Source organism: Asparagus officinalis, chromosome 1 (assembly GCF_001876935.1).
Source record: "Asparagus officinalis chromosome 1, Aspof.V1, whole genome shotgun sequence".
NCBI classification, from domain to species: domain Eukaryota; kingdom Viridiplantae; phylum Streptophyta; class Magnoliopsida; order Asparagales; family Asparagaceae; genus Asparagus; species Asparagus officinalis.
The window spans coordinates 38,249,993-38,317,668 of NC_033794.1; the positions used below are offsets into that span (position 1 = coordinate 38,249,993).

The 67,676-nt window shown below is 36.3% G+C and overlaps 1 protein-coding gene across 2 annotated transcripts; it reads left to right on the plus strand.

Moving 5' to 3' along the window:
• Positions 4,989 to 48,355, plus strand: LOC109823019 (protein arginine N-methyltransferase 7). Of its 2 annotated transcripts, none has more exons than XM_020389338.1 (14): positions 4,989 to 5,348; positions 6,771 to 6,993; positions 7,648 to 7,773; positions 10,523 to 10,687; positions 10,769 to 10,887; positions 10,962 to 11,062; positions 12,606 to 12,868; positions 13,760 to 13,999; positions 26,634 to 26,707; positions 34,756 to 34,849; positions 34,941 to 35,090; positions 35,210 to 35,284; positions 47,792 to 47,888; positions 48,021 to 48,355. In XM_020389338.1, the coding sequence occupies exons 1-14, from the start codon at positions 5,122 to 5,124 to the stop codon at positions 48,155 to 48,157; spliced, it is 2,091 nt and encodes a 696-aa protein (XP_020244927.1). In that variant the 5' UTR covers positions 4,989 to 5,121; the 3' UTR covers positions 48,158 to 48,355. The 2 variants fall into 2 exon arrangements, with proteins under 2 accessions (XP_020244927.1, XP_020244934.1); XM_020389345.1 differs by having other exon boundaries at positions 5,250 to 5,348; positions 6,776 to 6,993.

Below are 67,676 nucleotides of genomic sequence, written 5' to 3' on the forward strand. Positions count from 1 at the left end.
CCTGGACTTGAGCCCGTGCTTGCGCTGACAGTGCGCGGCGCTTGCGAATGCGCTCTTCGAGTGTCGAACGATTCCGTTTAACACGGACCCATTCGTTCGTTGGCGGTTTAGAAGAGCTGCCATTCATCAGTGGTTGAGGCTGTTTGCCTCTCCTATTCTTCAGATCCGCGTGATAGCGGACTCCGTCGGTGGACTCCATCGCCTTTGCGAGTTACCGCGCCAAACGTTGACGTCGCCTTTGGCGGGCTCTCTTCGAGAGAGTCACAACGCCCTCAACGGTGGAGGCATTGGCGAGAACAGGGTTGACCTGGTTGGAGGTCGGCGGAACTTCACCCGACGCAACTTTGGCGTCAATCGGGGTGAGATCGTCGTTGGTAGCTTCAACTTCTTCGTACCAACGTACCTTTCTCCTGGAGGAGAACTTCTTGGACTTGCGGGGGTAGGTCGATCCGGACGAGGATGACAGATACTCCTCGAACTTTTGCTGGTCGAATTCGTACTCGACCTCCTCCTCAACCGGGATCGAGATCCGCGACTGCGACGCGGCGATCTCGGCAGCGAGATCGGTGGCTCCCACTGTGGTCGCCAGATTGTTCGTGGGAAAAATTGTTTTCTTCTTTGATGATTCCATTGATTACTTTGTTAACAGTTTATCGGTTACAAAGATCCGGTCTTTTTATAAGATCCGGTTACAACAGAATCAAAAGAAAAGAAAATTACAACTTTCCTTATTTGTCGAACGAATCGCGAGATCCTGTTTTGCGGTCTCTCGCTTTTGTGGGTTCTTCGCCTACGCCGGGGTTAATCCATGGACCACCGCGCGATCTTGATCCGGTCGGATCTACACGGTATAGCGGGTGTTATCTCACGAAGGAAATAACAACCGGGGGGAATTAATTCACCAAGGAAATAATCGCCCTAGTAATCGAAATCGACCAAGCGAAATCGAGACTCTTCTCGGGATCAAAAACCAAGTTTTGATCCGGAGGATAACCGTGTAGATCTCAGATCCGATCCCTCTCGAACTCCTGCCTTATTTGACTTGGATGATCTCCGAGCACCGGATCTGATATGTCCAAGTCTTCAAAGTTCCAAAGCTTTAATCTTTTTAAGTTTTGAGATCTCAATCCGGCAGAGCTTCGCCTCCAAAAGTTCCCACCCTTGACAAATGAACCAATCTCTCCTATTTATAGGCACTCAGATCTGTGCCTTGGCATAGATCTGGGTCGGCCACAGGTGGCCGGCCACCTATGGGTGGCTCCGCCCCCCGGGCCCCCCATCGGGTTTGGCCGAGCCACCATGGGGTGGCTCGGCCATGGCCGAGTCGCCCGGGTATGGCGCCGTTGTGTCTGTTGTCCGGTTTCGCGGTTTATTGGTTTATCCGAGTTTTATTGTTGATCTGGACTCTGATTTGGTGTCCGGATCCTGATTTGGTAGTAAATCCGCCTTGGTGTTTGGGTTCGAATCCGTTCTATGGTTGAATGACTCGTTAACTCCCCGAACCGTTGGCTTGATTCCGCACGCGAATGGATGCATTCCGTTGCTTGCGTGCGATTCGTTAACCTCGTCTCCTCGTTAATCCGCTTCGTTGCGTGTCACTTGGCTTTGGTGTTGTGGACTGACGCTCGTGTTTAGATACGTCACTCGATGGTTCGTCGGTTTGTGCCGAGCTGTGCTAAGGGACCTATAAGCAGTTTTATACGCCTATAGATCCTACGAGGAAGGTGGTTGTAGGAGATAATTAAAATTGGTTCTTATGTTGTGTGTGTGACAATTAGAAGTGATGAATATGATTGTGGAGAGATAGAGAGAGTGAGAGTGATTGTATGTAAATTAAAAAAATGAGATTAAGAGTGGAGAGATAAAGAGTGGATGTGATAAAGAGCGAATATAAACAAAACTAACAAAAGGGAAGAAAGAAGGATGAAGCGAATAAAATCAAGAAACAAATGAGAGAAAAATAAAGAAAGTAAAAGATGGAGGATTTAATTAGAGATATGAGGAATCTAGAATTAAATCAATTAGCTAATTTTATGTAATTTCTAGAGTTCCCATAAGTATTAGTTCCACATCTTTAAAAAGGGCAATTCGCTAGAGGGTTCTAGCCTCAAGGCGAATCAAAGAAAGAAAAAATAGATAATAATAAAAATGAATCCCATGAGGGTTCTATCCTTAAGACGAATACTACAAGAAAATAAAATCTAGACTACAAAATAAATTGTAAGAAATAAATACAAGAATTTAAAGAAAGAAAGTAAACACATGAAAGTAAATCTACTCCACAATTATGAAAATAAATATAAGGCAAGAGGGTTCTAGCCTCTTGGCTATTTAAACAAGACAAGAAAGCAAAAAATAAATTTAATTACAAAGAGAAATTTTACATCCCAAGAGGGTTCTAGCCTCAAGGTGATAGCAAACATTCATCTTGATCTTCATCTTCATAATCACATAAAGAGAAGAAAAGGAAAATATAAAGAGGTAAAAATATTTCTTATTAATTAAAATAAAAAGTTATAATTTGGAAGGTCTTCTATATTAAGAGTAACACTCCTCTCCAAAAGGAGTTTTTACAAATAGATAATAATACGTTTAAGTCAGAAATAGATTAAACAAGTTTGCAGAATCTAGTTTCAGGATGTTATTCAATAGTTTTTGCCTACCTTAGAATAGTAGAGATTGCCCACTATCTATGGGGTTGGCAAGAGCACCTTAGTAATTTAACCAAGTGGGTGCAGTCAACTAATCAGACCACACTTTACACGTGCTGGTAGCCGGTTGAATGAGTCACGTTTGTGTTCAATGTGACAATGGTAAGATGACTGAAGTGCTAGCATGGTCCAAGTCATAACTTCGGCCTAAAGAGTCGTAAAGACTCTGAACCCAACATTAAATGTGATTGTGATTGGGTGGCGAAGTATGACTGTTGAAGTTGATAGGTCTTTTTGTCATTTGAGACACTCTTTAGCGAGGCCCATAGATGCCTTTCGTCTTGGACTTGGGCTCTCAGAGAAGTCGGTGATGTTCACACCTGAGGTGGGCTTTCGGATTTGTAGGACTCGGCTAGTTAATTACTACACATGGCCGACTCTCAAGAGTTTATTAAACTTAGTAAGTCTCAGGATACAGTAGGTGTAATTATTTTTTACTTTTTTTTTTTAATTCTACAGATTTTTCTCCACCTAATTGGCTATAGCATTTCTTGTAAGTTTTTAGTACAAAATGCAGGCACTTTACATTTCATTATTTTAAAGCTGCAAACCAAACAATGTATTTATAGAATTGGTTGCTCTATTTACTCATGCAACACCGTTTACATCCAATCAAACAACCTTTTAGTGCTTAAGTTATTATAACCATACTTCTCCTGTACAAAATAATCTATCAGAGTTTAATGAACTCCTATTCACTAAACACTCAAGAACCTTTTGGGGGTGGGGTGGGGCGGGGCGGGGCGTTGGGGTGTAAATAATTTAAAAGTAAGGAGGCAAACTGTAATTTCTTAAGGTATTAAAAACAAAGTCTTATGTAATCAGGGGTGTAATAGCACTCCCAAGTTCACAAGTACATCCGCCCCTAAATTCACATATTTGTTTCCCCGACTTGCTGCTAAACATCATTTTTTGGGTCGATCCAACCATCTTTCTTAAGTAAATCGGTCCAAGCTAAAGCTGAATAGACAAAACCAAACTAAATTTATGTTTTCTCAATTCAGTTTAGTACCACAACAAGGATGGTCCTATTCGGTTTAAGTAAAATTTGTCTCAACCGAGTATTTGCTCATCCTTGCAGCTTTTACTATATATTAAAAGAACCCTTCGTTTTGATTTGTGTGAGCCACGGATTTAGAATGTCATAAAAAATAACCAAACTTGCTCTTACAACAAACTAAAGAAAAATCCTCACACTTCAAAAAATATTCAAAAAATCTAACATATAATTCATTATTTTGACAATTCCACTACTACGTACTCTTTCACATTTTCCTTGATGATTCAACTAGAACACTTTTTCACGCAACATAACGGTGAGTACGAATAAATCCTCGTACATCCATGTCGGTTTTCTGGGTCCAACTATTCACACTCCCAAACAGTAACTTTGGGGGTGTGTGAGGACTAAATTGCCCTTCTCCCAAACCAAACCAGACCAAGTCCAAAAGGGCATTTTCGGCAATCCAACTCCAAAAGTTACTGTTTGGGAGTGGATATAGCAAACATGCGGTTTTCTTCCGTGCTTCGAGTTCCAGAGCACCGACCCGATTTGGAATCCGACCGGTATGTCCTCGGTACACGTTAGTTATCTTAGCCCACCACCACAGCACACGCCAGTACGTCCTCGGGACACGTTAGTTATCTTAGCCCACCACCGCAGCACATCGCAGCATCCCTCATGACTCACGAGTAAACCCCAGACCTAGGGGCTGTTTGGTTGTATGTTTTTACCATGTAAAATGATGGAAAATGTAAAAAAGTGGGTCCTAATGTCAGCTTTCATCACTTTACATTGTTTGTTTAATTTTTTTTTACATGAAAAGCTTATACCTTTTGATGAGGTGTCACCGAAAGCAAAATCACCAAAATTAAGGACTGTTTGGTTCAAGTTTTTTAACTTGGATCTTGGGCAGAAAGCCTGCCAAAAGTGTCCTTTTGGCATACTTTCTGCCCAAGACCCAAGAGAAAAAACTTAAACCAAACGGGCCCTTAGGAGTGATTTTGTTGGAAAGCTTACACTATGTCATAAATGTGTCCAAAAAAATAATTAAAAAGTCAAAACTTGTAGAAAGTGGTGAGGTGGATAACCAATTTCTATTTTGTGTCATAAATACTCTAGTTTATATTATACTATCCAAACAATGTAATACTATTATTTTAGGATTCACAAAGATTCCTAACCAAACAATATAAACACTCGAATAAAAACTGATGAGGTGGATAACCACTTTTTATTTTATGTCATAAATACTCTAGTTTTATAAAGCCATCCAAACAGTCCCCTAAATACCAAAGCCCTCTCCCCCCTCTTCGATGTCGACGTCCCTCCTCGGCCTAAAACCCTCGATTTCCAATTCTGCCCTCCTTCCCTAAGTCCGAGGGCGATCCCGCCATTTCCTTCGGAACCATGAACCGGGCGTTCCAGCTGCGGGTGGACCCGCTGACCGGCGACTCGGAGTGGATCGTCGTCGAAGAGGAGGGAGACGACGATCCGAAGGGGCTTCTAGAAGGTTCTAGACCTCTTCTGGCGAACACCTCGTACCTCGATATGCTGAACGATTCTTGCAGGAACCGAGCTTATCGAGCTGCCATCGAGAAGACTATTTCTCAGCCTTGCCATGTTTTAGATATTGGGTTTGTTAGTTTGTTTGAGGAATTGGCATTTTCGTCCTTTAATTTCTTTCAATTTTCATATTTGCCTTTCTTTCTCTTTGATACTTATGGTGGGTTTCCTAATTCCTATTTGGGTATTCGCACTTTGTTACCCTATAAGTTACATTTTTTAAAAAACTTTGATACCCCTCGCAAAGTTAACATTGAAAGTGTCAAAACTTAAAATTTCAGTTTGCATATTGGTATCAAAGTATCAAGAACATAACTTTGAAGTATCGAAGTTCAAAAAGGTGTAAACGTAGGGGTGTCAAAAGGTGGGAAAGAAACTTTAGGGTATCGAAGTCCAGAAAACGGTGTAAATTTTGGGGCATCAAACTGTCGGGAGTTAAAAATGGGGTAAACTTTGGTGTACCAAAGTGAAAATAACCCTATTCATTATTACAATTTGCATGTCAGTCCTTGCACTATGTTAGGGAGTTCACTAATTGAGAGGAGGGGAGGGGAAGGGAAGGGCAGCAAAAATAGGGGAAAGAAACTGAGCGGACGGAGGGAAAATATTTCTTCTCGTTTGGGAGTTCAGTAAGGAGAATGGAGGGGAATTTAGGAAAGGGAAGGGAAGGGAATTTATATCAATTTAAATATATACCTTACATGTTATTATAAGGGCGTAAGATTCTTTTATGGAGGGCAAAACTGTCCTTGTCACAAATTACATTGTTTTTTTTTTTTTTTTTTTTTTTTGGGGGGGGGGGGGGGGGGGGGGGGATATCTTAATCACATCCATCTCCCTCCCCTGCCGTTCCCTCTAAAATGAACTCCTTCATCTCCCTTCCCTTATTCAAACATTGTGTTACGCAGAAAGTATCTAGTGGTTCATGCCGATGCTACTACGGGTGAAACGAATTTGATGTGGATCAGTTATGCATTTACTATATCCTTATCCTTTTACTAATAATGGAGCCAGATACGAATATGGATGAAGTTCAGTAATAAAAACCTATATCATCTGCCAAAGTTGACTCAAATACGGATTGGATGAGTAAAGTAAATCGGAAACATGTTGAATGTAATTGATGGATTAAGTTGAAGCAGATAATTGTGGTTTCCAATAATAATTTTAGTGAAGGTAATGGGTTTTTACTTTTTACTGAATGGAGGAAAAATAATCAATTAGTTACATAGTACTTAGAAACTCAACTAGAGTTGATTTTTAAAATTTATGGGCTTAAAATGAAAAAAATAGAATAACATGTCGATATATTACTCTCGAGTGTTTGATGTAAAATGATTTCTTTTATAGAAATTGAAAGTTAAGGTTTCTATGTGTAAATTCTTTATGGTTCCATTTGTAAACAACTCTGTGTCATATGTATTGTAAAGGTGTTGACTTTGCATACAACTAGGATTGTAGTTTTCGTTATTAGTTATGAATTGTCTTTTTAGGGCAGGGACTGGACTGCTCTCAATGATGGCAGCACGGGCAATGATGGGACATGGAAGGGAAAATGAGGGAAAGGTGTCGGCATGCGAGTCATATCTTCCTATGGGAAAGTTAACACGGAGGGTTCTACGAGCGAATGGCATGGAGAGGATGGTAAAGCTCTTTCATAAGCGGTCTGATGAGCTCCATGTGGGGAAGGATCTAGACTCACGTGCAGATGTGCTGGTAGGTACTCTTTAAATTCTTTGCAAGTCTTTATTTGATTCACAACAAACAAGGCCTTTGTTGTAAGTATTCAAGGTTGATAACATATGCCAATTAAGCTTATCAATAACTATAACAAGGAGAAACTTAAGGTCAATCTGTGAAGGCGTTCTAGTACACCAAGGAAGCAGGGAATAGATTGGCCTTCTACAAGCTGTTTTCCACTAGATACTGTCCTATCACATATTTTCCTGATTCCATCATTGTACTGCTTGTTTCTTTTCTGAAGTCCAACGTATAATATCCCTAGGTACTGAATGAAAACATTGTTCTACATAAATGAACTGTATAATGACCTCTTTCTTATATGTAAGTATAATGTTTAACATTTTTTATCGTGTTCCATTGAAGAAAATTGCCATTGTGTAATATTCTAATATGCTGTAATCCAATTGTGGAATCTTTTTTCGCCATGAACTGTCTAGTATTGGTACATGGAAATATTTGCTTATTGCAGATGGTTCTTCCTCATTCTATAAAAATCAAAATCATACCTTGGACAATACATAGTTCCACTGTAATAGACAATGCAATCTTTTCTTTTGTGTATATAAATACATGTTCTTAATAGTCTACCATCTTTCTGCTGCCAAAAATTGTCTTATATTTGTGCAGGTTAGTGAGATTCTCGATTCAGAGTTGTTGGGTGAAGGATTGATACCAACTCTGCAACAAGCACATGACATGCTGCTGGTTGAAAATCCGAAAATGGTTCCATACAGAGCCATAACTTATGGTCAGGTATCTGTTTATTTTTTCGTAGGGTAGTAAGTAGGAATTGCCAATGTTTTGATTGGATGTTTACTAATGAATTTCCACGCACTTCTGTTTGCAACTAAGAAATTTCACGTTAGTTGCACAAGCTACTAACATATATTAATAATTTTTCACATCTGCTTTTTTTAGAGATTTAGCACTATTCCGATGCTTACAGTTCAAAAACTTTGTGGATATCCTGACTTGTGGGATTGTCGCCTGAAAGGAAATGTGCAAACATCAACTACTTATTACTATTTGTTCAATTTATACATTGCAAGATTGTGTAAGACAGATCTTACATGGTTGTTACTTAACAAAGGGTTTATCTTTGGTGCATTTTTGATGTAGTGGGAAATTAAATAGGGTATAGTTACATATTCATTAATCATTATAAATAAAATGTTAAGTAGTTAATTCGATATGTGATGCTCAAGATCTTTATATACAATGATGGAGCACTGGATTATCGCTTAATTAATGCCACTGAATTAGTTATGTATATTTTTTTGTAAATGTCACTTGCTCTGACTATACGTATGATTTTTTTACGTATAATCATTTGATGAATTATTCTTTTGTATGGGTTTTTTATGCATATATGCTATTTGATAAATTATTCTTTTGCTCTTTTAACCCCTTAGAAGTTCAAATTGCACGCGTACCCTATACGCATATTAAAATTGCTCGTAACCTCTTCAAGAAGTATTTAAAATTCTATGTATGCCCATGATATTAGTATCCATAAATACGTTAGTTAACTCTAGGTAAAGACTATTTTACTAGGAGCTAAATATGCTAGATATCATTTACTTATGTGAAGCAATAGAGCTTGTATTGTAGATAGTGAAAATTAAGTCATGAACTTTTATGGGGAAAAACTTTATTGTCAATAACAAAAGCCTGATATGTATAGGTTAAATATGGGTGCTTAATATTAAAGCAGATTTTCTAGATATAATAAGGGTGAGCCTGAAAGAATCATAGAGAGTACTGTGATTTGCACATCCATGATTGTAACTAAGTTCTTAAAAGATTCAGTAACAATTTGACACAGTTTATTGACAATAAACTAGAGTTAGTTGGATTTAGCTAACGAAATAGTAAATTTGTTCACAATAGGATTTTGGATACACATCTTATATTCGGTACCTTTTGAAAAGTAAATAAGAAAAACACTAACTTTCAGAGGGTATAAATGCAAATACTCTTATATGTATTATACTTTATCACAACTTGGGTAGAACTTGGCAAAGATCAATCCACATGGCTAATTATTTTAGATAATTGTTATCATGGATGGATAATTATGGTTCATATACAAGAGAGGATCTTCAGTTAGCGTATGTTGATTGCCAATGTTAGTTTGAAATCTGGCTCTTCAGTTAGCGTATGTTGATTGCCAATGTTAGTTAGAAATAGGGCACTGTTACAATAAGACAATTCACTTCTACATGGTATGCCTAAGTCTTTAGATTTATGAGTTTCCTTTAGATTTTCTTCTTGTGGTTGAGTATAGTTTATTTAGGAAGGTGAACAGCCTGGTGGTTTTATAGGTGAAATAAATGATGCTCTTCTCCACAGTATAGACACTCAAGATAGAATCCGCTGCCCTACTGTAAAAGGTGAAAACTTAATTTGAAATCTGGCTCTTCAGTTAGCGTATACAAGAGAGGATCTTCAGTTAGCGTATGTTGATTGCCAATGTTAGTTTGAAATCTGGCTCTTCATTTAGTGTAATGTTGATTGCCAATGTTAGTTAGAAATAGGGCACTGTTACAATAAGACAACTCACTTCTACATGGTATGCCTAAGTCTTTTTCCTTTGGATTTTCTTCTTGTGGTTGAGTATAGTTTATTTAGGAAGGTGAACAGCCTGGCGGTTTTATAGGTGAAATAAATGATGCTCTTCTCCACAGTATAGACACCCAAGATAGAATCCGCTGCCCTACTGTAAAAGGTGAAAACTTAATTTGAAAGGAGTTATTGATAAAAGAGACGAGGCTTGCTCAAGTGATGTTGTGAAGAGGTCATGGAGCCTAAATCGCCTCATTATGATGTTGACTATGGTTAAGCTGTGTTCATATTCGTTGAGTTATGCTTGCTAACTTCAAGTGAGCCTGTTCTTAATTCCTGGAAAGAAAAGCAGGTGCGAAGCAACTTTGCCTTTATATAGAGGTCACAAGGTGGGTGGAAATATTTTCCCTGTTTGCAAAGTAATTTAAGCTTATGCAACTAGGGAGCATTTTCTTACGTTTAAAAACAAAGTAGAAGTAGGCTATTATGATCATACATTCTGTAGAATAAGCATTTATCTTTATGGTATGTATATGCTAAGTGAAGAAATTGGAACGCATTTCCTATGCTGTTAATGTTACCGGTTAACAATTCACTAATGTATATACAGCATGTGTAATCCCAATCCCGTGGTTTTATCCTCACATACCACCAGCAGGAAATACATAATTCTGGAGGAATAGCTATTACAATCAATACTCATATTCCACTTCTTTGCTTTTTTTTTTCCAATATTGGAATATAACAATGATAATGTTCTTTGGACTATGTTTAATTATCTAGCACTCCGTTGTTATATTAAAGTAAAGCTCTCTTTTGCATTTTAATTAATTGTTTTGAAAGAGTTGAAGACCACCAACCTGGAGACATTAGCTTTTACTTTTAGGGTATTGGAAGAACTTATGCTCACATAGATTTTCTCTTTCTGATGCTCCAGTTTGTCGAAAGCACATTTCTGTGGAAGTTGCATGATTTATTTAATCAAGAAGCTGACATACCTGATGGGATTCATCTTGTACCGGCTGGTTTAGAGAGGATTATAGATGTAAAACCTAGGCAATATGCTATGCATTGCGACGCGATATCCCAAGAGATTAAATTGGTATGAGCATGAATATTTTCAAAGTTGATTAGTTCTGTAGGAAACTAACTGGAATTTACTCCTGATGTATTATTAATCCAGTTATCAGAACCATTCAAAATTTTTGACTTTGACCTTTGGAAACGACCAGACAGTTATAGAGAGGTGGAAATGCTTATAAAAACAACTGGTGATGGAAGGATCCATGCTTTAATATCATGGTACATAAATTCAAATCTAAGAAAGTATTTGGTAGATTATTTCAGAAACTGTACATTATTAGACCTTTCTGCAGGTGGGTGCTTCAACTTGACTGTGAAGGGTCAGTATTCTACTCTACAGCTCCTAGATGGATAAACTCTTGCGATGTGCAAAGTGGAGCACCACACTTATATTGTGAGTTCAAAGATTTATATCTTAATCTGATAAACAATTTCAATATGTACTGGATAGTGTTCAATGGTAACTTTTGAGTATATTGATCATTGGTTATTGGTTGGGACAAATTGGCGGCCAAGTGGGAAAACTGTTCCAATGGAACAATTTTATCCATTTGGGATATTTTGAGTGGAGCAAGTGGGAGAATGTGGGATAATGACATAATATGAGCATTTGATTTGACAATTCATGTGGGATAAATTATGATGTGACACCTTATTAAAATATAATTTTATCTATTAATTACTTCTAAATTAATCTTATCCAATTGGTTTAGTATATATATAAATATAAACATTATTTTACTTTATATTAAAATATAATATGTTGTACTATAATTACTAATTAATATTTATTATTATTATATTACATTACATTATATTATATTAGCATGCTATACTATATAATAATTAATATAATATATAGATCAATATATGTTAATATATTTTAATACTATAATATTTAATATTATAATTATTTTATTTATATCAAAATTAGTAATATGTTATATATAATCACTACAAATTAGATATTATTAATTGGTATATTATATATTAAATTGATTTGTTAAGTATTCCTACGGATTAGTATATAATAATTGAGATAATATATGACAATATATTTACTGTAATACTTTAATTAATGATATTATTTAATTTAATACATTATACACATCAGTATCATAGGAATAATTGTATATGTATAAAATATATACATATTTTACTTATATATAAATAACTATAATAAATTATTTATATAATAATTGAAGATATTATTACTTTGATACGTTATATATCAATGTCATAATATTTTATAATATATTAGCATGTATTAGTTAAGTATAGCAAAAAGGTTTGAAAATTATCCCAATTGCGTTCAAAGTGGAACAAAATTGTTCCAATATGGAGGATGGGGTAAATTTTTACTATTGGGACAACATTTTTGTATATGAGTGGGGTAATTTTATCCCAAGTGGTGAAATTGTCTCACTAGTGTTCCAAAAAACCAATAACACAGAAATGTATTATCCTTGTTCCATTGTCCCAATGAATAACACTATGGAATAGAATCCCAAAATTATCCCATTATCCCACCAAATGTCCCAATGTGTAACCCCCCTAGTGAGGTCTATGGAAGTTCGAATATCTGCAGCTTTCTCCAATTCATTGATCAATTAGTGTACTTTTTATATATCAATTGGTTTTCAATCGAGTATCGGTATTTTGTATTGCTTCACGCCATGATAGTGAAACCTATTAGTCTGTTAATTTTTTCTTAGGCAAGTATTGGCTCTTATATAGACAATTTTGTCACAACTTCTTGTGTCAAGCAGTTGCCCATAACTTAAAAGCTTTTTGTGTCAGTATCCATGTATCTCTCTAATTTTCTGCTTCTGAGTGTTGAAGTTAACTGCCATTTCCCCCTTGCTAGGAAACAAATGCTTACAAGTTTTGTGATGTAATTTTACCATTGCATGTTGTCATAATTGTTTCTTTACTAGGTGGCAGGGAGTGGTGCGATCATTGGAAAGAATGTGTTTGGTTCATTCCAGGGCCAGGAATACCTGTATACAAGGATAAATATGTTCCTGTAAAAGCTTTTCATGATGATATTAGCATCTCTTATTCTCTCCCAGATAATAGCTCAACAGACACTGGTGGCTTGAAGCCTGAGGACTGTCATCTGATACTAACACCAGAAAAAGTTGCGGTATATGGGGACAAAGCTTTTAGATCTGCAATGTCAAAGTCTGCAGAAACTGCTGTGAGAATCTATTTTACTCTCTTGAGTTAAATTGTATAGATGTAGACTTCTCCTAAATGATTTATGAAGCTTATTTATGGCACTTGTGTCAGCACTTGTGGGATAATTTTCTTTTATATACTTGGTACCAATTATTCTACAAGTTGGGAGCTCGAAAGGTACCTTGAGCAGTAGTAACCCTCTCATTATGAATCACATGAAGGCCTTCCTAAAAAAGATGATACTTGTGAAGAGACAAATTAAATAGGGTACATGCAGGCAAACTTAAATGTCATTCCGTAGATCTGAACTTAAAGACCTCTTGGAAATGTGCCCTTTGATGCTTGTTTAGTTGATTACTTTACCCATAATCTAAAAAAGTTGATGGTTCATGGCAAAGAATGTTCAAGAAGCAATCTTGAAGTGTCTTCAACTTGTTTTAATAGACTTAAATCAGTACACTTAGATGAGATGTTTGATAAATTAATAGATCGTTTTACTGTAAAAGGCCAAGCTTTGATCAGACACTATGTATCAGGCAATCAAAACAAAATTTTCCTGATTTTATGAACTTCCTGCGGAAAAGTTGGAGTGAGGGTTATTTCAAAATCAAAGAAAGAGATGAGTGAATACTAAGGTTTTCCTTTTTTTTTTTGTGAATTGACTGCTTCGTTCATACACCCTAGAGCTTTCCTCTTTCCTACCAGAACCTTGCAAAAAGCCTGATGTAGGAGTAATCAATACTTGTTTCTTTTTCTTCCTCTTAATTTTGTAAATTATAAGATCTGCTAATTTTGTATCTGTGCAAAAGTTCTAGTGTCTGTTTGGTAGTAATATACAAAAGCCTTATGCCTTTCCTTTTTGATTGTCCTCATTTCCTTTCTAGTAAAGCTTTCTTTTCATCTTGTGCAGTTGCAGCGTGCAAGATCTTGTCCATTTTGTGTTGTTGCTGATGATAGTGTATTCTTAACAGTTCTTGCTGCATCATTTTCGAAAGATTGTACTGTTATTTCGATATTCCCAGGACTGCAAGAGCAAGGTACCAAATATCTGCAAGCTGTTGCTAATGCTAATGGATTCTCTATGGATTGCATTGAAGTTGTTGGCAAAAGGGCACCATGCTTGCTTAAACAACATTCAAACAAAAGAAAGGTATCAGCTTCATGGATATTATTAGCTCTACTTCTGATATCCTCTATTTAATTAAAAAGATTTTTCAGTAACATCGGTGAATGGTGAACTTTAGCTTTACTTTTGTTGTTACCGGGTAGTGTTGTCTCCTAATATGATGACCATTATTAAAAAGCTCCTACACATGAGCACCATACATGTGTGGAATTATGGTGTTTGGGAAACATCTAATCTCCTAATGGTGTATCTCAGAAGTAACTCAGGTATCCTGGTTAACTTCCGAGTGAAAAGTTCATTAATATCACTATTGTGGCCTTTTTGTGTACTTTTTTTAGTTTTAAGTTCTTTTCTTTATTGGCTGTCCATTTTATCTACTTCATATAATGCACACAATTATGTATATCTTGCAGATGGACAATGTGATGTAGGACATCTAGAAGATCGTATTAGTTAGGATTTTTTAAGAATATGATTTGAGATATTTGTTTAGGATTGGATCTATTATTTAGTAGATTTGTTATCTTGTTGATTTTGTTATTTTGTTAGATTTGATGTTATCAATTATTTAGGATTATGATTTTATTTTATGGCTATAAAAAGGATTGTAATGTTTTATTTTGGAAAAGAAAAATTGATGAATAAAATACGAGTTCTGAGAGATGTTTTGGAGTGATTCCATAGGCGTGAAACCATATTTTTTTGATTAGGCGTTCGTGTATAAAAATGGCCTCTTCAATTGTTTTTAGAGATTAGATGCTGCGAGTGAATCCGGTTTAGTCTATTTTTCTTTTATCTTTCTTTATTTGGCCTTTTATTCACAAAAAATAAAAAAGCGAGAAAATATTGTTCACGGGTACTGTTCACCCGAGCACTATTTATCATTACTTCTGTTCCGCATCATGTGGTATCAGAGTAAGTTCTTGTGATCCACAGTTATTATGGGTAAATAGTCACTTCCTCCTTCACACCAATATGATTTCAATCCATTAAAGTTTGGTTCTTTATCTTATTTTTGTTGTTTTGATGGATATGAGGAGCCATATGATTTTGAAATTTGGATTCAAGATATGGAGGATATATTTCTTATTTATGAAATGTTTGAAATACAAAAGTATTTATATGCAAAGTGTAGTCTCAAGAAAAAAGCTCATGAATGGTGGTCTAGAAATTATTTAGGTTATCGTTCAACTATCTATTCATAGGAGCCTATGAAATTTCTTCTAGAAAGGTGACATTCTTCTCAACCAACTAGAAGATATTTTTGTTCTCTCCTCTACCCCAATTAGATTTGGCCGCACGGTCAAAGTCTGAGTTCACTACTAAGTTAGAAATAAAAATAGAAGCAAAATTGGAGATGGAGCCACAATCAAAGCCTGAACCTGCATCTGAACATGAGCTAGAAAAATATGCATATCAAAAGATTAATCTAGAATCTAACCCTGAATTAGAACAAGAAGAGAAAAATCCAAAGATAGATTTAGAGCTTGAAGTTAAGCCTTCGATAATGGACTTTGATATACCAGATACTCCTCCACCGACCTGTTATCGGGTTCTACAAATATTACTGAAGACTTGGGAGACTATTGAATCAAATTACATAAAAGCTATAGAGTTTATCATATTATCCTTATTTAAAACTCGAGGTTGAGTTTTCTCCAACAAGGGGAGAACTGAAGTAGGACACAATCACTATTCAGATTTGATCTGGATTAAAGATAAATTTGTTATGATTTTAGATTTGGTTTTGGTTTTAGATAGGTGAGAATTAGTTATTTTGTTTGGTTGTTTTGATTTGAATTGTGTTAGAATTGAGTTTGTTGGATTTAAGATTGAATTGGTTTTAGAGATAGTATAAGTTTTTGAATTTGTTTTCGATAAGAATTCCAAACTCTATAAAAGAGGGAGGAGATTTCTTTAATGTAGTGGAGAGCTTATGAAGAATTTATGAAAGTTGAGTTGAAGAAAATTTTGTGTGATTTTTCTATGGTGGAAGCCCCTGTTTCTCGGTGTGAGGCCAAAAGGGTTAAGTGTCAGCCTATGATACCCCGACACGGCAATTTTGGCGCCATACCCGTGTCGGGTACGGTTTGTATATGTTTCCACACCCAAATCGTGGGGACATGGGAGAAACTCATTTCCCACGTGTGAGAGAACTTTTGGAGCAGTTACGTTTAAGGAAAATGAGTTTAGCTGAGATATGCAAGGAAGAAGACGACACACACTCTCTCTTATTTTCGTAGTTTTAAATTTGTTAGTGGAACATGACATCACCATACACATGGGTGCTTGACTAATTGCTTGTCTTTTCTTTAAAATTAATGGCAATGCTAAGAATGAGAGATGTGTTCTCATATTTAAATAGGTATGTGTGTGTGTGTGTGATTCTGTATATATTATACTAACTCATAATTAATATATACATATTTACCTTATATTTATATATCTATATATATATATATATATATTATATATAGAATATTAGGATAATATTAAATATTTTTATATGTTCCATCATTTTTGACTGCTTATGTGGAATGTAAATGTTAAAGGTTTTCAACATGAGTTGTACTTTTATAAATCTTTAAGCGAATGATCTTACTTTATTGAGAATTGGATTAAACATAGTAAACATTGCCATAAGTTAATATAATTTGAAAACTTATTTGACTTTATATTCTACGATAAGCCATCAAAAAGAATATTATATATATATATATATATATATATATATATATATATATAATAAGTAAATATTGAGGCTATAGTATATAAGTATACTATATGGCAGCAGTTCAATCATCTCAGAAAGGAGTCATATACTCCAACTCTTCATGACGAACAATTGCTTAACAAAGAACATTCTAGTAGTCCATCATAAGTCTTTTATAAAGACATTAATAATATCATTAACAATGGCAGATTAATCCTGAACTGTTTACTTCTATAGTATGAAAAAGTAAGATGACTGAAAAAGGAATGATGACTCGATAGTTTTATACTTAGAACAAGAGGATATTCCTCTTATGAGTGATCCTGATAAGATTAGACAAAAATATTTGAATAAACTTATTACCCAACCCTAAAATCTAGGGCTTGGATGAAAACATTAATAATACAAAAGGAAATGGAAATAACCCACTTCTGGAACAGTGAAAATCACAATGTTTCATCAAGCTTCAGTAAATGTATCATTTAAAAAGTCATACAACCAAGAAATTGGGCCATAAATCCTAATCAGGAATTACCCTTAGTAAAATTCCAGAATACGAAAGAGTTATACTATTTCAACTATTGGGATTATAAGCAGGCATTTTACAATATATTTCTATATTAGAATCCTAAAAATAAACACACATGGTTAATAAAACTATGTCCTGAAACACTTTATAAAGGGCTTCCTTCTTGGTTCTTCCATTGGTGGGAATCTTATGGTGCTAAAATGACTATCTTACCAGAACCTATAATGAAGTTATACTCTTCATGGATAGAATCACATCCTCTAATATCTTAAGATGAATGAGATCCAAATTGTGGATGGTTTATGTGCCATATATTTCTTTGCAGAATCCGAGATACCATAGATATGGACATGGTCAGTAGAAACAGACTGGACAATGTCTCATATGCCAATCTTGAAAAGAAAATTCTATTGCAGATGGTGGTCTGAAATGGTGATTGAAGAAAAAATCAAACAGATTGAAGAAATTATCCAGAAGAATAATAATATTCTTGAAAATAATATGACTCGTGAAATTCAAAAAGAAAATCCAATGCTTAAAATAGCAAAGATGATCCGAAGGAAATATCCTCAAGCTTCAGTAGCTGAAATTCAACAGAAATGTTTAGCACATTTAAAAAAGCAATTTCTTGAAGCATTTGAAACAAGTGATAATAAAAGGCAATAGTTCTACTGGAGAAGATATTGATATTCAAGATGCCCAAGATCCGGATGAGGATGTTGATAATCTGTGGAATGAAGCAATGAGTGTGCTAGATAATATCAAAACACCAGATATTAAAGGAAAATGTATTGTTTAAAATTCCTATTGAGTTAGAGCCTCGGGGAGCCGCTCAAGTATCACTATCAGACTTTAATAAAGTCACTTTTAAAAAGAAGCTTTTTAAAAAAGATATTCTTTATTGTTTAAAAGCAGCTTTTCAAATGATATTTCTTACTTTTTTAAAATCAGTTTTTTCAAAAGTCACTTTATACAAAGCCGATGTCACGTTAAGATATTCTCGAGAATTCTGAAGACGTTTCTGAAGCTTATAAATAAAGAAGATGGCAGAAGGCAGAGGGCAGAGTTCGAAAGAGAGTTGTAAAAATCTTTAAGAGTTTGAAGAAAAAATTAGAGGTGTGAGTTAAGAGTGTGTAAAATTAGTGAGTACTTTGTAATATATAGTGGAGCATAATAAAGAGGAAGTTATCTTAGAAATCGGCCGTCTAAAATTGCAACTTTTTTTATTCTGTTTTGATTCCTGTTCAAAATTGGTGTCAGAGCCTGTTAGGCTCAGTTGTGTCTGGTTGATTTACTTTCTTATGGTTTATCTTTGTAAATGTTAGTTAATAAGAATGTAGATTTAATATATGTTCTTTTTTTCTATGATTAAGATCTTAGTTGGTAATTTTGTAGGACGTCACCCAAATCGCGCTGTGTAAAGCCCTGTTGTAGTCAAGATGGCAGGTTAGGGTAGTGTAAGACGTTAACAGACGTGCAATATTAACAGCTAGGTTGTTTTTTACGGAAAAGAAAGAAAAATTTTAAATCTATATCCTTATTGAGTAATATTTACTAGATAAACCAATAAGAATGTTTATGTCAGACATCATAGCAAGCTCCTCCAAAACAGCCCGTTATACGGGTAAAAAGGTAAAAATGCAAAATTAAGTGAATATAATTCAGAAATTAAAAGTCTAAATAAATGGACTATCCTAGATGTCCCTAATAGAGACATTTATAAAGTAGGATTTTTAGATTATAAATCACTAATTGCTATTAAAACTCTTGACACTACGGTCGACAGAGATGAACAAACTATCCAATTACTTGGACCAGTAGATATAAAACCATATATGGATAAGTATAAATACCTACATATAGGGTTAATACAAATAGCTTTTAAACCTTTGACATTACAAAGGTTAAATGCATCCATATTAACATGTTTAAGAGATGCAAGATGTCTTAATTGGACTCTTTTTTCTGAAGGGAATAATGGAGACCAGTTTATGTAACAGTCTAGTTTATTTTAATGTTTATCCTAATTTAAGTCTGTCTTTAACAGATCCAAATATTCTAGAAGCAATAAGCTTAAATATTAAAACACATGGATATAATTTCATATCCAGATCTGAAACTATAGCCATTATATACAGAATTCATTTTAAATTCTAACTACTCTAGCTCCAAAGGCAAAAATTCGTTCTAAACAAGGTAAAACGGTTTTGGTAGAAACTATTGTTTTGACATCAAATGTCGCAGTAAATAAACAACTTAAATGGGATGAAATAAATTTCCCAGATAGTTGGGTAATACCCAATGCAATCCAACATCAACCCGTAATTAATCAAGATATTGATCAAATTGCTCAAACGGTAAATGTTGAAGTTGAAATTACTTTTAATCCATCTAGAACTATTCGTTTATCCGATGCCACTAGTACATCTACTGCTAGAAAATCTATATCAATGTCAGGTTCTTATAGAACCACTGAAATAAAGGGAAATAATATTTCTGATAATGAAATACCACATGCAATTTATAATAAGGAAGAGAAATTCTCTCCTTCAAATTCTGAAATTAGTTTTCGAATGAAATAAATGGATTTTGAAGAAGATAGTCTCTTTCGAAAATTTCTAAATAAAGAATTTTTTGAATCTAAACATGAAGATATTAGAAAATGGTTTTTCAAAACTTTCTCTAAAAGAGAACAATTGAAATTTAAATAAAAATATTATGAAGAATTAAAATTAAAACAAAAATTAGACTTTTTTGTGCCATGGTTTTTGAAATACTATATTCAAAAACAAGAAAAATACATAAGGGTACTTGAAGAACACTATAAACAGTGAAAATCAGGTACAAGAGCAATTATTAGATCTATTTATCCACCCACAGACCCTTTAAGACTATCTAGATTAGGAATTTTAACTACTAATCTCGAAACTGCAGCTTTTATAAAGCCTAGTGATTCTTAAGAAGAAGCTCTTAAAGAGTTAAATAATTATACAAATGTACATCTTCAAGTCGTAGGACAAACAATTAATTAGAATAGAAGATGTTCTTGATAGATTAATCAAAAAATTAAATGACATTTTACCTTAAACATATTTGACAGAGGTAAAATTTCAATATCTAATTTTGAAAACCCTACTATAAAACCACCTATTGATATTTCAGGCTTTAAAAGCGGTAATGAAATAACTTCTGATTTAATAGATATTCTATCTAATAAATTAAGCAATTCAAAATTGCATACTCTATCTTCTATAGCTTCTACTTCGTCAGTTATTAGTACTGATGAAAGTTCTTATGAAAAGAAAATGACTATGCAGATAAAATAGAAGCTATTACTAGTGAAATTGAATCGGATGGAAAAATAGCTCCACAACAATTAATTACATTAGAAGATCAATTTTCTAATGTTAATAAAATTAAAAACAAGTCTAAAAGACTAGAAAGATACTATTATAAAAGGCCAACTCCGGCAGATGTATTATTTGAAGAAAATGATGCATATTTACAAGCTGATTATTACGACAAAAACATTTATGAATAGAATATTGATGGTTTATCTGATACTCAGATAAATGCTACTATACATAGAATGTTAATGTATGGTATAATATGTAAACAAAATAATAATACAGATAAAATGATCGCCTCATATATTACATGTTGCTTTACTGGCATCCTTAAAGGATGATGGGATAATTATTTATCTGTAGAACCAAAAAATGAAATATTAAATGCTACAAAAATAGAAAATGGCATCCAAATGGTAGATGTTGTATATGCTTTTATGTTAGCTATAGCTCATCACTTCACCCGGGCATATCTCGATGAAGGAGAAAAAATTTGGATCATATTACAAAATTTTAGATGTCCTTCACTTAACGCATTTCAGATGGTATAAAGATACCTATTTAAGTAGAGTAATTTCTCTTGTAGACGCTAATAGTGCGCATTGGAAAGCTAAATTTTTAGATGGCTTACCAACACTATTTGCTAAAAGGTTCGAAATAAAATTTGAAGAGAATATGGGGGACATTCCTTACGATAACCTATCATATGGGTATTTTAATTAATTTTAACTATAGAAGTAAAGGGTTCATGATTATCTTCCTTGTTAATGTTATAATTAATGTCTTTATAAAAGGCTTGTGATGGACTACTAGAATTGTTTTTTTTAGCAATTTTTCGCCATGAATTTGGAGTATAAATCTCGACCTTGCCAAATGAATAAAGAATTGCGAAAAATTGCCAAATGAAGGACATCTAAAATTGCCAAATGAATAAAGAATAGAATATTGGTGGCAGCAGTTCATCATCAGAAAGGAGTTATACTCCAAATTCATGGCGAAAAATTGCTAAAAAAAACAATTCTAGTAGTCCATCACAAGCCTTTTATAAAGACATTAATGATAACATTAACAAGGAAGATAATCATGAACCCTTTACTTCTATAGTTAAAATTAATTAAAATACCCATATGATAGGTTATCGTAAGGAATGTCCCCCATATTCTCTTCAAATTTTATTTCGAACCTTTTAGCAAATAGTGTTGGTAAGCCATCTAAAAATTTAGTTTTCCAATGCGCACTATTAGCGTCTACAAGAGAAATTACTCTACTTAAATAGGTATCTTTATACCATCTGCAATGCGTTAAGTGAAGGACATCTAAAATTTTGTAATATGATCCAAATTTTTTCTCCTTCATCGAGATATGCCCGGGTGAAGTGATGAGCTATAGCTAACATAAAAGCATATACAACATCTACCATTTGGATGCCATTTTCTATTTTTGTAGCATTTAATATTTTATTTTTTGGTTCTACAGATAAATAATTATCCCATCATCCTTTAAGGATGCCAGTAAAGCAACATGTAATATATGAGGCGATCATTTTATCTGTATTATTATTTTGTTTACATATTATACCATACATTAACATTCTATGTATAGTAGCATTTATCTGAGTATCAGATAAACCATCAATATTCTATTCATAAATGTTTTTGTCGTAATAATCAGCTTGTAAATATGCATCATTTTCTTCAAATAATACATCTGCCGGAGTTGGCCTTTTATAATAGTATCTTTCTAGTCTTTTAGACTTGTTTTTAATTTTATTAACATTAGAAAATTGATCTTCTAATGTAATTAATTGTTGTGGAGCTATTTTTCCATCCGATTCAATTTCACTAGTAATAGCTTCTATTTTATCTGCATAGTCATTTTCTTTTCATAAGAACTTTCATCAGTACTAATAACTGACGAAGTAGAAGCTATAGAAGATAGAGTATGCAATTTTGAATTGCTTAATTTATTAGATAGAATATCTATTAAATCAGAAGTTATTTCATTACCGCTTTTAAAGCCTGAAATATCAATAGGTGGTTTTATAGTAGGGTTTTCAAAATTAGATATTGAAATTTTACCTCTGTCAAATATGTTTAAGGTAAAATGTCATTTAATTTTTTGATTAATCTATCAAGAACATCTTCTATTCTAATTAATTGTTTGTCCTACGACTTGAAGATGTACATTTGTATAACTATTTTGTTTAATAATTTTATTTAACTCTTTAAGAGCTTCTTCTTAAGAATCACTAGGCTTTATAAAAGCTGCAGTTTCGAGATTAGTAGTTAAAATTCCTAATCTAGATAGTCTTAAAGGGTCTGTGGGTGGATAAATAGATCTAATAATTGCTCCTGTACCTGATTTTCACTGTTTATAGTGTTCTTCAAGTACCCTTATGTATTTTTCTTGTTTTTGAATATAGTATTTCAAAAACCATGGCACAAAAAAGTCTAATTTTTGTTTTAATTTTAATTCTTTATAATATTTTCTTTAAATTTCAATTGTTCTCATGTAGAGAAAGTTTTGAAAATCTATTTTCTAAAATCTTCATGTTTAGATTCAAAAAATTCTTTATTTAGAAATTTTCGAAAGAGACTTCCTTTTTCAAAATCCATTTATTTCATTTGAAAACTAATTTCAGAATTTGAAGGAGAGAATTTCTCTTCCTTATTATAAATTGCATGTGGTATTTCATTATCAGAAATATTAATTCCCTTTATTTCAGTGGTTCTATAAGAACTTGACCTTAATATAGATCTTCTAGTAGTAGATGTACTAGTGACATCGGATAAACGAATAGTTTTAGATGGATTAAAAGTAATTTCAACTTCACCATCTACCGTTTGAGTAATTTGATCAATATCTTGATTAATTACGGGTTGATGTTAGATTGCATTGGGTATTACCCAACTATCTGGAAAATTTATTTCATCCCATTTAATTTGTTTATTTACTATGACATTTGATGTCAAAACATTAGTTTCTATAAACCGTTTTACCTGGTTTAGAATGGATTAGTTAGAATTTTAAAATGAATTCTGTATATAATAGCTATAGTTTCAGATTTGGATATGAAATTATATCCATGTGTTTTAATATTTAAGCTTATTGCTTTTAGAATATTTGGATTTGTCAAAGTTAGACTTAAATTAAGATAAATATTAAAATAAACTGGACCGTTACATAAACTGGTCTCCATTATTCCCATCAGAGATTAGGCCCAATTAAGACATCTTGCATCTCTTAAACATGTTAATATGGATGCATTTAACCCTTGTAATGTCAAAGGTTTAAAAACTATTTGTATTAACCCTATATAGAGGTATTTATACTTATCCATATATGGTTTTATATCTACTAGTTCAATTAATTGGATAGTTTGTTCATCTCTGTCGACCGTAGTGGTTCTCGTTCAAGAGTTTTAATAGCAATTAGTGATTTATAATCTAAAAATCCTACTTTATAAATGTCTCTATTAGTGATATATATATATATATATAGAGGAATATGGGTATACTTGGGCCAAGGATCATTGGTAGTGATGTGGACACATCTTGTCCATACATCACATATAAAAGCCGTGTCCCCGTATCCTACTTTTTACAAATTTGCCGTGTCCCGTACCTGTACCCGTGCCCATACCTGTACCTGTGCCTATGCAACCTAAGTGTCAGCACATGAATCCGACTTAACTAACGGTTAGATGTTCGTGAGTAAATCCGATCTAACCTCATTTTATCTTACTTTGTTCGTCATTTATTTTATAAAAAATAAAAAAAAGAAAAGATATTGTTCACAAATATTGTTTACTGCTGTTTCAAGTGCTTCTCCGTCCCGCATCATTAATGATGTAGAACAGAAGTAATGATGAATAATGCTTGGGTGAACAAAACCCGTGAACAATAACTTCTCGTTTTTTAATTCTTTTGTTAATAAAAAGGCCAAATAAAGAAAGATAAAAGATAAATAGACTAGACCAAATTTACTCTCGACATCCAACCTCTAAAAACAATTGAAGAGGTCGGTTTCACACACGGACGCCTAATCAAAAAATATGGCTTCACGCCTATAGAATCACTCCAAAACATCTTTTAGAATAATATTTTATTCATTAATTTTTCTTTTCCAAAATGAAACATTACAATCCTTTTTATAGCCATAAAATAAAATCATAATTCTAACTAATTGACAACATTAAATCTAACAAAATAACAAAATCAATAAGATAACAAATCTAACTAAATAATAGATCCAATCCTAAACAAATATCTCAAAATCGTATTCTTAAAAAAAATCTTCACTAAATACGATCTTTTAGATGTCCTACATCAAATCTCATCCTCTTTAAATTTTGACATTCCTGTCGAAAATGCGAACTAAGATTGTAGGCTTCTGCAGTGTCATCACAAAGGCTTTTTCGCTGTAGGACATCTAGAAGATCGTATTAGTTAGGATTTTTTTAAGAATATGATTTTAAGATGTTTGTTTAGGATTGGATCTATCATTTAGTTAGATTTGTTATGTTGTTGGTTTTGTTATTTTGTTAGATTTGATGTTATCAATTAGTTAGGATTATGATTTTATTTTATGACTATAAAATGATTGTAATGTTTCATTTTGGAAAGGGGAAAATTGATGAATAAAATATGAGTTCTAAGAGATGTTTTGGAGTGATTGCATAGGTGTGAAGCCATATTTTTTGATTAGGTGTCCGTGTGTGAAACAAGCCTCTTCAATTGTTTTTAGAGGATAGATGCTGCGAGTGAATCCGGTCTAGCCTATTTATCTTTTATCTTTCTTTATTTGGCTCTTTTATTAACGAAAAAATTAAAAAGTTATTGTTCACGGGTACTGTTCACCCGAGCACTATTCATCATTACTTTTGTTCTGCATCATTTGGTATTAGAGATGAAAGATCCATCTCCATCTTCTTCTCTACAAAAAAAAGAGAAAAAAAGGGATCTACTTCATGATCTCCAGTCATCAACAAAGTCAAACCTTGAGCCTAAGCAAGATAAAAAGCCAGCGTTCGTGATGACACTGCATAAACCTACAATCTCACTTAGCATTTTCGACAAGGATGTCGAATTTAAAGAGGAGGAGATTTGATGTAGGACATCTTCTCGTATTGGTTAGGATTGTTTTTAAGAATATGATTTTGAGATATATGTTTAGATTATTTAGTTAGATTTGTTATTTTGTTGATTTTGTTATTTTGTTAGATTTGATGTTGTCAATTAGTTATGATTATGATTTTATTTTATGGCTATAAACATGATTGTAATGTTTCATCTTGGAAAGAGGAAAATTGATGAATAAAATATGAGTTCTGAGAGATGTTTTGGAGGCGTGAAGCCATATTTTTTTGATTAGGCGTCCGTGTGTCAAACCGTCCTCATCAATTGTTTTTAGAGGTTAGGTGCTATGAGTGAATCCGGTCTAGCTTCTTTATCTTTTATCTTTCTTTGTTTGGCCTTTTTATTGACAAAATAAATTAAAAAAGCGGGAAGTTATTGTTCACGGGTGCTGTTCACCCAAGTACTATTCATCATTACTTCCATTCCGGAGCACAATGTCTCTTAAACACACCTATTTCAAAGGGAAAAAGTCGAACAATATTTGTCAACTTTCTTTCTTAGGTTAAGTTCTCATTCAATTGGCAGATTTATGTATATCCACTATAACTTCATGGTCTCTCTCTCTCTCTCTCTCTCTCTCTCTCTCTCTCTCTCTCTTTTGGTGCTTCTTGAATGAGCTGCTCAGGAAACTCTTTTGTGGAATATATTGTATTGGTCCAGCCAATAGATACCTTTCAGTCTATTTTTCATGGAATTTTACTGTCTTGCATCACCTCATCTTGCTTTTATTTTGTGGAGTATGTTGTCTTGGTCCATCCAGAAATGACTGTACATGCCTGTGAATATTATTTTGACATTACACTGCATTCTTTAGCTACTTTTTACCATGAGTCTTTTGTACTCTGTACATGTAAAACGTATTGTTTCTAGTTTATTTTGGTTTCTGAATCTTTCTGGTCTTTTAGATGACTAGACATCATTATGTTTGCAGGTTGATGTTTTGATGGGAGAGCCATTCTATTATGGGAATGAAGGGATGCTTCCATGGCAAAATTTACGGTTTTGGTCTGTGAACTTTAATAAATTTATTATATTATTTTTCAACAACTATATGATGTGTTGTTTTCTAATTATATTTCTTTCTTGTATAATTTGTCTGATTGTTAACATGATTATTTGTTAAACTTCATTAGAATTTGAAGAGTTTGCATTTGAATAGTGATTTATCTGATCTGTTACATTCCACAGACTTAACTGCTGTTCTTGATTACAGTTGATATTAAATTTTGACTGTAGATATTTGAACTTGCAATGTTCCTCAAATGCACGCCTCTTTATTTTTTTATCACCCATGTTGTAGAATTTATTAAACATTGGATAGTTACAACAGGAGTTGCTGGACTGTAATGAATTAAGGGCCTCTGGGCTTGTCTATTATTGGTTATGTCATTTCTTGTGTAGTTATTCAATGTTTCATAGATTTTATGAGACCACTTATGGAAGAACTCAGACCTAGAAGTGCAGTCTCTTCATTTGTTTCTATCGCCCATGTGGTGAAGTTTATTAAAACATCACATGTCTTATAACAGGAGTATGTTGGAACTCTAATGGGTCAAAGGGCCTCTGGGCTTGTATAGTTTTTGGTTATATGTCATTTCTTGTATAAGCAAATGCAATGCTTTCATTGATCCTTGCCTACATTTTGCACTGTTCTTGGCCAAGTAGTTTACTTCCACAGATTTAATAGTATACTGTACTGGACTTCTGCTAAGGTAATCGTCGTGGTTCATAAAATTCTTCCATATATCAGGCTGTTAAAAACTGAAACAGAATCTGAGCACTTTTCTGCAGCACTTGTATTTTAGCACCTGACTGCGTCTGTATTTCCGCACCTTAATGTTCTATTACAGCAACCAATCACTGGTTACTTTGTGCTCACAGGACAGGTTAAAAGCCTAAGACCCTACGGTCCTCTGTAAATTCAGGGCATAGAAGTAATTGTATGACCAGCTTCATGAAGTGCAGAGCCCATTTGTGGCCTCAAGTGTCCATCTGTTACAGTGGACCACTATGCAATATGCTTTTGCAGCAATTGGCACCTCTTTTTTATAGAAATAGTAAGTATATAGGTTTCAAAGAGAGAGTGATTTCTCCTACAGTTCTTGCAGAGAACAATGCCTGTTCTCGATTTCAATCCAGTGACTGACCTTTTTGCTCTTTTCTGATGTGGTATACTTAATTTGTATCATTCGGCACGGGAAAATCCTGTTATAAAGTTAGCTTGGTGGACTATTCTGTTTTCAGTCCCTAGCATGAATTAATTGGAGATAATTGGGTTATCTCTAGATTCCTGTGCAACAAATGCTAGATATAATCTTGATGCGTGTTTTGTACCTGCACAAGTTATGGTCAAATCTTTTGTATAACTCGGAATATTTTTTTGTCAGAATTGGACCAAATAGAGATCAGTCTGATTCCATTAGGAAGGAGAATTTGAAATGTCATACAATTACTGATCAAAAGAGATCAAGGAATAAATGAAATATCAATTTTTCCTTGGGATATTTCCTCTCACCAAATGGATGAAGAATATATGGAGTCAACCCTGTTCTTGGTGCCTCTGTTGGATCTCCCTAAATTTCCTGGCTATTCACACATGTGCAACACGAATGATTGTCAGCTTCTAAGAGAATTTCTTGGGAATCCTAAAAGATCATTTCATTCCTTTTCTTTCCCTGTAGATTATCAGAATCTATTCTCAGTAAACCACGGTAGTATCTGGTTTTCAGATTTCTTATCCTTCCATATCTTCTTATATAATAAGCTGCAAACCTGTCAATATCCTCAGAACCTACGTTGATAAAAAAGAATTGAAACCCTAATTCATTGCTGTGATAACTTGGACTTATATAGGCCCCTACAAAACACAACTTACAAATAAGTCCATATATATTACTAATATGTCAACACTCCTCCTTAAGATGGGCGAAAGATATCCACTAAGCCCATCTTGTCACATCCTCTAATCATATCTAATGAGCTAAGTCCCTTAGTCAGACAATCTACTGCCTGGTCCTTAGTTGAAACATGACTTAGCTCCAGTAGTCTACTATCCAACTTCTTTTTGATGAAGAACCTATCGATCTCGATGTGTTTGGTTCTATCATGCTGCACTGGGTTGTTGGCGATACTGATAGCTGACTTGTTATTACACCACAATTTCATCTTAGCTCATTGATCCAGCTTTAGCTCCACCAGCATACTCTTCAACCATAGCAACTCAGCAACTCCTAAGGTCATAGCTCTATACTCTGCCTCAGTTGTCGATCTCGCCACCACTGACTGCTTCTTGCTCTTCCACGAGACTAAGTTGCCTCCTATAAAGATGCACCACCACTGACTGCTTCTTGCTCTTCCACGAGACTAAGTTGCCTCCTATAAAGATGCAGTATCCTGAGGACCTCCTGTCATCAGCATAGCTAGCCCAATCAGAGTCGCAGTAACCCTCAATACTCACATGTCCATTCTTTCTGAATATCAGCCCTTTTCCGGGGGCACTCTTCAAATATCTCAGAATCTGGTACACAGTGTCCATATGATCATTCCTCGGATCATGCATGTAGCGGCTCACCACGCTCACTGCAAAAGAGATATCGGGACGTGTGTGACTCAGATAGATCAACCTTCCCACCAGCCTTTGGTATTTGTCACGATCAATTGGTTCTCCATCTTCAGCACCCAGTTTGAACTTCTGGTCGATCGGTGTAGTTACAGGTTTACACCCTAACATCCCTGTCTCTTTGAGAAGATCCAATGCATACTTTCTCTGGGATAGGACAATCGCCTCCGCTCCTCGAGCTATCTCTATTCCAAGAAAGTATCGAAGCAAGCCAAGATCTTTCACCTCGAATTCCTTACCCAGTCTCACTTTGAGTTGGACAATCTCCTTCTCATCATCCCTTGTAATAATCTTATCATCCACATATACCGCAAGCATGGTGATGTGACCTTCATTTCGTCGAAAGAACACGGTATGATCGATGTTAATCTGCTGATACCCTATACCTAGCATAGCCCTCCTGAATCTGTCGAACCAAGCGCGGGGAGACTGTTTCAGCCTATAGAGAGACTTCTTTAATCTGCAGACCTTGCCCACTGTCTGATCCGTGTCGATTCCTGACGGAATTTTCATGTATACCTCTTCCACCAGATCTCCATGAAGAAATGCATTCTTCATATCTAATTGGTGTAGCTTCCATCCATCATTTACTGTCAGAGAAATCAAGGTCCGAACAGTGCTCATCTTCGTCACCGGTGCAAAAGTCTCATCATAATCGATGTCATATGTCTGACTATATCCTTTTACCACCAGACGAGCTTTGTAGCGCTCAACTTGTCCGTCTGGATTCTGCTTCACAGTGAAGACTCACTTGCATCCAACTGCTCTCTTCCCTTTTGGTAGTTTTACTAATTTCTAAGTGCGGTTCTTCTCAAGGGCCCCTAGCTCTTCGTGCATCGTCGTTTTCCACTTTGGGTCTTTCTTAGTAACCTGCTAATTGTTAGGTACAGTAACAGAGTCTAATGATGCAATGAATGCTCCATGTGCAGGATGAATGCTCCATGTGCAGGATGAATGTTAGAATATGATACAAAATGGGCAAGATCCCATTCATATCTATCAGGAGGATTTTCCGTATTACTACGAGTAGTCCTCCGTACTGATATTGGTGTGGGAGGAGTAGGGAGAGGAATGTTAGCACTTTGGGATGAATCTGGTGGTGGTGTTGGTGTCTCAGGAGTCGGGACAGACGTTGGCAAGAGACTTGGCAGCACTAGTAGCACTGTAGGTACTGTTCTTGTAATTTGCTTCTCCTTCCTACTATAGGTTAGTAGCTCCCCCTGAACCGTGGGCCTAACACCTCTTGTCTCATTTTTCTTTTCCTAACACCTCTTGTCTCATTTTTCTTTTCTTCTTCATTCTCCTGCTCCTCCTCAACCAATTCTCCCTCCCAAGGAATTTCTTTTCTTCTTCATTCTCCTGCTCCTCCTCAACCAATTCTCCCTCCCAAGGAATCGATACAGAAATTAATTTCTCCACATTATTCACCGATCTCTCATCATTCTCCTCCTCTCGTCTCATACTTCTAGTATTGGGCGAGTTACCAACGGATGGAGTTACCTTCCGGGTGTAATATGGCTCGAGTTCTCGAAAGTGCACATCCATGCTCACAAATAACCTTTTCTCCACCGGGCTCCAGCAAACATATCCCTTCTGAGTAGCAGAATATCCCACAAAGATGCACTTCACAGCTCTAAGGGCAAGCTTCCCGACGGATGGCCTGTTGTCCTTCACAAAGCACACACAGCCAAACACTTCAAGTGGAAGAATCCCACCATTATCTCCCTTCAACGTCTCACACGGAGACTTCCAATCCAGTACTCTCGAGGGCATTCTGTTTATCAGCGCTGCTGCGGTCAATATTGTTTGCCCCCATAATGTTTTTGGGATATTCATAGAGATCATCATGCTTCTAGCAACCTCTAAAAGATGTCTGTTCTTCCTTTCCGCTACTCCATTCTGAGCTGGTGTGTATGGACATGTTGTCTGGTGCTGTATTTTCTGAGCTGATAAATATTCTTCAAGCGTTCTGTTGGTATATTCTGTCCCATTATCCGACCTCAATACCTTCACCACTGTTCCGTATTGAGTCTGAACATTTCTATGAAAGTTTTGGAAGCAACCAAACACTTTACTCTTATTTTTCATCAGGTATAACCAAGTAACACGAGAGAAATAATCAATAAATGTAACAAAATACTTGTATCCATTCATAGAACTTGTGGAACAAGACCCTCAAACATCTGAATGTACCAAGTCAAATGTATAAGAACTTCTATGACCAGAACTAACATAAGAGCTTCTAGTAAGCTTTCCAAACTCACATGCATCACACACAAGTTTCTGTTTATTTGCTTTCTCAAATAAAGATTGATACAATCTACTTAAAACACTAAAGGATGAGTGTCCCAAACGCTGGTGATGAAGCATTAACTCACTCTCAGCACTCATTTTAGATCCTACTCCTGCTTTCTTTACGATTGACACCAACGCTGAATCCAGCGCTTCACGATCCAGATACCACAATCCACTACGCCATGTGTCAGTTCTAAGGCTTCGTCCTATCCCTTTCTCCTGGAAAATCACCTTGGGAATATCAAAAGAAACAATGCATTTTAGTTGGAGGATGATAGCACTAATGGACAAAAGATTGACTGGAAAGGAAGGAGCATGTAAAACATTGGACAAAGTTACAGAACCAGTACAATTGACTGTACCCTTACCAACCACCGACTGAAATGTACCATCAGTTGTTTGAATACTATCAGGCGATGCTAGGTGAGTATATGATGAGAACTTACTAACATTACCTGTCACATATCGAGACGCACCGGAGTCGACTATCCATTCTGATGATCTGTCGGGAGACATAGAAGTAAGAGCATGTATGTCATCAGTACCTTTGGTCGGATGAGCATAGGTAGCAGTGTTGCCTCTGGCGAAGAAAGAAGTGGATGCCTCCTCAGTCCCACTCCTCAAGTTTCCATCCCTGCTACTTTCTGCTTCCTCCTGAGTATCGCCAGGAGAGCATGATCCTCCTCAGTAAAGACCACCTCAGCTTCTTCTTCTCCTTCTGTTACCATCAGATTCGCCTGGTTGCCTGCTCCTCTTCCACCTCGTCGACCCCCACGGACCACGGTCACGACCACGACCTCCGAACTGTCCACGTCCATCTGAATCTCCTTCCTTGGGTGGCTTGGTGCAAGCATGCCTTAGATGACCCACTGCACCGCAGTTGTAGCACTGTCGAGTCTCTCCCCTGGATCCAGTGTTGCTAGAGGCTGCCAGTGCTGATTTCACCACAGGAAGTCCACCTGTCTCCGTCTGCAGCCGAATGCGAGTCTCCTCCTGGATCATAGCAGAGACAGCCTCCTCAAGCGTGGGAATCTTCGGCTGAGCTAGCAGCAATGCAATTCGCTGAACGAACTCTGATGTCAATCCCTTGAGAAACACCATAGTCCTCTCCTGTAGAAAGGCATCCCGTTCTTTACATCCCGGGTCCTTGCAGCTCGTCCGAGGTGAGAAGTGATCATAATCTAGCCACAGCCGCTCCAGCTCTGTGGCATACTCCTGTACAGTCCTATCTCCCTGGACTGTGGCGTCGATCTCTCCCTTAATCTGGAACACCCTCAGGTTATTCCCCACTCCATCATAGGTCCTCCTTAACTTTTCCCAAACGTCCTTCACCTTCTCAATGCCATCCACTGTGGCGGTGATCGACTGGATCAACGAGTTGAGGAGCCAGATGTACACCAACATATGAGTGGACTTCCACTCATCTCTTCCCTCCGAGTCCTTATCCGACTGTCATCTCTCCTGTCAAGTAACCCTCCAGGTTCGTCCCTGCAAAGGTGTATCTCACCCGTCGCGACCAGCTCAGGTAAGTACTCGGTCCATCAAGCTTCAGATTGATGGTCGGAAGCTTCAACTTCTTCGATGGTTTTGTTCAGGTAAGTCCTCGGTCCATCAAGCTTCAGATTGATGGTCGGAAGCTTCAACTTCTTCGATGGTTTTGTCGCGCTCTCACCAGCCGACAACTTCATCAAATTTGACACCTCCGCGGGGTTCAACTTCTTGATGATCTCCTCCATCGATCAGGCTTCAGACCCAACACCTGTTCACCTTCTCTTCCGACCATTGTTGTGTGCAGTGAAAATTTCGGCAGCATCTCTGCTGCACAACAAGAGTAAGATCTCAAACAAATTCTCGTTTCTTAGAGGAAACAAGAATAAAAAACAGTGATATATCTCATCGCTGTGAGATATATACTCTTTCTGTCATCAGTTCGAGGACTGAATCGAGGGAATCCATGCCAAACTCTAGGTTCGGCATAGCGCAGCAAGGGGGGGGTTTCGGCCAAGAAGTGGTTGGTGTTCGGTCAAAGGGGTGGGTGGGTGGGGGGGTTGGTAGCAGCGAAGGGAGGGGGTGTGTTTGTCGGGTCTGAGGGGTTTTTGTCGGGGTGTGTTTGTGGGGGGGGGGGGGGGTTCCGTCGGGGTTTGAGGAGGTCGGAGGGGTCTGAGGGGGGTGGTTGGGGGGGGGGTTTCGGCCCGGAAAAACAGAGGAGGGGGGGGTGTTTTGCTTGACAACGAGAGAGGGGGGGGGGGGTCGGCCCGAAAACAGAGGGGAGGTTTTCGTGTGGTAGAAGAAGGGGGGGGACGGCGGCTAGGGTTAGCTCTGATACCAAAAAGAATTGAAACCCTAATTCATTGCTGTGATAACTTGGGCTTATATAGGCTGCTACAAAACACAACTTACAAATAAGTCCCTATATATTACTAATATGTCAACAGATAACAGCAAGAGACGTATAATCATCTTCGCACTTATTATCTCCTGTCATCCATCTTCTATAAGATGTCTCTAAAGAACAACCAAAAAGGATCCTTCTTGCTATATCTTCTGGGAAGGTTATCATGGTATAACCGAATTAAACAAAGCAGAGGACTGAGTTAGGGGCACTTGATTCTGGTTTGATATTTGGCTGCTGTACAAATAGATGGCTTCATTTCAGGAAGCTGCTAATACAGCCATGTTGCTGCTTTAGAGATTAGCTAGTGGCTTTTAAACTCTTTCCAAGGGTTTAAAAGATTTTGAGAAGATACAATCACTACCATATTTCAGGGGTCTTTTTAAAGCACTGAGACTTGTGCAGTTTGAGAGGGAGAAAGAAGTTAAGGGTTATCATATCTTAAACCCAGGTTTAAAGAGGCAACACCCTTTCCCCCCTTGTGGAAAATGAGATTGCTCCTGTTTTATTCTTTTCATTTAGCATAGATCATAAGGATGTAGTTTAGACAAGTACATTTCAGAATCCAGCTGAAATTCCTTTTCTAGTGACTAGTGTACATGGATGAATATATGGATGAGGCAAGATGGCATGGATTATTCTCATGATGTATTGTGCAGTCTTTTACTATTGTTTTCTTCCTAATACATTAATGATTACATATCACATTGAGCCTATTCAAAATTATTTCATTTCACTGAAATGAAGGCAGGTGAGAACTATGCTCGATCCAATTTTATCAGAAGATGCAGTTATGATGCCTTGTAAAGGAATCTTGAAAGCCTGTGCTATGTCTCTTCCAGTGAGTATTATTCTGCGTCTCCATTTCTCCATTCGTTAGCTTGCCTGGAGTCCTTGGCCATTTATTTACATTCTGCTATTTACTTAACCAGGACTTATGGAAAAGCCGTTGCTGCCTCAAAAAGATCGAAGGCTTTGACCATTCAGTTGTCAGTGAGATTTTGGGAGCCTGTGGGGAATTACCTCCTTTGCAGGAAGGTCCTTGCCTTCCTTATTTTATTTGGCAGTGTGGTGAGATAAAGGTAATGTCACCAAATTTAATTGGAGAATTAGTTTTAGTTAGATATTCACTCAATTTATGCTGCATTATCCAAGTCTATAACATTTAATGAGGAAGTATCATTCAATATTTATACGACAGGAACTCAGTGAGGTCTTCTCAATCATGGATTTTAATTTCTCAGAAATGATTCATGCATGCTATGGGAAGAAAAAGGTAACTCTTTTTTTTTAATTGGATGGAATAAAAAAAAGGTAACTCTTATCATCTCTCTTTACATAGTCTTTAAATATTTGTTCTTTGTGTTTACACTACATATTTTGAATTAAATGTATGTCTATTAACTGCTAGCAGTTCACTTCTCTGTATATTATGCCATCAGATTTCCTAGAGTTTGTTTACAATATTCTGCTTTGATATGCAATTTACATATTCTGGGTTATTCACATAAAAAAGAATGCTGCTTTAAGATATTAACGATTTTACAAGAACTTTGGACTGCTCCACTTTGGCATTGATATTTGTTGCGTTAAATGTGCTAGACACCAGGATTGTATCTGTTGTTATCTTTACAATTTGTTCACAAGAAAAAATCTGATTATGTTATGAGTTTCCAACGAAGATAGCATGGAATAAATTGTATGCTCAGTATACTATCAGAAGTATTAAGATTTTTTTTTCCGTTCTACAAGACATTGTGTTTTTGAATCATTAATACTATTGGTGTAATAAGATATCTTTTGCTATCGTTGTAGCTCGCTTTATCGTTGTAGGGTTCAGTTTATGACAAAAACATATTGTGAAGAAAAAGGGTATCTTATATATTATACATGAGGTATAAAACATATTGACGACCAAGAAATACCTAGGAGTAATCATTTTGGTTATTTAGAATCAATTATTAGTCATGATAGCGAGTATGAGGAGGATGTGTTCATTGAATCAAATTAGGATGGTCAAAGGGGAGGAGTGCCTTGGGAGTCTTGCATGATCATATAATTTCACTACAATTGAAGGAAAAATTCTATAGGACGGTTATAAGACTGTCAATGCATTATGAATCAGAATGTTGGGAAACTAAAAATGTGAGCAAAACATGTGTAGCAGAATGAGAATGTTCCAGTGGACGATTGGATATACAATAAGAGATAGAAAAAGAAATGACAGCATTAATAGTAAGTTGGAGGTTGTAGCATAAAATGGCCAGAATTGTTTAAGATGGTTTGTATGTGCAAAGAAGGCCATTAGTTGCACCACGTAGGAGGGCCAATAAGATTATACTTAATGGAAAAAGGACTAGAGGTACGCCTAAGAGAATTTGGGTAGAAACTATTAAAAAAGATATAATAATGCTTAACTTAGTGGAAGAGGTATCCTTCAATAGAATGAAAGAGTAGGATTAATATAGTCAATCCCAAAAATTTAGGATAAAATCCATAAAAAAAAGATTAAAAACTTTGTTGTTGTTGTAGGGTTCTATTTATAAAATGTTTTTAGATATTCTTCTTTTAGAGGCTTGAGTTCGGTTTGTGGGTTTGTGAATGATTGGTCCCAAATTAAGAGGACAATTTGAGGCTCAAACTTGGTTCTTTAGTTTGGAGGAGTTTTTTAATCTTTAATATGGAGGACATTATCTAAAATATGTATGTTTTAGAGAGTAGATCTAATTAAGCTTGATGGTTGTTATCTATCTTTATTTTTTTAAAATGAAAGTTTATAACAAAAAGTCTTAAAAGAACTATAAACCAGTGAACTTGATTCACATCTAGCCAAGATTAATAGAAAACATGTTAAAAGAATATTCGTTCACTTTTTTACATCTCCTCATCTTAAACAAAATATGAAAAATTATCCTAGAAAATCAAAATAAAAAAAATTGATTCACCTAACAAAATCCTAAGTATCCTAAATGTCTCTATCTCCTTATTGTAAACAAATCCAAAATATGTAATGAAAAAATCAGAAAATAATTAGGAAAATTTGCTCCACCCCCATGATAAAAGAACCAAGCCTCCATCCACTTTGACTTTTTCATCATGTTGATTCCTTCGGATCCCAAAAGTAAGGAAAACCCCATGTCCCACTGCATACGCTATGTGTAAAAAATCCCATGCTACCCTTTTCCAAAAATTTCCAAATCTGATGACAAAAACAAAATTACAAGTGTAATCTCTTCGATTTTATATATTGGAGGCGTAATTCTGGAGGAAAAACATGATATTATCCCTCTTAATTCTTTACGTAAAAGTAACATTTTTCACCTCTTATCTAGAACATCTCTTGTCACTATTTTTTTTTGAACATCTTAATGACAAATAACGAGATTTAATGTGCAATTACCTCTAAAGAAAATGCTACTTTGAGTAAAATTAGGGTAAAAATAAGTCATCAATGTATTCTTTGGTTTGGTTAAGACTCTTCATTACCATGCATATGACAAGGGATCTATATTTGGTTTGTTGTTTCTTAGACTTGGCTGAGAATAACATTGCATGGAGGGAGGGAGGGAGGAGGGACGAAAGAGACTCAAGTTTTGCTCCGTAGACCATTGCCATGATTTTGTTGTTGAGATGATTTTCAATTTGGTTTGAAGGAAGCTCCAACAGAAACTAGTTCTCTCAAGGGTGTAGTACGGACTTGTTAGAGAATAGAAGCTCCGATGATAATGCTAAGTCTTATGAATGATTTGAACCTTTTAGACAAGAAAAGCTCTAATAAGGATGCTAATGGTTTTAGGTCAAAAGCCAAGCTCCAATGGATGAAGCTAAAAAGAGGCAAAAGCAAATTCCAATAGGTAGGGCTAAAATTGATTAACAATTTGGGGGAAAAAGATCCAGGATTTTAGCCAACAGAAGAGCAAAAATCCAGCCACAATGCCAAAAATTCGAGCCCCTTTTACAATATTGAAGGGTCTGCATTTTTAGATTGGAATGACTTGGATGATACGGGGTTAGATTGACGTGGGTCCATGCTTAGTCAAAAAGCACTGATTGCTGTGAAGAAGATTGCAGCCAATCATTATCGTTAAGACAGTAAAATGTGGGAGGGAGTATGAGGGCTAGTTAGGTTAGCATGGGCCCTTATTAAGACAGCAAAGTGTGATTCATCTCAAGTTCTTTCTCATTCATAGTCAAATGTTTTAAATATCGGTTATTGGAGATTTATCAGACGATCAAAATCTATATCGGATAGCGGATATCAGGTATATATCGGGGATAAGTAGTATTTATCGGAGTGATATTACCGGATACTGATATACATAATATAATATTCTAAAATGTAATCTAATCATACTTAATGAAATGTAAACATTTCAAAATGTAAATAATTATGTTTGGGATCACTAACCAATGATAGAAACTTGGGTCGGGTTGGGGTTAAAGTGCATTGAATAGGTGTCCATTGCCCAAAATAAAAATTCGAACCAAATGTCGGTAATTCCAATTTTTAGGCTGACAATATCGGCCGATAACTTACTTTATCGCCGCATTATTGGCGATAAAGATCCAAAAATGATAATCGATTTAGAATCAAACTTATGATAGCGGAAGGCCTCCAAAATTGATAAATCGCCAATTATATCGGTTTATCGGTTGATATTTAAAACATTATTCACGGTTTTCTGTTATTTTCTTAAAGATTCATAGAGGAAACTATTTAAAAAATTCATTTTCTTTTTTATGCATTTGTTTAATATCCTTTTTGTTTTATGATTGCATATTTCAAAAATACCATAGATAATCACCTAAAAATTTGTTGAGAAAATTTCTCCTAGGACCATCCCTACTCCGGGTGCGCAATGAATTTTATTAGCAGGGTTCCCTAAATTATATAAATATAAAACATCAAACTTTTTTATTACTGTTCACATATATTTTACAAGACATGGTTCTCTTTCTCAAGCACTATTTAAAGATAATTATTTATTTCTTTGTAGCTGTTCTCTCTTTATACTTCTAGTTAATCTGGAAAAGATGGTTTAATAAATAGGTGAGCTACACTAGACTAGTGCGATTACCAACAAGCGTATTTGAAGTCAATACAAAAAAATAATTTTAAGTCCATTAAATGATAGAAAGGTGACGATAATGCATGAAATGTAATTTTCTCAATAACCATGTTATGTGGCGATATCACCCTATGTCCCCATTAACGATAAAATAATGACAATAACAATAACAATTTGTGGTTTATGCCTTACATAAGCCCAACATATGCTGATCAACCAATTTTCCTATTTAACACTCATGGCTCTTTTTTAATGTTACCAGTCAATAAGTGTGACACTAAGGTTTTAAACAACATGTATAGACTGATTGACTAGTGAGTCAATGAATCTAAAAAAAAGTTTGTCTAAAACTAAAAATTATTACCTTAATAATTTGTTTAGAACTTTAGATTTCTTTTTTTTGACATTTCAAAGCTTAGGCGCAAAGTTAAAGTATAATTAGAGATCCCAATGACCCGTTCATGAAATTCAAATCATCGGCATTTAAAAACTTATATAATAAGATTTAAAACGTGGATATAGCAAGACTTCAATAGTGAAAAAAAAAAGATTATGAGAAGTAATAGCCATTAGTTTATACAAGTTTCTTGACATAGCAAAACATTATGGAACATGTAGAGAAATAAGGTATACAATTGTTTCCCCAAAAACACTTATATACCCCAAGTTTCAAAACAGAGCAAAAAATACCCTTAGTTGTTCGCCGTGTGAATTTTTTAACAACATTAAATTTTACTTGAAAAAACAGTAATGCCCTTCTTAATTAACCCTCCCATGGTAAAAAAAAAATCCCCAGCCTATACTGTTACCACCAAGTTTCCTCATATTCTCAATGTAAGAATAGCCAAAATTTGTATTACATCGACATGCCATAGAATGTAATTGACCATTTGCATCTAAAATTAATACATCAACTAGAAGGCAAAAAACATAACATGCATAAGCAATTTCAACTAAGTTTGGTGACAATTACGAAACAAAATACTACAATTAAAACACCAAATGCCCAAAAATACTTCAATTTTTCTTCTTTGTCTCTCAAACTAATCAGTCTCATATTTCCTCACCTCTCTTTCTCTACCTCTTAGATAATCTCCATTCTCAATTAACTTCTCTCTAATCTTCAATTTCAACATTTTTTTTCTCTCAATTCATCCTCCAAATATCTATCCCCAACTTGAGTATTCACTCTTTTATGAACATCTGTCTCACATAAAAACTTCTTAATCACGACTTGAGCCTTAGGAGGAAAGGGTTTATCCTTCCATTCAAAAATTTACCCTTGGATGCCTCTCTATAGGACATCCCAAAAAAACGGCGACCATAATTTTCAATTAATTTAGCAATTTCTAATGAACATTTGGGATAAGCTAACCATTGCTTTGTAGCTGTTATTTTATCAATAGTAATAAATTCCCCCCCTACACTTGCAATTTTACTCATCATTCTCATTCCACAAATTCAACCTCAATTATGATAATAGAATCCATAGAGCATAAGTAGATGAGTTAAATTTACTAATATCCTCACATTACTCCATCTTCTGAGTAGAAGAGGTCTTGAACCAAAGAACTAGGTCCCTGATTCTAAAATAGCAACTCGGTCTTCTTCACTAGCAAAATTGAACAAAAATACTCTTGATTTTAAATGTAGGAGAAGCAATTGCACCTTAAACTTTCATAACATAACCCTCTATAGCTTTGTATCTTACATTCAAACCAAGAAGTGAAGAACATGCCCAATGAGAGCATATTGCCATTGTTGATCACCTTGCATCAATTCCTCTAAATCAAAATTAATAGTAGCTTGATTTTGAGGAGGAATAAAATTCAAGTTCATGTGGGCACCTACTTTCCTATGTTAGTGAACAAGCTCGACCAAAATCTTCCTTCTACTTTTTTAGCCAATGTTATCAATGCGCGAAGCGCAATGTGGGGCGCTAAGTCGATTTACGCGCACATGCACAAGATGCAATGTGATGCACATGCCCGAGTGAACCGAGGCGCAGACCACACAATTTTTCAAGATAGATAATCAATTATGAAATAACATATTTATAAATTTTCACATAAAAATAATATTAAGATAAATAATATCTCACCAAAATAACAAAACAAGGTATTAACTAATTTAATTCATAATGCTAACACACCAAACATAGTAGTAAAGTTACAATTTTCCTAATTAAAAGTCAAATCAAGATTAATATTGGAGCAAAACTAAACAGTAAACGAGAATGAGTTAAGAGTGTTCAATTGGACAAGTAAAGTGACATAATGAGTTTAATTTTCTTTTTGGTTCATGGATTATCGGGTATGAAGACTTGATTGAAATGTTAAGTAATAAAAATATACGAGACAATGTCTTGTGTAGTTTGTGTGAAGCACATGCTATGTGGGAAGCCCTGTCGTGGGACTTATGAGGCGCAAAAAAGGCACCGTCACATCAGATGTGGGGCGCTTCGTCGCTGCCCCGCATTGCAAACTGTAATGATGCACACGCCTTTGATAACACTGTTTTTAGCAATATTCTCATTGTTTCCCCATTAGCAATAGTAACATTTTTAGATAAGTTTGAATCAATTTCGTCTCTTATAGCAGATGAATTCCTCTCCTAACTTCCAACAACATCAACCTAAATGGTAGATATGGAAGCAGAGACAGAAAGAATAGGAAACTCACTAGGGTTCAGAATGCTCACTCGAAATCAAATTGCTCAATGGGTCCTCATCTCTTATCAAATGCAATAGGTAAAGTAGGACCTCCTCTGAAGGCAACTTCTTTGCTACAACTGCCCTCATTACTCTTCATCTGAATAGATCTAGCAGGAACATTAGTCGAGCTTGAAGAACCAAGTTTGCTAACCCTAGAATCTAATTGTTGATCAGGAGTAGACGCAAGAATCCTACAGATAATTTGTTGCGACATATGTTAATCATAATCACCAGCGCAAACAATGATAGATGTAGTGATGATAGACCACACACTTTGACACAATGAAACACAAATATTGAAAAAAGCCAATTACTCGAAAATCCTTACTCAAAGCAATTCTTCACAACCCAAAATTTCCTATAAATAACTTTCTTTCTTCTTACTCTTCAACATGGTCTGCTCCCCTTGAGACGCATACGTCTAGGATGTTCAGCTATAGTGATCATCTTCCAAGCATCTATATTTTCTCCATCACTTTTTTTTCGATTGTTCAGTTTAATTTTTCTAATATACTCTACAAAAAACCAAATAATTAATTTGCGTGTCATAGTTACTTTAACAAGTAAAATTCTAAGAATAGCATAACATTATAATCATTTCATCCCAAATGTTTTATTAAGAAAGTCGTTGACATTATCAATCAAGTGAGTACTCACTCTAGGAGCATCATACATCCATACTCAATGTAGAACAAAACCTATATCGGAACTCATTTTAACTCGTTTCAACACCTAACAGAACAAAAGTGTAATAAAACTTAGGCAGAAAGGTCATGTTGCATTTAACATAGAAAATAGCACTACAAAACACGTTTTGTCCGCATTATGTTAAGCATTATTTAACAATTATTAAATTGAGTTTAAGTGATGATCAAATTTGGATGGCGTGGTGATATCTCCATCATCCAAATACCTCTACCATCCAAATTAGTATCACGCTAACCAAAATAAATTCCCAATTGAATTCTTCAACCTTAATTTCGTTCACATAAAAAATCCTGGTGATCCCCTAACCCTATCTCTAGTGCCTCCCTCATCTCCTCCACCTCCTCACTCATTCAACGACGAAACCTCTCGATCTCTTCTTCCTCTTGCTCCTTCAATGAAGACGAAACCTCTTGCCGACGACAAGGCTTTTCTCGTCCTTTATCTTCGCTAAGGACATGTTCCTCTGCTCCCATATCTCCCCTTGTCGACGAAGGAAATCCTAACCCTATCTTCACCTACAACGCCTTTCCACCTTCTAAATTCTAACTCCATTTGACGAAGATGAAACCTTCTAAATCCTTACTCCTGCAACTCTTCATTTCTCCTTCACGTTTGAAAATTTTGATGATATTAATTATTGAAGTCATTATGAATAGTTTCTATTTATTAAATATCTAAATAATTAATAAAAATATAACCTACGTTATACGTTACGACTCTTAACAGAAGGTAGATCATTACGTAATGTGGTGTTGTTATTTTTAATATTATTCATACTCTATTTCTAGCTATCAGTTGTATGTGTTGGAGAAGGAAAAATGTAGAGTTATTGATGAGGACATCACGGGCAGATTCGGACGTACCTACCGGCGTAGGAAACACCCTTTGGTAGACAACATGACTATTTGACTTTGATTTTCAGATTGAGTAGTTAATTCAATTTACCAGTTTAGATTTGAATTTTGAATTGAGGTTTAAATTTAGTAGTTAAATAGTTTTTAGTATTTGAGTGATTTGTGGGATTCTCAAATTTGTCTTTTTTGTTTCTTTTTGATTAATGAAGATTTGGATCAAAAAAATAGTGTTAGCTGATTTTTGGTGTGAAGCCTATGGTGTGAAACCCTAGGCCGACTCTCTCCCTCCTTCGTAGCCGTCGAGATCCTCCAAACCGCCTGCTCTCTTCTCCACAAGCGCTGCCCCTGTTCCTCCTACTCCCCTCCACCGAGCCCTTGCAACCTTCACCGGCCACCGCCCCATTACTTCTCTTTCACGATTGCCGAACCCCCTGCTTCCTGCTCCACCTCCAAAGCCGCCCAACCGCTGCCTCCTCCTGCTCCTCCACAACTGCTGAAACCCTCTATGCTCTCCCTCAACTTCGAGCAGTCGACACCACATCCTTCCCTGCCCTCCTTCATATCCGATCCGTTGCCACTTCCCCATAAGCCGTCACCCCGCCCCTGCCCTTCTCCACAAGCCGCCGATTCCTCCCTGCTCTCCCTCAACTTCGAGCAGTCACACCGACCTTCCTTTGCCCTCCACTTCCGAGCAGTCCCGATGCCGCCTGCGTCCTCCCGTCATCCGCACATCTAGTCGTTGCGAAGTCCCCGCCCTCGTCCTGTTGTCGCTTGACAGCCCAGTTCGACGTCGTCGCACACGTCATCATCCAGTTTGTCGTCACCCGCTTCGTCTTCATCTACCCGTTTCATCGTCGTCAGATCTCCGCTTCGCTTGTCGCTGATTCGAGTTCTGTGTCCGCGGTCCATTAGTGCATGACCGATCCTGCAGCCGAAGACGCCCAGTTTGTGTACGATCTAGAGACCGGCGTGATAGATTTGCAGCTCTCTCAGTGGTTCGATTATTAGCCCTTCGACACTCTAGTAGAGTACGTTGATTGCGTGACCCCTCAGATCGCTGATAGCGTGGACAGTTGTTTGGGAATTAGTTCATGCCATCGGCGCTTCCACCCAGACGCGCCACTTCACCCTAGTTACGTAGCTCTCGTAGGAGAACTCCCTCGCCTCATATTTGGCGTCGTCGCATCACCTCCAGAGGTCCCTCATGTCGAGCCCGTTCAGATCGACGAATGTTTCGTTTTCTTTCGACCCAGTATTTTAGGAACTGCTATCGCGTGCATGTTATTATCAATTTTAATATTAATTGTGATTGTGTTGTATTCTTCTTGATTAGTGAGCAAGTGACTCTGTTTGCCGCGTATATCTGCTGATCTAAATATTACAAGTCGAACTTTATTACGAGAACGAATCATTACATTTATTTTCTGAATAATTTACAAGGCCATAAACTTAGTACATTGCAATCTTTGTTAAACCCATTTAAAACTTCACTTTCTTCTCGAGCTTCCTACCTAGATCGATCGCTGATTTTCTCGAGTTTCCTACCTAGATCGATCGCTGATTTGGTGAAACATTGTTGCTGATCTTCATACCTGCATGCACATTTGTTTCACATCAGTTATTGTTAACAAGTACTTAACAAATATTATAATTTATCAAAACAGCAGACCATTGTTAATATATAAACTTGAAATCCACTTTCTTTTTATTTAAACAAATTATCAAAACTAGCATCTAGGAACTGACATAGTAAAACATAATTTTGTCTTTACATCTTGATTCCAAGTATGTCATATTTATCGTGTCTAAAAGGATACATGCTACTTGTGAACGCAAAGCCAAGATTAGCGTCACAAAATTAATTATAAATTAAATTAAATAATGAACATCTAAACCAAATTTAATGCTAATGGACAACTACCAGAAATGTACAAAATAATGAAAATTAAATTACAAGCAAAACTTTACAAAAACAAGAATTCTACTAAATACTGTAAATTAAATTACCACCAGAACATAAATTGCTGCCAGAATTCTACTCAACTGACTACAAGAGAGCTAGACTAGATTCCAGTGCAAGCTGTAATTTTTTAATCAAAATCTCAATGCTACAGTGTAAATGCAGGATTCTATCTGAAATTTATGTTTTTTCCCTTCCAATATTAAAGCTTCAAGTGAAATAGAGTGCAGGCAGAACTAAACAAAACAATGCAGGACTTTTCTCTAAATCTAACAAGCTTCTTATTATCAAACCAATGCTATTGTAGGCTGATCAAATCATCGATACAACAAATGCCACTGTTACATTGACCCACAAATTCCACTATTCAATATTCAATAGGAGTTGCAAAATTTTTGAACTACTTAAGAATTTAGAAAAAATGAAAACTGGATTATAACTTTGGTTTGAAAACCCTAAACATGAGGGGAAAAGGGAAAATCCTTGAAAGAGTTCTCAAAAGCAGAGATGACGATGAAGTGAAGATGCGGTGGAGATACCGGAGAATTCTAGGGGTTTGACAATTCTAAGAAACGAGGATGAAGTGAAAGGAGTAGGATTGATTAGGGTTTTTGATTTTAGTTGAGAATTCTAGGGTTTTGAGAATTCTATCAAAAATAATAAGTGGTGCTTTAAGAATTTTATTGAAAATAATAAATGGTATTAGTTAACTTATTGGCGGGCTAAGAAAAAAATTGAGCACTCAGATTTTAACCCACCAAAGTCAATGGTTCACTATAATCTCTCGTAAAGCCCAATACAAATTATGGGCCAATCAGAACAGTTTTGAGGAACCGCTCCTTAGCCCAAATGATGCAGTTAGAACTGTTACAGAAACGTTGCATTAGTCGTCAAACACAATGGTTGGAACCACTGCCGCACAACCGTTGCAATACGTCCAAAATGTGGTAGTGTTATGGTAGGATAGTGGTTAATTAGGGAATTTACCAAATCTATAATCAGTCGATCTAATCATAATATTGCATAATTTCTCTCTAATTTTTTCTCTAGTAAATTCTTGTTGGGGTTTGCACTTGCACGTGGGTACAACTGCTATTGCATCCAAAAATGTTATTTCAACTGCTATTGCATCCAAAAATATTAGACATGACAGAGTATTTCCTTGATTTTATCAGCCTATATTTAAATGGACTAATTTCAAAGCATCTAAAAGATCTGAGGACTAATATGGAAGATAAATCCCATATACACATCATATTTTAATGTAATTTTCTTTCCAGTTCAAGTAGAATAGAAAATGAGGTTTCAATTCTCATGTAGTTTTGCATTCAATAGTAGAAGTGGTGACTTGAGTTTTATATTTTCATGTGATTTTACAGTTTGTGATAGAATTGTGAACTGGATCTTTCAATTTCATAAAATTTAACATTAAAAACTAGGTATGCAAAATGAGTTTTATATATTCATGTACTTTTGCAATTACTTTATAAATGTGATAGTTCAAATTGTTTCATTTCTTATTGTTGTTTGGAAATCATAAGTTCAATAATAAAATTTATAGGGTATTGTCAATTTGTCAGGTCTTCAAAAAGATAATGGCTCGTAGTTTGTGGTAACAGAAAAACCAACTTTAATTAATACATTTTTAAAAAGAAATTTTCGAAAAATTGAAGCATGTTGATTCATTTATGTGTGCATACATTGAAATGATTTAAGTATTCACGAAGATATTTTTTGTAAAACATTTATTTTTAGGCTCTTTCACCTACTTACATATATGAAATTTATTTTGCACTGTCATATTTGATCATTTTTTTTCATTTATGTATAGTGTGATGGTTATATTTTGGTCCCTTGGAAAATAGTCCTGATTTCTGCCACCGTCTGTGAAGTCTCATTGTTATTATGTGCGTCGAGGATTTTCTCTTTGTGGGTACTTGTTTCGCTCAGTCTGAGACCCTGGAAGGAAAAAATAATCAGTGCCTGCATATTTAATGTACACTAGTTTTGAAGTATCTTGTAAAGATACAGTACATTTTCTCAAAGCACCTTTTGACTGTATTTTTACTCCAGCAAATACTGTATCTTTGTTTTTGGCACAGTTTTTGATTCTAGTGAACTGAAATTTCATCTGGCTTAATAAATTATGCGTGTATACAAAAGTAGAAGTTTCCTATAGGTAATAATAGGTTATCTTGCCAAAAACTCATTAGAATGTCGAGTTTGGTCTGGTCACTGGAACTTTTGTTGAATCATTGATTATGTTGCCATGTAGTTTGTCTAGTTCCAAATTAGTATTCTTTACCTTTACCCTTAACTCTGTATTCGTCTATTTGTGGTTGTTTTTTGTGCTTAAAATCATTGTTCTTACATGAAATATCTCTCGTCTAGTAATCAGGAAGTTGCAACTTTGTCATGGTCGTCATAATAATAGTAGTTGGACCTTCTGCTCTTATTATGTTTTCACATGTTTCTGCAGATTAACTTTTCCAACCATGGAGTGTGTCATGGTTTCGCTCTTTGGATCGACTGGGTGTTGGATGAAAGAGAGCCCATTATTTTGTCAACTGGCCCAGGTTAGCATCAATCCTTGGATTTAAAATTCTTGATCTCTAAATTTTTAATCTAGTATTGTAATTTTGAATATTTAAATTTCTAGTTCTATGCTCTTCATTGATATTATTTATTGAAATTCTTGTATATTTCAGTTAGCCGATATTGGAAACAAGGAGTGAAGCTCTTAAGAAAGCCCGTGGAAGTCAATTCTTGTGAAAGTTCTGCAGATATAGAGGCATCCTTTAATCCTACGACGGGTGAAATCACCATTAAATCCTCATTCTCGTGATGTATTCTTGTTTTAAACCCTTGTTCTTGTGTGAATTAATTGTCAACTATTTATTGTATCATTCAAGTGTTTGAATTAGGTTGTATCATGTGCCAATGCCCTTTACCGTTTATGTAATTAAGTGTATGTAACTCTGGCAATAATCTTTCTATCTATACTAGATACTGATATATACTGAAGTAAAACCTTAAATAGCCACTTGGCAACCTATGGTTATTTTGGCTCTTTATTCTCTTTTGTTGCGTTAGATTTATGTTTTTTTATACTTTCCTCTGCTTCTTCTTTACACGACCTCTCCACTAATCTAATCCAATTAACTTTCATGTAATAATATATAACTAATAAATAATTTAATAACTAATATTTTAGAGAAACGCTTCTTTTTGCAAACAACAATCCGATCACATGTTCTTGTGAATTAATGCTTCTTTTTGCAAACAACAATCCGATCACATGTTCTTGTGGATTAATAATTACCATCTAATTTTAATTGTAGTCCTTTCAATTCTTTGCCTTAACTTATTTTTATCTGCTCTCTAGAATTTTCTTCTCTTCAAATTATGATTTTTTACATTTATCTAAATTGCATGAACCTTTCTCAATGGCAGCATGCAACATTCATCATGATTGAAACTTTATATTCATTCTGAGTGATTTGTGTGACATTATTTTCTTTCCTTCATCATCTTCTAATTTTTGGCTAAAATATTTTTTTTTATATTTTTTAGGTATTGCGGTCGTTGGCTACGGCTTCAAAGATAGCTTAAATAGATCATATCATCAATACTATTAATTTCTAACAATTCATAGCCTTTTACTTTAATTAGTTGAAATGTACGTGCAATGCATGTGATTGAATATCATGATTATTTAAATTGATAAAAATAGAGTAAAAATAAAAAAGGAAAACAATTTTTTTTTGTGGGATTGATCATCAACTTAATAATCTCTCTCAAATAAAATATTGTATTTGTTTCCTTCAACCTAAATTGTAGCCATGTGATCTACTATTTATGAATTATAAATATATTAATATAGTACAACATCTTTATTTATTTGTATATTGAATTCTTCAAAAGATGGGTGATCATTTAATTCACAAAGGAATTTTGTATATGAATTTACTTGTAATATGTCCATTAAACTCTTAGTTGTGGTTTAACTCATATTCACGTTAAATTTTTAGTTTATCTTTCACTCATATTTATATTATCTAATATTCTCATTCAATTTTATAGCTCATTCTCTGTATCATAGAAGTAAAACTGAAAGTATGCAGAATTATTTTTTTACGAAATTAGAACAATGAGATTATGATATATTTCGCCATGTGCTCTAAATATAATTTTTTTGATGCAAGCTCCTTATCAAATCTTACCCCAAACGATGTGAATAAAAAATGCTATTATAACTCACTTGTCTAGGACAATTGTATTGTATACAGGATACATAACTCATGTGGAATATTGATGCGGCATAATTATGTACCAAAAATTGTAAGTGCACAATTTATCAAGTTATAATATAAAAAGATATCGATCCCACGAAGAAGGTGATTTTAAGAGATTATTAAACTTGGTTCTTATATTTTGTGCATGACAATTAGGAATAGAGAATAAGTATGAATGTGATGAGTGATTGTTGTGAATATTTGCAAAAGATAATAAATTGAATTTTAGAGGAGAGAAGGAAGAATTAAAGAATAAATAAAATCACAAGGCAAGAAATATGAATTAATAAAATCAAGAAATAAAACTAAGAATGAAAAGAAAATTTAAGAAAGTCAAGATGGAGGATTCAAAAGAGGTAAGAAATCTAGAATATAATCCACTAACCAATTTCAATTACAAAATATAAACTATTCTCTTTTTATCATATTTCAACTTAGATTTATTAAGCATAGATTATCAAACCATTTAAGGAAAGTGTAACCTATCAAATTATCATCTAAGCTAAAATTACTATTCATGATAAGAACAATAACATGATAATAATCCTAGAATTCATAAGCATAACCTATCAAACCATTTAAGATAAGCATAGATTATCAAATTCTTCTTCTACCGATTAGTTCTCTAGTTGATTATCCTAACATGAACATTTTAAGTACAATAGAATAATTCATACAATATAAAGGAAATTAGACTAGTTTCATATAATTCTAAACTTCCTACAAGAATTAAATTCACATCTTTAAGAAAAACAAGAAAAAGAACTAATTACAAAATTAAAAAGAAAATAAAAATCTAAACTATGAACAAGAAATAAATCTAATTACAAAGAAAAATAAAAATCTAAACTACAAAATAAATTACAGAAATTAAATGCAAGAAAAATAAATCTACTCTACAAATTAAAGTGCAAAAAGAAATAAAAAAGATAAGAAAATAAATCTACACTACAAGCATGAATTTAAATCTAACTAATAAGCAATAATAAAGAAATTACTAAAAAGAAATAAAAGAGAAAAGAAATACAAACCTTCAAATTACTCTTCATCTCCATCCTTATCATTCAACAAAGAGGAGAAAGAACAAATTTAAAGAGGAAAAATTATTATTATTAATTGCAACTAAAGTTCCAATTTTTGGAAGGCCTTCTCAATTAAGAGTACCCCTCCTCTCCAAAAGGAGTTTACAAAATTTTCACACCTCTAACCCCTCACTCTCTACCCCTATTTATAGTAATCTTCAATGAATATGAGCCATTGGATTTGTCTTGAGCCCCAAGCCACAATCTTCACCTTTGAATTTGCTTTTTTTTGTTCTTCTCTAGCCCAAATATAGGAGGCCCACATGATTCAATTGATTTTTAAAAGAAAAATGAAAATCCAATCACCAAAGTCTGGCCCAAAATGATTTTGATTTTCAAAATCATAAGTCCGGTCCTCATTTGGTCCAAGAAAAGCATCCAGCAGTCCGGTGTTGATTGGAGTTTCCCATTTGATTTTTCGAAATTGGTGAGCTGCAAAATTCGGTTCATTTCCCATTGATTTCATATGCAGCAGTCAAACATTTCTTCATTTGATCAAAAAAAACCAAGCAAGCCCATCAAGTCTTCATTTGATCTTCCAAAAGAAAATGAGTAGGATGGCCGGCCCAACTAAAATCAAGGCCAATGCAATTAATTCCAATGCTGCAGCAAAGTTCTTTTGGCCCATTTTATTTTCCAAGTCTCCCATGTGATTAAAACTCAAAGGTGCAGCAATAAACTCCAAAACCGGTCCACAATGTGAAATTCCCTTTGCTTTTGAAAATCAAATCCATCCCATGAACTCCGGTCTCCTATGCAAATCTGATGAAGAGTTCGGTCCATTCAGTCCAATGAAAATAAACACTGCAGCAATATTGGCATTTTGAAAGTTCGGTTTTGATTCTTTTAGCAAGTCCGGTTCCTATTTATTTAGGAAAAATTAATAATGCAGCAGGTCCGATCTCCATTTGTATAATCTCTTGTTGATAGGCTTTGGGCCATCATTTGCTTGATGGGCTTTCAATATAGGCTTCTAAAATGCTGCAAAATAGAGAAGAGAGATTTTGAGGGGTTTTTACATTTAATAATATTTATTTATATTTTCATTCAATTATGTGGAAACTAAGCTAACAACAATTATTAATGGTATATTTATTCATATAAAATAGATAATGAGGATATAAAATTATAATAAAAATATGATTATCAAATATCCATATCTCCTTAGTGGATTTTACTATTGTAAGAGCAACATGTTAGAGGCTCGTATTCAAACTTTTTAGATCTACAAAAACACAATAATTTGGAGTGCATAGCTTATATATCGTAAAGAACATATCGATTCATGAAGAATTTTCCTAATAATGATGCTATTACAAAGATATTACTATTCAATATTAAAATAATTTTATTATATAAGATTATATGACTCTTTTAATATATTATAAAGTATGTATATGGAAACCTCAATTCTTATAGCGAGTAGTTGGGCTCCACAAAATAGGTTAACTTTACATTATAGCTTGCTACTTATAGTACTATTGGCAATGTCATTACCTTTCATCTTTATCTTATTATTCACACTTTTTTGATGTAGGTTCTATTTTGCTAATCATTCAATTGGCTATATTTAGTTTTTATAATATCAGAGGTTAGAATATTCTCTTCTATTTAAAAAGTATTGATAAGATTTTCTTAAAAAATATATACATATAGTAGCAATAGTATATACTTCAGTGCAACTCAAACATTAACTTGAAGCATATTTAGAGTGAGGTTCTTTCTATGCTAGAATGGTGATTTGGTGATTACACAATCTAAATGTCAAGGAAAAAATTTGTACAAAGGAAAAGTAATTTAATATGTCAAATTAAGAACTAATTTATAAAATATACATGGACAGTGCAGATAGCTATAGAAAGTAATGTATATATCTTAATAAAAATTCCATAGTGAGTGACCAACTACAATCATCCTAATTTAAGCATAAATAATTATTATTTTAGTTACTAATTTGATACGCTTAACTATGGAATAAATCTCTAGTAAAAAATAGGAATTAAGATTGTATTATGATATAGGTAAATAAATAAATATTATTAGAGCTCATCTTTATATTAAATTTAAAAGTAGTAATTTAAATTATTATATTTGCGTCAGAAATCTTTTTCATTGCGGAATCCATTACAACGTGATTACAGATTAAAAAAAAGTTAGTCTTTTTATAAGACTTTCTTACATCACAACGAAAATAAACAAAGACTTCCTAGAAACACACGCAGAATAGTTTATCATCGCTACTTGTGCGGGATCTTTGTCTGTACCGGGGATTCTTTGATCCTTGGACCGCCAAGAATCAAATCCGGTTGATTTTATTCCTAAAAGAAACAAGAACTGAAGTAAATATCCTAACAAGGTGAGATAAGTACTCTTCTCAAGATCAAAACGAAGTCAGAAACAAGAACTGAAGTAAATATCCTAACAAGGTGAGATAAGTACTCTTCTCAAGATCAAAACGAAGTCTGATCTTAAGGAACTGATGCAGATCCTAACAAGGTGAGATAAGTACTCTTCTCAAGATCAAAACGAAGTCTGATCTTAAGGAACTGATGCAGGTGTGCCAAAAGGTTGCAGATCTGTCGAACTCCTCCTCTTTATGCTGAAGAACTCATCAAGATCTCCTCCTCCTTTCTGAAATTCGTGGCTTAGCTCTCTCAAGGTCAGCACCTCGCTTCCAAGGTCCAAAATTCCAGATCCCTTGATCAGTCCCCATCACCCCCCTTCACAAATGACGAAGGGGGTATTTATAGGGCTTCAGACGCCATGTTCGTGGATAAGAGTGTATCTTTAGTTAATTATCACTCTACCATGTTTAAGGATAGCCGCAAGTCAGTTGGAGAGGCTCTGGAATGAACGAAATACGCAAATCTATCAAGAAACGCGTCGTCGAGAGGCTGAACGGGCGAAACAACCTTACCAGGGGCGAAACACAATGTGTGTTTGTGTTTCACTCCCCGGGGCGAAACACAATGTATGTTTCGCCCATGGGGAGAAACACGATGTGTGTTTGGGCGAAACAACTTGGATAGTCTTGGGTATTTTGGATTTAATTCTCTCGTCCGACCTCAGAATGATGTGATTCAAGATGCGTTGGAAAGTGGAGAAGAGGTCAACAACTTTTGTCTTTTGAGCTTCTCCAGAATCGAATTGTATCATGGCCGAAATGTGCGAGGCACCAATGGTGTCTCGCAGGTGCGAAACTATCTGGATTGCCTCGGGTATTTTGGCTCTAACTCTCTTGTCCGATCTCGGAATAATGTGATTCAATATGTGTTGAAAAGCTGGAGAAGAGACATACAAATTTTCATGGGAAAGACACACATGGTGTGGGCAAGACACATGTGGGCAAGACACACATGGTGTTTCCCCCTTGTGGGCGAGACACAGCTCCTGGCTGAGTTGTTTCTTCGTTGTTTTGTTGTTTCGCGTGTTACGTTGACTCGTACACTTTGCCGACTCACTTCATGTGCTTTTTAGCTTCTCTATGGCATTGGATAATTCTCTTTGACTTGGATAATGACGTTCATCGTCTTCTCTTCGTTTCAAGCTGTGTGCGGGAACCTATATGTAATTTTTAATGCCTATAGATACCCCTCCAAAGTGTTCCAGTCTTGTTCTTTTACAGAAAAGTCTGAAATACTTTGAATATGATTGGCCCAGCTTTCAACCTCTTTAGTATTTTTTCGAAGAGATCGCGTAGAAGGACCTGTAAATGGCTTCAATTCTTGACTTCTTCAGCTTTCAGTCTATTTAGTATTTTGTCGAATAGCTAAAAAAATTTATGGTGCTGCATTTATCGTCTAACCATTGATGAAACCTTGAACTGAAGCTTGTGTATTGGTTTCTGAATTTAGCTTGTGTCGTTGAATCAACGTTGAACTTGATCATCTTCGTCGGGAATTCATATCTGAATCACGATTGAATTTCCGGGGGGGAATCTTAAGCCTTATTTCGGCGAAATTATTAACACGTTGACTGATGTCGACCTTCGTTACAATGCATTATCCGACGTTGACTTTTATTTGCAATGCGTTGACTGACGTTGACTTTTATTTTTAACGCGTTGTCCGACGTTGGGGCGTGGTAGGCCCAAGTATAGAGGTTGCAGGACCAACTGTTAAGGCTGGTTCATCTGCAGGTACAGATCTTATCCTGACATCCCGTTATTCATTTGTCAGCTTTTTCTTAACCACAGGGGAGTTTTGATTGCAGGAAGCTGGTGCGTCAGTGGCTTTTGTACCTTATTACGATTACTCATTATGTTTAGAACAAATAACCATAATACTTATAGGATTTTTGGCAAACCCTCAGCCATCAACGGTTTTGATGAGCCTTTACCGACTACCGTTTGAGTAGGGCTAGCATGTGAATTGTCTTTGTCCGTTCCACATGTAACATTGTGCTAAAAGAGTTAACTCTCTTAGTGTTATGATATTGAATACATAGATTTCGTCTTTCTTACAAGAATAGGCTACCCGACAACGTGTGTTAAACATAGACTTATCTCTAATTAGGGATCAAGATAAGGTCCCCCAGACATGAATCATGGTATCCTTTTTGTGGCAAAAGACTAACCGGCAACGCGTGTTAGGCGTAGACTTATTTCTAATTAGGGATCGAGATAAAATCCCCCAACTATGGATTCTGGTATCTGATATGAGTGTATCTTCTCTTCGGAACTTAGCGATCCTCATGGGAGCTTGAGGATAGATGATTCTCATGGTAATTTGAGAATAGAGGTGTAAAACAACACAGTGGAATGCAGGTTGAAGCGTTGAACGAGACGGTGAATCGAAGAATCGAAGCATCTAATTTTCAGCCCGTGAATCGACTCATACATGTATATGAGTCGACTCATCAGGTTGAGTCGACTCATGCCTGTCATGAGTCGACTCACGAAACATAGCCGTTTTGTTAAAAGTTTTTGACCAGTCGACTCATCACTGCATGAGTCGACCCATGTGTCATGAGTCGACTCATATGTGCACATGAGTCGACTCATCAACAGTTTTCTGGTTCGTTTGGGTTTCTGTTTGCACGAATTCCTATGGTGTTTTGGCTTAGTTATTTACCACTTTGCCATCCACGTTGTTACACATATATAAAGGATTGTTTTAGGGTTTTAAAACAAGGAGAAAGCAATCAAGAGAGAGAGATTGTATTTGAGAATTGAGAGAGATTGTTCTTCAATTCTAGTGAGATTGTGAGAGATTGTAAACTATTTTATTCTCATAATTTAGAGAAGATATTTTTCTTCGTCACCACTGAATTGTTCTTGTGTTCTTGTTATTTTCTTCTCAACCCACCTTTGATAATTCCGCGATCAAAGGTACTCGCACGGCGACTCGTATCAAGTTGGTATCAGAGCGATCAAATCCTATAAAGGGGGCATCCTGTGTATGGTCCTGACTCGATCATAATACAGGAAGCTAGGCGAGATCCTTATTTCATTAGAAGGAGTCCAGAAATTAAGGAAGAAGATGACTGAAGGAGACAATTCAGCAAGACTTGATGCAATGGAGAAGCAGATCAAGACGATCGGGGTGACACTCACTCAACTCGTAGGTCTCATCATGGAAGTGACAAAAAGGAGGAATATTCTTCGAAGGGTAAGAAGAAACTCGATGAGTTCGATGGAGAAGGCGAGATATCTGATTCTAATGGGAAGGCCAAGATTTTCAAGACTGCTACACATTAAGGGGGTAAGAGTTATTACTAGAATCTGAAAGTTAACTTCAAGGTGGAAATTCCTGTTTATGATGGGAGTGTCAATGTGGAGAAGCTCGATGATTGGATCGAGCGTATGGAGATATATTTCATTCTCTACGGATATTCGTCCAAGGAGAAGATTGTGTTCGCAACTCTGAAGCTTTCGGGGAATGCCTTAACCTGGTAGAAATCCTACTATAAACAGGAAAAGAAGGCGGTGTCGTGGAACAAGTTCAAGGAGCTACTAAGGAAGCAGTTCTATCCAGTAGGGTTCCTTGAGGATCGTTGGTATAAGTGGTACGGATTGCACCAAAGGTTCAACCAGACCGTTCAAGAATATACGATGGAGTTCTAGCAACAGGCGATGGTTCTCAACATCACGATGGAGGAATATTCCATCTTTATGAAGTATATGGCGGGTCTGAATAAATATATCCGGAAGGAGATGAAGTTGTTCATAGTCGAATCCATGGCAGAAGCGAGTGTAAAGGCCATTGCCATTGAGGCTAGGAAAAAGAAGAGCAACGAAATGAAGGGAGACTCTAAACAGACGGGAGGCAAGTCTAGTGGCTCTTAGCCTAAGAGAAGAAGAAGGGCGATTCAGGGAAGGCATGATTGACATGCAATCACTGTAAACAGATAAGTCACGTTGCTGATCATTGCTGGGAGAAGTATCCTCATTTGAAGCCAAAAGGATTGAAGAAAAAGGAGGATAAGAAGGCATATGTAGTAGCTCAGGGTCCGAAGGAAGTTCCCAGGATGATAGCACCCAATAGTAGTCTCAACCTTATGGCGGGGAAGCAGACCACGACTGAGGATGAAGACCCGAGGGAGCAGCTCTTTGTTTTGAAATTACAGGTCAAGACCAGCTTGGTTGATACCATAGTGGATCCAGGGAGCCAGAAGAATTAGATATCTGAGGCCTTGGTTTAGAAACTAGGGCTGAAGACGGTTAAACATCCGAAACCCTATCCTTTAGGGTGGATTCAGAAGGAGGTGGGATTAAGTGTGGTCAACCAATGCACCTTCAGATTTGCACTCCACGAGTCGTATATTGACGAGGTTACATGCGACATCGTTCCGTTGGATGTTTGCCAAGTAATACTGGGCAATCCTTATTTATGGGATAGGTTTTCGGTCTACGATAGACGAGCCCAGAAGTATACGTTCACCAAAAATGACGAGCAATTCATCTTTCGTTCGACACCTCTTCCACAGGAGACGAGTTTGGTGACAGTGACTCAGGTGAAGAGGCTAGTGAATGCGAACAAGAGGTTTGTACTGTTAGTCATTAGGCCTTATGAGGAGCAGCTGAGTAGGGTGTGCTTGACTACCTTGAGCAAGTTTCAGGAAGAAGATCTTGACAGGTTGAAGGCCAAGTACGTTGACTTGTTTTCGGAGATCACGGGACTACCACCACAACGGGGTGTGGAGCATGAGATTATGTTGACCGACGAGGGTTCTTTGCCAAATATAGGTCTATACCGCACATCTGTAGAGGAGTCTGAGGAGATCAGGAGGCATGTTCAGGGGCTTTTGGAGACAGGAGTGATTGTGTGGAGCTGTTCCCCTTACGGGTCACCAGTGTTGTTGGTGCCCAAAAAGGATGGAGGCTGGCGCATGTGCGTAGATTACCGGGTGCTCAACAAGATAACCATTAAGAATCGAAGCCTATTACCTCGGATTGATGATCTTATGGACCAGTTGGAAGGAGCGAGGTTTTTCACGAAGCTGGATTTGAAGTCTGGTTGTCATCAGGTGAGGATTCGGGAGGATGACACTTGGAAGACTACGTTCGAGACAAAACAGGGCCTACTCGAGTGGTTGGTGATGCCGTTTGGATTGTGCAACGCTCCTACTACATTTATGAGACTTATGAACGATTTGTTACGACCCTTTATAAAGGATTTTGTGATAGTTTACCTCGATGATATCTTGGTGTACAGTAGGAACTGGGAGGAGCATCTTGTTCATGTTGAGAAGGTATTTGAAGTGCTACAGAACGGACAACTAAAGCTTAACGAGAAAGAGTACAAATTCTGGAAGGGCGAGTTAGTGTATCTTGGGTTCATAGTGGGGAAAGGCCAGCGGAGGATAGATCCAGGCAAGGTGGCGGTGATCACGAAGTGGCCGAAATCTAGGAGAGTGACGGAGGTGAGAAGCTTTATGGGGGCTTGCTAGTATTTGCGGAAGTTCATTCGACATTTTTCGACTTATGCGGCACCCTTGCATGGCCTTACGAAGGGTAAGATTCAGTTCGAGTGGGGGAAGACGCATGAGGAGGATTTTTAGTTGCTAAAGAGGAAGATCTCGGAAGCACCGGTGTTGGTGTTGTCGAATCTACAGCAGACCTTTGAGGTAGAGACCGACGCGTCTAGTTATGCTATGAGCGCGGTGTTGATACAGGATAGGAAGCTGGTGAAATACCATTCTGAGATGTTTACGGGTGCTATTCAAAACTACCCAACCTATGACAAGGAGTTCTATGCACTTTATCAGGTGATTAAGCATTGGAGGGTGTACTTGTTGGGTAAGGAGGTGATTGTGCATTCAGACCATAAACCATTGGAGTTCTTACATGCCTAGACGAAGCTACAACAGGCACGTCACATGAAGTGGATGTTCTATTTGATGGCTTTCAACATCATCATTAGGTATAAGAAGGGGGCAACGAACAAGTTGGCCGATATGTTATCTCGTCTGCCGGTAAGGGCTTTGTTGGTGGTGACACGTATTTAGCCATTGGTTCCTTTGGAGTATGTACAGATGTACACATCCTGTAAAGACTTTGGTAGTGTGTTCGAGCAGGCGAAGGCTGGTTGAAAAGGGGAGTATGAGCTTAGAGAGGATGGTTTGTTGTATCGTGGGACATCACTATGTATTTCGGAGGATGGTGATAGGCTGTAGTGGATTAGAGAAGCACATACCTCACGTGTGCAAGGACATTTTAGGATTCATAAGACGCTTCTCAATCTACGACGACATGTGTTTTGCCAAAGATGCTAGATGATGTTACCAAGTATGTTGGAGGGTGTAAGCTATGTTGCATTTTGATATGATCGTTATGGCGCAATCCATCCAACCTCCAACATATTGTTTGTCTAGAATAAATATAAAACACAAATACTAGACAAACAATATTAGATGTAAGTTGTTTATTAAATCATCATCAAAACAAGAAGGCCAATAGTTTTGACTACTTTTTTACACATAAACCCCTCAACAATTGGTAGTCTTTTTTGCATGATACACCCACCAAAGTTGTGGCCAAATGAGTATACAATCCAAGCTCCAAAATTTTAGTCCATTTTTTAATAAGAGCCCCTCGAAATTTCAGCCCTATTTTACACAAAACCCTCCAAAATTTTGGCTTTGGCCTTTTTGCACATAAGCCCCCAAAATTCGGCCTCCTTCAAAACCCATCATCAAGACTCATTTCTTCTGCAAAACCCACCTAATGAGGGCAAGAGTCTATGACCTTTACATACAAATTCATAGTATACCCTAATTACAAGCATAAAGTTTCAATCTTTCTAAAAAAAAGAGAGTTGAAGAGGAGCTTACCCAAATCAAAGCTTGAAAACCCAACTCCAAAAGATCAAGTCATGAGCATGAAGATGGGATGAACCCTAGCTTTGAGAGGGGACAATTTTCGGTCAAATAATAAGGGCATAAAATCTGAAATTATGTTGGAGGGTGAGGGGTTTTAAAGGCAAGTGTTTTGATGGACTTAGAGTTCTTGAAGAAAAAGAAATGGAGTTTTTTGGATGAGAGGAGGAAGAAGGAGTTTGGGAGGGAATAGAATCCTATTTGAAATTTTGGGAAAGAGGGGGAAAAGTACAACAAGAAGAGGAAACAAAAAAAAATGATGAAAGAGACATGGGTGTCTCGGCCCAATGACCGAGACACCCAAGGATGTCTCGGCCAAAGCTAAGACACCCACGGGTGTCTTGGCCCAGGTCGGACCCCCAAATGCCTTTAATGACCCTCTTTCGTCTAAATCCCGCCCACGGGTGTCTTGGCCCAGGTCGGACCCCCAAATGCCTTTAATGACCCTCTTTCGTCTAAATCCCGCCAGTGATGGGTTATTCTGATGAAAATCAACATAAAACAACGCCGGGCGACCCGAAACCCTAGGTCAACGTCGATCAACGTATAACCATGGGTTAACGCCAGTCAACGCGTTGCAATGAAAAAGTCAACGTCAGGTGAGCCGAAACCCTAGGTCAATGCCGGTCAACGCGTAACCCTAGATCAACGCCAGCCAACGCGTTGCAATAAAAAAGTCAACACCAGGCGATCCGAAACCCTAGGTCAACACCGGTCAATGCGTAACCCTAGGTCAATGTTAGTCAACGCGTTGCGATGAAAAGGTCAACGCCGGGCGATCCGAAACCCTAGGTTAACATCGGTCAACGCATAACCCTAGGTCAATATCAGTCAATGCATTACAATGAAAAAGTCAACGCTAGGCGATCCGAAACCCTAGGTTAACGCCGATCAACCGAAACCCTAGGTTAACGCCAGTCAACGCGTAACCCTAGATCAACGCTAGTCAATGCATTACAATGAAAAAGTCAACGCGTAACCCTAGGTCAACGCCAGTCAACGTGTTGTGTTGAAAAGTCAACGCAAGGCGAACCAAAACCCTAGGGCAACGCTGGTCAACGTGTAACCCTAGATCAACGCCAGCTAGCGTGTTGTAATGAAAAGGTCAACGACGGTCAACACGTAACCCTAGGTCAATGCCAGACAACACGTTATAATAAAAAAAGTCAACGCCAGGTGATCCAAAACCCTAGGTCAACACCGATCAACGCGTAACTCCAGGTTAATGCCTGTCAACACGTTGCGACGAAAAGTCAATGCCAGGTGAGCCGAAATCCTAGGTCAACGCCGGTCAACACGTAACTCTAGGTCAACGCCAGCCAACACGTTTCAATAAATAAGTTAACGCGTTGCGATAAAAAGGTCAACATCGGTCAACACATAACCCTAGGTCAATGCTAATCAACGCGTTGCGATGAAAAAGTTAACGTCGTGCGATCCGAAACCCTAGGTTAATGCCGGTCGACGCGTAACCCTAGGTCAACGCCAGTCAACGTGTTACAATAAAAAAGTCAACATTGGGCGATCTGAAATCCTAGGTCAATGTCGGTTAATGCGTAACTCTAGGTCAACGCCAGTCGACGCGTTGTGATAAAAAATCAACGCTGGGCGATCCGAAACCCTAAGTCAACGCTGGTCAACGCGTAACCCTAGGTCAATGCTAGTCAACGATGAAAGTCAACATGAGTCAATATATCGTGATGGAGATAGTCAGTTCAAAGTCAACTAGATGATACGAGCCAAAATCAACTCACCGGTTTTAATTCAAGATTTCGACGATGGCAAGACGATAAACGCAGCATCGGGAGAACTTCAGCTATTCGTCAAAACATTGAATAGATTCAAAATCGAAGGAGTCAAGAATCAAAGCTAACAATAGGTCCTTTTACACCGACTCAAGGTTGGATCGATCATATCCAAAGTATTTCAGACTCATCTATAAAAGAAACGAGACTGAAACACTTTGGAGGGGGTATCTGTAGGCGTCAAAAATTACCTATAATCCCCGCACACGACTCGAGACAGAGAGAAGATGATGAACGTCGCTATTAGAGTTACAGAAGATCATTTGATGATGACAAACACATGAAGTGAGTCGACGGACCATACGAAGCAACTGAACTTCAGAATAACGAAAACAAGAGCTGATCGGTAGCCCCACGTCGCTTACGAAAGGCGGAGCACCCCTCGTGTCCTATTTACTCCATATATGATTCAATCATAGGAGCCTATAGGTCTCCTCGTCAGATTTCCAATGCATCTTGAACCGTGTAATTCCGAGTCCGGACGACGAATTTACGGTAGAAACAAACTCGACGCGCCAAAACCATAAAGCCAAACCCAGACACCCCGGGGTGTCTTGGCTTGGCCAAGAAACTCATGGGTGTCTCGGCTGGCTTGGGTGTCCGCAGACCCGAAAAACTGTTTTTAACAGTTTAGAGCTGTTTTTCGATCGTTAATCGTCTGGATTTGTTCCAACTGATCTGATAATATGGTTAAGTGGTTTCAACTAAAGATAAAATAAAATCAACCATTCCTATCCAAGTACAGGGCTCCTAAAGCCTATAAATATAGCCCCAGGACCTTCATTTTTCGGAGCTGGAATTCTCGAGCGTTAGCAAAGCCCTACCGGACTAAAAACTGAAGGTGCATGAATTTCTGAACAGAGGAGGATATTGATTGAGTTCTCTAGCACAGGAAAGATGTGTTCGTTAGATCTGTAGTTCCCGTGTTCGTCCCTTAAGATTACCCCATTGTGTTGATTTTAAGAAGAGCAATTATCTCGCTGTTGCCGAGATAAGTGCTTTGGCTTCTTGATTCCTTCGTGAATCGACGAAGCTTCGGATCTGATCTGATCGTCTGGTGGTCCACGGATATTAACGTCCCCATCACCGGCCAAAAACCCACTCAAGCAAGAGACGATCAACGAATCTTGTGTTTATTAGAGAGTTGTAGTTTTTTACTTTTGTTATTTGAATTCCTTGTAAATGACTAAAGTTATAATAAAATCAATAATGAAGGCAACTTTCGAAGAAAACAGAGCATGTGTGGAAGCACTTTGGGTTGCCGAGTTCGATTATTTTGGATCGGCATAGCCGGTTTCTTGGACATTTTTGGGATTTTTTGTGAAGTTTGATGGACACTAGACTGAAGAAGAGCATGACCTTTCATCCACAAGCAGACGGGCAAACAGAGGTAGTCAATCGAGCTATGGTGCACATGTTGAGGGGGTATAATTCTAAGCATCCCAAGACTTGGGATGAGAGCTTACCATACTTACAGTTTGCTTTCAATCGAGCGATTCATGGATCTTTAGGAAAGTCACCGTTTGAGACGTGTTATGGATTCTTACCACCGAGTCCGTTCGATCTTGTGTTCTCGTGTGAAGCCATGGCCGACGGTAAGGAGGGGAGTGAGGGACAATGTGCTCAGCGATTTCTGAAGAAGATTGCACATATTCATGCCACGGTTGAAGCTCAATTGAAGAAATCACAAGCTAAGTACAAGGCTAAGGATGATTAGCATCTGGTTCCTTGTAACTTTGGCATAGACGATATGGTATGGCTGAAATTGAGTAAGGAGAGGCTAAAGGGAGAAGGGATGAAGTTGAAACCTATACGTTATGGTCCGTTTCGGATTCTCGATTAGATTGGCAACAACGCCTTTAGGCTGGTTTTGCCACCTTACTTAGGCATGTATTCGGTGATCAATGCCAAGTATTTGAAGTTGTTCGAGCCTCCATTGCTGGATGATGAAGGTGATGACAAGGTGATCTTGCCGCATGTAGAAGACTTGTGGTTTGATAGAGAGGAGCCGCTGAAGGAAGATTATATTTTGGAGCAGAAGACGACCATGATGAGGCGGTGGATGAAAGAGTCGTTTCTCTTGGACGTCAAGGTCAGGTTCCTAGCAAGGCTAAGTGGTTCAACAGGGAAGGGGGAGCTCACGAGTTTCCTCAGCTGAAGTTCTAACTTGAATGAGACTTTAAATTCCTAAAGGGGGAGCCATGATACAAGTGTATCTTCTCTTCGGAACTTAGCGATCCTCATGAGAGCTTGAGGATAGATGATTCTTATGGTAACTTGAGAATAGAGGTATAAAACAACACAGTGGAACGCAGGTTAAAGCGTAGAACGATACGGCGAATCAAAAAATTGAAACATCTAGTTTTTAGCCTGTGAGTCAACTCATACATGTACATGAGTCGACTCATCAGGTTGAGTCGACTCATGCCTGTCATGGGTCGACTCATGAAACCTAGTTGTTTTGTTAAAAGTTTCTGACCAGTTGACTCATCACTGCATGAGTCGACCCATGTATCATGAGTCGACTCATATGTGCACATGAGTCGACTCATCGACGATTTTCTGGTTCGTTTGGGTTTCTGTTTGCACGAATTCCTATGGGGTTTTGGCTTGGTTATTTACCACTTTGCCATCCACATTGTTACACCTATATAAGGAATTGTTTTAGAGTTTTAAAGCAAGGAGAAAGCAATCAAGAGAGAGAGAGAGAGAGAGATTGTATTTGAGAATTGAGAGAGATTGTTCTTCAATTCTTTTGAGATTGTGAGAGATTGTAAACTATTTTATTCTCATAATCTAGAGAAGGTATTTTCCTTCGTCACCACTGAATTGGTCTTGTGTTCTTGTTATTTTCTTCTTAACCTACCTTTGATAATTCTGAGATCAAAGGTGCTTACACGGTGACTCGTATTAGTGTCCTTTTCACGGTGAAAGACTAACCGACAACGCGTGTTAGGTGTAGACTTACCTCTAATTGGGAATTGAGATAAAGTCTCCCATACATGAATTCTGGTGTCTTTTTCATGGTGAAGGACTAATCGGCAAAGTGTGTTAGTCGTAGACTAATCTCTATTCAGGAATTGAGATAAAGTCCCCAGACATGGATTATGGTTTCCTTTTCGTGACGAAAGACTAACTGACAACACATGTTAGGCGTAGATTTATCTCTATTCAGGGATTGAGATAAATTCCCGTAAACATGGATTCTGGTATCCTTTTCGCGACGAAAGACTAACCGGCAATGTGTGTTAGGCGTAGACTTATTATCTCTATTTAGTGATTGAGAAAAATTCCCCAAGACATAGATTCTGGTGTCCTTTTCACGACGAAAGACTAAACGACAACGCGTGTTAGGTATAAACTTATCTCTATTTAGGAGTCGAGATAAAATTACCCATGCGTGAAACACATGGATTTTGGTGCTGAAGAGATGTGTTGTGTCTTCTCTTGGCGCAAAGACGAACCCAATTTTGTCTTCTCTTGGGGAAAAGACGAACCCTATACTGGAGAGAAATAATTTTATATTCTATCTCTAGGTGCAAAAGAAACTCAAAGTGGGATCTCCACTTCGAGAATTTGAAGGATGAAACTAAGAGTGTGATCTCTATTTCGAGAATAAAAAAGATTTAGGTAACCCTAACTGTTTAAAGGTTTAGTTATCCAATCTGTAAATGAATTTCTTATTTATCGAGATGAAATTCCAACTTTAGCTCTAACTGTTTAAAGGTTTGATCAAAGGGAAGATTGAGACGATCCTAACTGTTTAAAGGTTTGATCACTCGATGTGGATGGAAGCCTCTCGTTTATCGAAAGGGGATTCCAGTTTTGGTCCTAACTGTTTAAAGGTTTGACTGAAGGGGATTTTGGAATGATTCTAACTGTTTAAAGGTTTAATCATCTAATTTTTTTTGGTGGACCTCTCGTTCATGAAAGGAATTGAAAGGGGATTTTGGCTGTAGTCCTGATGCGGCATAATTATGTACCAAAATTGTTGCAAGTGCACAATTTATCAAGTTATAGTATAAAAAGATATCGATCCCACGAAGAAGGTGATTTTAAGAGATTATTAAACTTGGTTCTTATATTTTGTGCGTGACAATTAGGAATAAAGAATAAGTATGAATGTGATGAGTGATTGTTGTGAATATTTGCAAAAGATAATAAATTGAATTTTAGAGGAGAGAAGGAAGAATTAAAGAATAAATGAAATTACAAGGCAAGAAAGATGAATGAATAAAATCAAGAAATAAAACCAAGAATGAAAAGAAAATTTAAGAAAGTCAAGATGGAGGATTCAAAAGAAGTAAAAAATCTAGAATATAATCCACTAATCAATTTCAATTACAAAATATAAACTATTCTCTTTTTATCATATTTCAACTTAGATTTATTAAGCATAGATTATCAAACCATTTAAGGAAAGTGTAACCTATCAAATTATCATCTAAGCTAAAATTACTATTCATGATAAGAATAACAACATGATAATAATCCTAGAATTCATAAGCATAACCTATCAAACCATTTAAGATAAGCATAGATTATCAAATTCTTCTTCTACCGATTAGTTCTCTAGTTGATTATCCTAAACATGAACATTTTAAGTGCAAGAGAATAATTCATACAATATAAAAGAAATTAGACTAGTTTCATACAATTCTAATATTCTTACAAGAATTAAATTCACATCTTAAGAAATAAAAACAAGAAAAAGAAGACTAATTACAAAATTAAAAAGAAAAGAAAAATCTAAACTATGAACAAGAAATAAATCTAATTACAAAGAAAATAAAAATCTAAACTACAAAATAAATTGCAGAAATTAAATGCAAGAAAAATAAATCTACTCTACAAATTAAAGTGCAAAAAGAAAATAAAAAAGACAAGAAAGTAAATCTATACTACAAGCATGAATTTAAATCTAACTAATAAGCAATAATAAAGAAATTACTAAAAAGAAATAAAAGAGAAAAGAAATGCAAACCTTCAAATTGCTCTTCATCTCCATCCTCATCATTCAACAAGAGGAGAAAGAACAAATTTAAAGAGGAAAAAATTATTTTTATTAATTGCAACTAAAGTTACAATTTTTGGAAGGCCTTCTCAATTAAGAGTAGCCCTCCTCTCCAAAAGGAGTTTACAAAATTTTCACACCTCTAACCCCTCACTCTCTACCCCTATTTATAGTAATCTTCAATGAATATGAGCCATTGGATTTGTCTTGAGCCCCAAGCAACAATCTCCACCTTTGATTTATTTGATTTTCAAAAGAAAAATAAAATCCAATTCTTGAGCCCATGTTCACTTGATTTTCAAAAGAATTTTCTTGCAAATTCCAAGCCCAAGTCCGGTCTATCATGTGTGTGATTTTACATTAATTCTCTGCAGCAAAGTCCTGAGGCTTAACAAAATCAATTCAGTTTTTTTTTCCAAAACAAAGCCAGGTCCGGTCTTGATTGAGAAAAAAAAATGAATGCAGCCCACATTTCAATCTGCAGCAAAGTCATCCAAAGTTTTGCAACTAAGTCCGGCCCAATGAAATGATTTTCAAAACTAAATAAATTTCGGTCTCCATCCCAATCTGCAGCAACCACAATTCAATGCCAAGTCCAGCCCATCAAGTCCGGTCCTTTAGCCTTTGATTTTCAGCCCAAGCCAAGTCCATTTGATTGCACAATTCTAAAGTCCAAGCAATTAAAAAAGAACAACCGGCCCATGTATGTAAACATCCCAAAAACAAGTCCAATGTTAGCAATTAACAAGTCCGGCCCAATCAAGTTGCAGCAATTGAAAGCAAGCCGGCCTCATTCATTAAAATCCACATTTTTGCATTCAAGTCCCTTTCATTCCAACTTTGCATAAAA

Bases quoted from the DNA above. Each gene is read 5' to 3' on its own strand.
- LOC109823019 (XM_020389338.1), top strand. From the start codon at position 5,122: ATGAACCGGGCGTTCCAGCTGCGGGTGGACCCGCTGACCGGCGACTCG. The intron at 14,000-26,633 runs GTATCAGCTTCA...TTATGTTTGCAG, and splicing joins AACATTCAAACAAAAGAAAG to GTTGATGTTTTGATGGGAGA. The intron at 35,091-35,209 runs GTAATGTCACCA...TTTATACGACAG, and splicing joins GGCAGTGTGGTGAGATAAAG to GAACTCAGTGAGGTCTTCTC.